This window comes from Octopus sinensis, linkage group LG19, assembly GCF_006345805.1.
Source record: "Octopus sinensis linkage group LG19, ASM634580v1, whole genome shotgun sequence".
Classification (NCBI taxonomy): domain Eukaryota; kingdom Metazoa; phylum Mollusca; class Cephalopoda; order Octopoda; family Octopodidae; genus Octopus; species Octopus sinensis.
In genome coordinates, this window is record NC_043015.1 from 12,235,366 (window position 1) to 12,307,454 (window position 72,089).

The following is a 72,089-nucleotide window of genomic DNA, read 5'->3' on the forward strand; positions in this document are numbered from 1 at the left end:
TGGTGGTCTTGTTATCTCTATTCTAGCATTTGGTGAAGTAGAAGAGGTTAGAAAGGGTCAAGTGGTGAAGATGTAAAATGTAAAACTGCTGTCAGAGAAAAACTATTGTTTAACCGTGGGAAAAGTTCTGTTGCAGTGTTAATTTAAATTTGGCTATGATGCATCGAATCCACTTCATGCATGCAAGATCCACTACAGGTCTATTGATAAGTTGAGGAGAATTGAACGACCTAAAAAAAATTAATGCTGCTTTCGTCTGAGCCATTTCTGGTTCTCTGTTGAAAGTGGCATTAACTTTTTTAGGTTGTAAGAGCTGTTGAGACATGCTTCCGGTTACTTAACAACGGTGATCCTCTTTGCAAGCTTTTCTGTCAATCTAACCTCAGAGCCAAGACAAAACTATGTACTGCATTGATCGGGTAGCTTCAGTCACAGATTGACCGCCTCTTTCAGGCTTGCAAAGATTTCGGGTTGACTATAAGTCTGAAGAAAACGAGCATTCTTGACACTCCGTCGGTTACGACGATGACGTAGGTTCCAGTTGATTCAATCGACGGAACAGCCTGCTCGTAAAATTAACATGCAAGTGATTGAGTACTCCACAGATATGCCTACCTTTAACTTAGTTCTCAGGGATATTCAGCGTGACACAGAATATGACAAGGCTGACCCTTTGAATTATATATATCACTAACTTTTGCCAGTAGAGTAGATTGGAGCAACATGAAATAAAACGTCCTGCTCAAGGAGACAACATGTCGCCGGCAATCGAACTCATGACCTTACGATCGAGAGCCAAATACTGTAACCGCTAAGCCACGCGCCTTTATGTGCCTTGGGTAGAGATATAGAAACACTATCGGTCATAGTAATTCGTCACTATTATCACTGAAAACCTTGGTGAGTGACAAGAGGATAGAGATGGCCGCTTGTCTTCTATGGTGAGTGTGACCAAATCCCAAGCTAACTCTTAAAGCAAAGATGGCAATCAACAATGCGTGTGTCATAGGCACACTACTTTACAGCAGTAGGGTATAGACTACATATGCCAGACAGGAGAGAAAACTGAACACCTTCCACTTAAGCAATATACACTGCATATTAAAGAGTGTCCTGTCCCGTGCTAGACTTCCCAGTATCTACACTCAGCTCGGGAACGAAGACTGCATTGGCAGGGCTACGTCCACTACAAGAAGGATAGTTACATTCTAAAGGATAAATCCACAATGGAGAAATAGCATCTGGGAACAGACTTATTAAACGTACTTGGCAGCACTACATGAACGTGTGCATGAAGGACAAGTAAGCGCTCGATATGAGTACGGAATCCTAGGAGAGCCTTGCAAATAACCGAGCGAGGCGGACGAGTAAACTGAACTCATCCAGCTTGTCACTGTGTCATGCAGATTTTACTTAAGAATTAAGTTAATAGTCAGGAATTAATGGCAATTAATCAGCGATTTCACAGCTACATCACTTAATATGTCAGAAAGAAAGCTTTGAAGATACGAGGGACGTTCAATAAGTAATGCCCCTGACCCACTTACAGTTGTTTGATCTAGTTGAAATTTTGCATGTGCAATTATTTATATCTCTATAGATTAAGTGGCAAATTACAGCTCTGAACTAATTGTGGTTTCTAATTTACAGGTGTTTGAACTGAGTCAAGTGTGAAATGGAGCCTGTTGAGTGTTGAGCAGTGATCCGGTTTTTGTATTTTAAAGGACGCACACCACGGGAGACTTTCGATGAAATGAAAGTAACTTATGGTGATGATGCCCCATTATATGACCTTGTAAAACGCTGGCATCATGAATTCAAACATGGTCGGAACTCTGTGGAAACAGCTCCCAGATCTGGTCGCCCCCTTCTGTCATTGATGAGGCATCTGTCCGTCAAGTTGAGGCTGCTATTTTGGAAGATCGACGCATAGCTATTCGCCAAATAGCCCATGAGGTCAAGATTAGTACCGGGTTTGTAGAAACTATCATTCATGACCATTCGCATATGCAAAACGTGTCTGCCAGATGGATTCCCAGGTTGCTCACGCCTTTCCAGAAGCAAGAACGCGTCGAGTGCTCGAGGATGAATTTGGAGATGTGCCAAGAAGATGAGTCAAAATTTTTCAAAAGACTGATTACACAGGGTAAAACCTGGGTCCATCACTACGATCCAGAGACCAAAGCCCAGTCAATGCAGTGGAAGCACCGTGACTCACCTCCTCCAAAGAAGGCAAGGGTGCAGCCCTCCGCTGGCAAGGTCATGCTCACAGTCTTCTGGGACCAGGACGGAGTAGTGATGACAGATTTCCTGGCAAAGGGTACTACAATTACAGGAGCCTATTATGCTTCCCTTTTGAGTAAATTAAGAGAAGCTATCAAAATCAAGAGGCGGGTCAAGATCAGCAAAGGCATCCTCCTCCTGCAGGACAACGCTCCTGTCCACAACTCGCTTGTCACCAGATCAGAAGCACAGCCGTGCGGCTATGAACTCCTACCCCATTTCGCCTACTCTCCTGACCTTGCACCCTCTGATTTTCACCTCTTCCCAGCCATGAAGTTGTTTTTGAAAGGAAAGCGTTTCCCAGATGATGCAGCCTTGATTTCTGAAGTCACGTCATAGTTGGAGGAACAAGCTGGGGTCTTCTACAAAAACGGTCTCCAGAGCTGCATCAAACGATGGGAGAAATGCGTAACTCTGGGTGGTTCCTATGTAGAAAAAGACTAATAACTGTGCCAAGTTTCGTTGCTCTACTGCTATGGAAAGTGGGTCAGAGGCATTACTTATTGAACGACCCTCGTATTTGTTCCGGCTGTCTACAAACTAACTTCAGATCTCGAAAAGTCAACTTTACATTTCATCGTTTTGGGGTTGTTAAATAAATTAGGAACAAGGGTTGGCAGACTAGCAGAATTTTGAAGCGTCCTTATTGTATCTGTTCTGGCTCTTTTCCTTCTGAAGGTAACGCCTTCAGCGATACTTATATCAAATTGTACCCACCCTTACTTTTCTCTTACTTTGGTTGTTGGTTGTGTAGACGTACATGCATTGTCTATCGCTGGCCTTTCATACAAAAAAAAAAAATAGAGATATATATTTGTATATATCGTGAAGTATATTTGCCACCTAATTATGGCTGACCCATATGGGACGATACTACTGTAGTTTATAGCCCCAGGAAGACATCTCCTCCAGCTGGCTAATGACACTCTGTCTGTGCCCTATCAGTATTTGCAATGGGAAATCATCGTTCCCATCCCTAGCCTGACATGATACTCACGGACTCGGGTTTCCGAATAGTAACCCGTCATCAGCGCGTGACAATCATCGGCCAGGGATGAGAAGTGATATCTCCAATGCAAATATATATACTTTTTCCACACACACACACACGCATATATATATTTATATACACACACAAATATATACTATATATACTACTACTACTATCATTGATACAACAACCACCACTATCACTGCTTCACTGTTGCTACTACTTTCACGTCTGCCGCGGTTTTCTGTTGGACAGCTTCACTTCGTAGGGGGCATTTATCATTTAATTAAGAGTATAGAGTAAGAAGGAAGATAAGTGAAATACAAACACCACATTAACTGACCTATATAGGAAAATAAACAATTTATAACCAGAGAACCTATTTATATACCATTCGACATCCTCGTCACGAACCAAACAAAATGAAACCGGCGTCAGTGATCAGATGGCAGTTGGTGTGAGAAAACTATTGTCACCAAATAATGAACCTGAAACCATGTGGTTGGGAAGCAAACTTCTCACCACACATTCACGCCTATGCATACATGTGTGTGTGTGTGTGTGTGAGAGAGAGAGAGAGAGAGAGAGAGAATAGTTAAATATTTAAGTGGTCAACAGTCAATATGTGCTTTTAAGTGAATTGTGGCTGTGTGGTAAGTAGCTTGCTAACCAACCACATGGTTCTGGGTTCAGTCCCACTGCGTGGCATCTTGGGCAAGTGTCTTCTGCTATAGCCCCGGGCCGACCAATGCCTTGTGAGTGGATTTGGTAGACGGAAACTGAAAGAAGCCTGTCGTATATATGTATATATATATGTGTGTGTTTGTGTATCTGTGTTTGTCCCCCTAGCATTGCTTGACGACCGATGCTGGTGTGTTTACGTCCCCGTCACTTAGCGGTTCGGCAAAAGAGACCGATAGAATAAGTACTGGGCTTACAAAGAATAAGTCGATTTGCTCGACTAAAGGCGGTGCTCCAGCATGGCCGCAGTCAAATGACTGAAACAAATAAAAGAAAAAGAAAAAAAAATATATATATATATCCTTTTTTCTCTCCTTTTTTTTCTCTCCTCTTTTTTCTCTCCTTATTTCTCTCCTTGTTTTTTCTGTGTCCCTTTCTGTAGAAGAGCGTAGGCTCGAAACGTAAAAGACTTTTTCTATTCCTGAGCGTTATACTAATACATCTGTTTGTTTTGTACACCACCTGTCTTCGTCTTTTGTTTTTTTTTTCGTAAACTCTCCCTATATATATATATATATATATATATATATATATATATATATATATATATATATACCAGATCTTTTCTGGGTACTTTTGGTAATCTCACCTCCATTAAAAAAATGCCATTAAAAATTGGGTTACCTCCCCACTAAAAAAATCGAGTTAACGTGGCGAAAAGAGATTGGATTAAAAGAGTTCAGTCCTTTTGATTCAATACTTCAACACATTGTTGACGCTTGGCCTCTTCAATAGGCATGGTATGATTTGTTAGAAAAATATTATCATAGGCGCAAGAGTGGCTGTGTGGTAAGTAGCTTGCTTACCAACCACATGATTCCAGGTTCGGGCCAACCAAAGCCTTGTGAGTGGATTTGGTAGACGGAAACTGAAAGAAGCCCGTCGTATATATATATATATATATGTGTGTGTGTGTGTGTGTGTGTGTGTGTGTGTGTGTGTTTGTCCCCACCCCCACCAGCATCGCTTGACATCGCTTAGTGGCTCGGCAAAAGAGCACCGACAAAATAAGTACTAGGCTTACAAAGAATAGGTCCTGGGGTCGATTTGCTCGACTACAGGTGGTGCTCCAGCATGGCCAGTCAAATGACTAAAACAAGTAAAAGAGAGTAAAGAGATTCAAGACGATGTTTTATCTCTTCACTTTTTATGTTTATTAATTTTTCCTTTCTTTTTTTTTTTTTTGCTTTATTGAGGGTTAAACAACTTTTTTTTAGTTGAAGGAGACAACCAAAAGTACCGACATTGCTCGCTAAACGGGGTGAGATAGCCCAATTTTTTTATAGGGGTGAGATAAGCAAAATGTATCCTTTTCTGTTTGACTGCCAGTTTTCAAGATTCAACTTGGAAAACTACATTAATCCACCAAATTCTAAAATGTTCAATAAACTTTGAAATTTCCACAACCGCAGCCAAACAGAGAAAACCCTATGTATCTATTTCTTTACTACCCACAAGGGGCTAAACACAGAGAGGACAAACAAGGACAGACAAACGGATTAAGTCGATTATATCGACCTCAGAGCGTAACTGGTACTTATTTAATCGACCCCGAAAGGATGAAAGGCAAAGTCGACCTCGGCGGAATTTGAACTCGGAACGTAACGCATTTCGCCCGGCGTGCTAACGTTTCTGCCAGTTTGCCGCCTATGTATCTTTTATCTGTTTCAGTCATTCTACTACGGCCATGCAGGTACACCAACTCGCACTACTTTTAGTCGAAAGCCTGGTAAATATTCTATCGGTCTCGTTTTGCCGAACCGCTAATTTACGGGGACGTAAACAAACCAACAAACCAACATGGTCTGGTTTTCACGTTTTTTATTATCGTATTTTTTTTTAAATTTACAATGTTGAAGTGTGTTAAACATTTAAAAAATATTTTGTAATGCTCATAAAGTTCAATTAGCGATTACGTTTAACACACTTCAACATTATAAAAGAAATTTTTTAATACAATAATGAAAAATGTGAAAACCAGGCCACGTTTTAACTTTATTCAATTGATATATTATTCTATGCACATTTACACAAATTCGCTCCAATTCACATCAACTATCTCTAACACCTCAGGTAAACTTCATTGACATCTCTCTTACCATTAACCACCCCTCCCATTCTGTCACCACATCCGCCTTCTTCAAACCCACAAATTCCCACCTCAACCTCAACTTCTCCTCCTCCTATCCCTTCCACACTAAAAGAGCCATCTCCTACTCCCAGTTCCTCCGCCTCCGACGCTTGTGCAGCCGGGACCAGGATTTTGAGACCGAGTCCCAGTACCTTGCCCGCCTGTTCAGGCATTGAGGATACCCCTCAGCACTTGTCCAAACTGCCCTTGCCCGCGCTCGTCGAATCGACCGCACCACCGCCCTTTCTCCTTCTCAACACTAACTCCCTAACCGCACCCCTTTCCTCTCCTTTTCCATCCCTCCACCCTACACCATCGTCAGAGGATCCTATGGGCCTTCCGTCGTCTCCAGCTCGATCTCACCACCCGCCCCATTTTCCCCAACCCACCCTTGTCCTTTAAACGCGCCCGGAACCTACGCAATCTTCTGGTCCATAGCACCTTCTCTTCCCCCAGCCCCAGCCGGATCCTCCCTGTGCTCCAGATCCCGCTGCCACACCTGCCCCTTCATCACCAACACTACTTCTCTCACTGGTTCCAATCAGCACACTCTTCGCATAACAAATTCCTTCTCTTGCACCTCTTCTAGCCTCATATACTGTATTAGATGCAACCTCTGTGGTAAACTATAAGTAGCTGGCCGATCGGTTCACCGAAAATCTAAGGGATTTTTGGCTACGTTCGAACACCCCCGTCGCCCGTCACTTCCACTTGGCCAACTACACCCCCTCTAACATCTCTGTCTTTGGCTTCGCTTTACACCACGGATACACACACACTCGCAACTCCTCCTGGAACAGCGTTATATTTTTAATCTACGAACAACTATCCCCCTCGGACTAAACACAACCCCCTCCTCCTATTGACTGCCTCTACACCTCCTGCAACAAAGCAACCTTATTTCATTTTTCATTTTTTATTTTTAATTGCACCATTTTATATTGCATTAATTTCTTCTTTATCCCCTTTCAACCTTATTTTTTATAATTTATTATAATTTTTATTTCTATATACACGCACACATACGTACATATCCACACACACGAAAAAACACACGCACCCGTGCACACATGAACGCGCATATACCTCCCACACACACCATACACATACAACAGACATATATGCACATATATACACACACACATACATACACACACACAACCCCACGCACACAGACACACATACCTATACATACACACACACACACACACACATACCTATACATACACACACACAAACGTACACACGACCACATATACATACTCAAGCACACGCGCATACACGCAGCAAAACGCACGCATAACTCGACAGACATCTCCACGTTCACACACATATACACACGCACGCACATACACACATGCACATACCTACATACAGACACACGCACACACACATATATACACACACGCTCATAAAGGTCAATCTGTCTCAGGCGAGCTGCTAGATAAGAGAGTGAGTAAGAGAAAGTAGAAGTTCGCCATTACCTTCTGTCGGAGACGCGTAGAGCTTAGATGATTCGCTCATAAACACACACATTCGAACCCGTGATACCTGACCGCGAGTCCGCTTCTCTAACCACTAGGCTATGTGCCTCCACTAAAAACAGCCAATTAGACTGGATTAAATATATATTTCTTTATTGCCCACAAGGAGCTAAACACAGAGGGGACAAACAAGGACAGATAAAGGGGTTAAGCGATTACATCGACCCCAGTGCGTAACAGGTACTTTATTTATCGACCCCGAAAGGATGAAAGGCAAAGTCGACCTCGCGGAATTTGAACTCAGAACGTAGCAGCAGACGAAATACCTATTTCTTTATTACCCACAAGGGGCTAAACACAGAGGGGACAAACAAGGACAGACATAGGTATTAAGTCGATTATATCGACCCCAGTGCGTAACTGGTACTTAATTTATCGACCCCGAAAGGATGAAAGGCAAAGTCGACCTCGCGGAATTTGAACTCAGAACGTAGCGGCAGACGACGTACCTATTTCTTTACTACCCACAAGGGGCTAAACACAGAGTGGACAAACAAGGACAGACATAGGTATTAAGTTGATTACATCGACCCCAGTGCGTAACTGGTACTTAATTTATCGACCCCGAAAGGATGAAAGGCAAAGTCGACCTCGGCGGAATTTGAACTCAGAACGTAGCGGCAGACGAAATACCGCTAAGCATTTCACCCGGCGTGCTAACGTTTCTGCCAGCTGGCCGATTAAATATAGCGAATTTACCTGACCCATATTAAGATAAATACAGTTGCCTCCCTTGCATCCAGTATCTAGATTGGCTCAAAAGCTTTTAAAAATCCAATAGGACACTAGATACCAGCTCAATAAGCACGAAAGGCGAATGGCAAAATCATTAGAGTAATAAACAGAAAGGCACTGTAGTGTCTGGTTATAACTTCTGACGTACACCTGACGTTCAAATGCACCCAAGTTCAATTTTAGCTGTTTGTGTGTCTGTGTTTGTCCCCCTCACCCAACATTGTTTGACAACCGATGCTGGTGTGTTTACGTCCCCGTCAGCTAGTGGTTTGGCAAAAGAAATCGATGGAATAAGTGCTAGGCTTACAAAGAATAAGCCCTGGGGTCGATTTGTTCGACTAAAGGTGGTGCTCCAGCAAGGCCACAGTCAAATGACTGAAAACAAATAAAAGAAAAAAAATCACTCACTCCCATCTTAAATAAGGGTTTATTCTCTGATATACCGTTAATGTATGTGTATATGTGTGTATGTGTGTGTGTATGCGTGTGTGTGTATGTGTGTGTGTGTATGTGTGTGTGCGTGCGTGCTAGCATGTGTGTGAGTTTTTACCGTATCCATGAGCATAGCAAACAAATACCAGTATGTTAATACCTTGTGGAGGTGCATGGCTTAATGGTTAGGATGTTAGATTCATAATCGTAAGATTGTGGTTCCGATCCCTGGACCAAGAGATGAGTAGTGTTATTTAGCGAAACACTACATTTCACATTGCTCCAGTCCACTCAGCTAGCAAAATGAGTATTCCTGGGACGGACAGCGGGAAATATATACACCACAGAAACCAGGAAACTAGCTGTATGAGTCTAAATGATCAGGAAGGTTTATCCTTAAATACCTTGTAACACAAATTCTTGATTTATTTGAATTATTTCTACCTCTAGCGGGTGTATCATTAATTACCAAATGGCAATTATGACCAGCTCCACTTAAGAAGGGGAAATAGATTCAAGAATTTGTAGTGGGACCAATTTTTATTATGGCATAGTGAAAACATTTGATTTATATAGGCTTTTAGCAGTTGGTTAGCATGTTCTGGCCCTGGTATACTCTTTACTCTCTCTTTTACTCTTTTACTTGTTTCAGTCATTTGACTGCGGCCATGCTGGAGCACCACCTTTAATCGAGCAACTCGACCCTTTTGTAAGCCCAGTACTTATTCTATCGGTCTCTTTTGCCGAACCGCTAAGTAACGGGGACATAAACACACCAGCATCGGTTATCAAGCAATGCTAGGGGGACAAACACAAACACACAAACACACACACGCATATATATATACATATATACGACGGGCTTCTTTCAGTTTCCGTCTACCAAATGCACTCACAAGGCTTTGGTCGGCCCGAGGCTATAGTAGAAGACACTTGCCCAAGGTGCCACGCAGTGGGACTGAACCCGGAAACAAGCTACTTACCACACAGCCACTCCTGCGCCTATCATCATCATCATCATCATTTAGCGTCCGCTTTCCATGCTAGCATGGATTGGACGGTTCAACTGGGGTCTGTGAAGCCAGAAGGCTGCACCAGGCCCAGTCTGATCTGGCAATGTTTCTACGGCTGGATGCCCTTCCTAACACCAACCACTCCGTGAGTGTAGTGGGTGCTTTTTATGTGCCAGATGGGGCTGGCAAATGGCCATGGTTGGATGGTGCTTTTTATGTGCCACCGGCACTGGGGCCAGGCGAGGCTGGCAACGGCCATGATCGGTTGGTGCTTTTTACGTGCCACCGGCACAGAGGCCTGTCGGGGGGGCGCTGGCAACGGCCACATTAGGATAGTTCGCTTAGGTGCCATCGGCACTGGTATCACAGCTACAATTTCCATTGATGTTGATCGATTTCGATTTTGATTCTGATTCTCACTTGCCTCAACAGGTCTTCACAAGTAGAGTTTTGTGTCCCAAGAAGGAAAGGTATGCATAAGTGGACAGGCTACATCCCAGGGTTCCAATGAGTCATGAAGAAACAGTGGAAAGAAATACAAGAAAACAAGTTGCAATTAACTATTATGTTTTATTCAACCACTAAAGGAATTGGTACAGGAACTGTGGGTACATTGTGAATGATACTAGTTGAAGAAAATATATATATTTGTTTCTCAATCAGTTGGAACTTGTCTATGTGTGTTGGACAGACAGGAACAGAAGTACGCGACATCCTTTCTTGCTAGACTCTCATATCCCCTTTGCTTATAGGTGCATGATAAAACAGGAACACACATAACTCGTCAAGGCTAGCTGCAAATATCTCCCCTCTCTCTGCAAAGATTCCCACCTCACTGGTGAAAATAGGTAAGATCCTTCTACTTAAAGATGATTAAGGGCTCCAGCAAACAAACATATTTTGCTGCTTGACAAGATCACTCAACCAGCTAAAATCTCCTTCAAATCATGCCCTACATTAAAAAAAAAGATAGCCAGGCCAGTCAACCAAAACAACCTTTATGCAGTCAATTGACCTGTTTGTTTTAATCACAAAATCTTCAAATCGTATCCTATTACCCTAAAGACTAGAATTCATTAAACAAGACATGGCTGTGTATCAAGAAACTTGCTTTGCAACCATGTGGTATTAAATTCAGTCCTACAGCATGACACTTTAGGCAAATGTCTTCAAATTTAGCCCAGGGCTTACAAATGCCAGCAAAAGAGACTGATATAATTGGTCTCAAGCTTAAAATTAAATACTGGGGTTGAATTGTTTGACTCCAGCATGGCTGCAGTCAAATGACTGAAATAAGTAAAAAATATACATACAGGCATGACCATGTCATAAGAAGCTTGCTTCGCAACCACATGGTTTCAGGTTCAGCCCCACTGCATGGCACCTTCAGCAAGTGTCTTCTATAGCCTCAGGCCAACCAAAGCCTTATGAGTATATTTGATAGTTGGAAACTGAAATAAGCCTGTCGTATATATATATATATATATATATATATATATATATATATTTATGTATATGTGTTTGCCACCTGCCATCACTTAACAACTAATGCTGGTGTGTTTATGTCTCCGTATTAGGCTTACAAAGAATAAGTCCTGGGATCGATTTCTTTGACTAAAACCATTTAAGGTGGTGCTCCAACAACATGGCCACAGTCAAATGACTGAAACAAGTATATATATATATAAATCTGTGGATGGTGCAAAGTCCCCTCTTAACCCAAAGTAATGTCGTGGTGGAACAATGTAGTTGACAGGGTCATTAGGGAAAAGAAACAGGCATGGAGGTACTGGAAGAATGGCGGTAGCAGGGAATTGTATCAGACTGCCACAAGGGAAGCTAGGAGACAGGTTTATTTAGCCAGAGGAGAAGCATATAAGAAAAAATTTGCCAATGTCCTGCATTGTGAGGACCGAAAACTTGAGGTGTTTCGTGTTGCAAGACAGTGCATGAGAGAGAATTGTGATGACATAGGAGAGAAATGTGTCTGCATGTATGACAGTTCACTTGTATTTAATGAGGCTGCAAGGAGTGAGACTTGGAGACGTCCATATGAAAGGTTTCTAAATGAAGAGAATGAATGGGAGAAAGAGAGTTTGCCAAATGTTGAACCAACAGAGGGACCAGCTATCTGAATTGAGAGTACCTTGGTAGATAAAGCAATTAAGGGTATGAAGACAGGGAAAGCCTCTGGCCCATCAGCAATCACCACAGAGATACTTAAGATATCTGACAGTGTCGGCTATAGTCTAGTCACCCATATAGTCAACTAGGTGATACATGGAATCATACCCAATGACCAGTGTAGACACCTGCTACAAAGGTAAAAGTGACACATTAGATACAAATAATTACAGAGGTATCAAGTTGTTGGATCAAGTAATGAAAGTCATAGCCCAACTAATTAGAGAGAGAGTTAGTTTAGATGAGATGCAGTTTGGGTTTGTGCCAGGGAAAACACCACTGATGCTATATTTCTGGTAAGACAGCTGCAGGAGAAATACCTAGCCAAAGATAAACCTCCGTACATGGCTTTCATTGGCATGGAGAAAGCCTTTGACAGGGTTCTCTGATCACTTATCTGGTGGTCAATGAGGAAACTAGGGATAGATGAATGGTTAGTGAGGGCTGTACAAGCCATGTACAGGGATGCTGTCAGTAAGGTGATGGTTGGCAACGAGTACAGTGACAAATACCAGGTAGGGGTAGAGGTCCACCAAGGATCAGTCCTCAGCCCATCTTATTCATCATAGTCCTCCAGGCAATAACAGAGGAATTCAAGACAAGGGTGCCCCTGGGAGTTTCTCTATTATAATGACCTTGCTCTAATTGCTGAGTCCCTATCAGAACTAGAGGAGAAGTTTCAGGTGTGGAAGCAAGGATTAGAATCGAAGGGCCTTAGAGTCAACCTAGCAAAAACCAAAGTCTTAATAAGTAGGAAGGCAGACAAACCACAAATCCCTTCAGGTAGATGGCCCTGCTCAATCTGTAGCAAAGGCATAGGTAGAAACTCCATAAGATGTACCCAATGTAAGCTATGGACACATACAAGGTGCAGCAATATCAAAGGAAGGCTAACTGGGAAGATAGTTTTTGTGTGTGGCAAATGCTCAGGAGCAACAAACACTGAAAATGTGCAGAGAAAAGCTTCCATCACATTCCAGGGGGAAAAACAAGTAGTTGATAGCTTCTGTTACCTAGGTGACCAAGTCAGTAGCGGGGGTGGATGCTCTAAAAGTGTAGCTGCTAGAGTAAGGATAGCCTGGGCAAAGTTCAGAGAGCTCCTACCTTTGCTGACAAAGGGCTTCTCAATCAGAGTAAAAGATAGATTGTATGACGCATGTGTGTGAACAGCCACGCTACATGGCAGTGAAACATGGGCCATGACTGCTGAGGACATGCGTAAACTTGCAAGGAATGAAGCCAGTATGCTCCACTGGATGTGTAATGTCAGTGTGCATACACGACAGTGTAACTGCCCTGAGAGAAAAGTTGGACTTAAGAAGCATCAGATGTGGTGTGCAAGAGAGATGACTGCGATGGTATGGTCATATGTTGTAAATGGATGAGGACAGCTGTGTGAAAAAGTGTCACACCTTAGCAGTTGAGGGAACCTGTGGAAGAGGTGGTGAAGCACTATCTTCGAACATTGGGCCTCACAAAGGCAATGGCAAGTGATAGAGAGCTTTGGAGATATGCTGTGCTTGAGAAAACCCAGCAAACCAAGTGAGATCATAACCATGGTCTATGCCAGTGCTGTATAACCAGCCCATCTAAAAGTACCCTTCAATCATTGGGCAATAAACTATACTTGCGAAAACCTGTTGAGGCAAGTGAAATCATTGTCATGGCAGATGACAGTACCGCCTGATTGGCACCCATGCCAGTGGAACATTTAAAGCACCATTTGAGCATGATCGTTGCCAGGGCCGCTGACTGGCTCCCGTGCCAGTGGCACATAAAAAAGCACCATTCAAGCATGGTCGTTGCCAGTGCCAACAGACTGGCTCCTGTGCAGGTGGCACATAAAAAGCATCATTTGAGTGTGGCCAATGCCAGGACCACCTGACTGGCCCTCATGCTGGTGGCACGTAAAAGCACCCACTACACTCTCGGAGTGGTTGGCCTTAGGAAGGGGATCCAGGTGTAGAAACTTTGCCAGATCAGATAAGAAACTGGTGCAGCCTTCTGGTTCGCCAGCCCTCAGTCAAACCGTCCAACCCATGCCAGCATGGAAAACAGAAGTTAAACGATGATGATGATGATGATGATATATAGGTGCAGGCGTAGCTGTGTGGTAAGAAGTTTGCTTCCAGCCACACAGTCCTAGATTTATCCTAGTGTGGTACCTTGGTCAAGTGTCTTCTGTTATAGCTCTGGATCAACCAAAGCTTTACGAGTGGGCCGGAGAGGTGGAAACTGAAGAAGCCCATCATATATGTATATATATATATGTCTTTGTGTTTGTCCCTACCACTCCTTGATAACTGGTGTTAGTTGGTTTACATCCCAGCAAAAGATACCAACAGAACAAGCACCAGGCTTAAAAAAAGAAAATGCTAGGGTTGTTCTGTTCAACAAAAACCTTTCATGAAGGGGCCTTGACATGTCTGCTGTCAAATAACAGAAACAAGATAAAAAGATACACACATACAGATGCAGATATATTAAATATTATACAACATACATTCTTGCTTTATTAAAACTCTCTGCCTCTAGAGAATGTGTTTTAATGACCAAATAATTTCAAGGATCAAGAATTCTCCATAGTTGACATACTATTAAGGGAAGGGACAAATTCAGTGTCTGAGATAACCTATGTGATCTGCTCTTTTCATTTATGTCAATGTCCCTTAGCTGCCAAGACAATCTAGGACAATTGTTGCCTGATGATGCTTACTATGACAGAAACTCAAGTCCACAACTGTCCTCTCGCCCCCAGACAGTAAATTAGTCGTTTGTTTTAATAGCCGGTCAACTTTTGGGAATTCTTGTTTCTTGAGATTACCTCCCTTCCTTAAATGGATCTAGTCTGAACTGCTCTTTGGTTATTGAGTTACATCCTCTAGAGGCAGAGAGTTTTAATAAGTGAAGCATGTACACCACCTTTCAAGGGTTTCGTCAACGATATCAGCTCTAGTACTTTGGTACTTATTTTATAATTCCTGTAAGATATGAAACATTGTGATTAGCCCGAAGGGAGACAATTCTGTCAGACTTCAGATTTAAATACTAATAAACACAGATGCATTCCATACATTCGCTTTATAATTTATTTTCATTCATTTTATTATTGTACTTCTGTTGTATTGAGTTTCACTTTATTCAGTCCCACAAAATAAAGCTCAAAGGCAGTTTGGAAAATTTGTTCAGTCTAAGAATTTCTTTGGTAATGAATAAACAAGTACCATCCATTGATCTATATTTCTTTTTAGGCAAGTTTACAATGTATAAAGTATGTATCTAATAATCTAGGTTATCTTTTATTTCTGACTCAAAATTTTAGCACCCCCACCAAAAAAAAAAAAAAAAAAAAGAAAAAAGAGAAAGAAGGCTAACTCACAAGATAGCTAATTTATTCATTTTACTTGATTATATCCAACCTACATTTACTTTTAGGTAACACAGTTGTATTTCACTGCTTCAGGAAAAAATAGGGGACAAGAACACTGAACCCAAGCAGGATAGATGGTTCGTTGAAAATCACACAAGCTAGTAACAGTGACTGCACCTCAAATCAGAGGGTCTCTTGTCATTTAACTAAAACCAAGGATGACAGCATATGAATTCAAATGACCCAGTTTGCTGAAGGTTATTGGAGTAGAATGTGGTAAGTCATGGAGTGCCCTGATCCTAACTCTGTGGTAACTTCTTTGCTCTTTATTTTGAGAACTAAACTTTCAGCTTATTTCAATACCTTGTATATTTTATATAGTTTCTCATCCTAACTCCCTTGTTTAATATACAAGAGGAAGTCAAATATTATCTGCACTTTTAAAACGATAAACGTCACCCTTTTCAAGCCTAGCCAGGCTCATGGGCCCGGTTTCTGTGGTGTATGTGTTCTCCCCCAGCTGGACGGGACACCAGTCCATCACAGCATTACTTGAGAAACAGGAAGAGAGAATAAGAAAAAGTTGTGGCAAAAGATTACAACAGGGGTCACCACCACCCCCTGCCAGAGCCTCATGGAGCTTCTAAGTGTTTTCACTCAACAAACACAAACAACGCCCAGTCTGGGAATCAAAACCGCGATCCTCCAACCAGAAGTCCACTGCCCTAACCACTGGGCCATTGTGCCTCTATCTGCACTTTTGCCATATCTTTATTATTGTCACACTGCCTTCTGTACATGAGTGCTTATAGTCGGTACTATTGTGGTCACATGAACGGCATTTGAACCTGATTGCACCATTTTTCTTTCTGGCTTTGCAGTGTAACCATGGCCACTCCACTAGCAATGTGCACCAAAGAAGAACAAAGAGCAGTGATCCGAGATGGTAATGGTGAACTGGTTCACCATTACCATCTCTCGAGCTTGCTGAATCTTCTCATCAGTGGTAGGGGTTGACGGGCGTCCTGCTCTCTCTTTGTGCATCATGCTTGTCCAGTCGCTTTTAAACTTCTAGATCCACTCATACACACTTCTACACAGTAGTGCACTGTCCCTATATTGTACTAAAAGCCTCCAATGAATTTCAGCACCTGATATCTTTCGACCAGAGAAATTGCATCACTGCTCTTTTTACTTCTTTGGTGTACATTGCTAGTGGGGCAGCCATGCTTACACTGTAAAACCAGAAAGAAAAATGGCGTGATCAGGCTCACTTCAATCACATGACCACAATAGTACCAACTATAAGCACGCATGTACAAAAAGAAAAGTTTCCAGAGAGCAGATTAGCAAACTTCTTAAGCAGCAGTTAACAGGGCAATTGTCAACAACATGTTGCATTCCACTCTGAAAAGAGCCATTAGAGAACTGATAGGATATAGCAAACCCTTAGCAATAAAAAAAAATATACTTGTGCAGGGAGCTTGTTAGTAGATTATAAGAGACAATTAGACAATTATATAGAGACTGGATTGCTTCAATGTACAGCAGCATATATTTGGTGGCCTGATTAAATGTCCACCTATTGAAACAGTTCTGAATTGCACATCCAACATGTCAAATATGTCCTCTCTCATTGGTTCTGTATCTTTTGAGCTATTGCTGCTAAAGCTAAGAGTTGATGGATGTTTCACTAACACTGGAATACTGTAAAGCCATGGCAGCAATACAAGTGTAAACATTAACCTGGATAAGTCAATAGACTTACAGCAGTCTAACACTCAGAGAAGCAAGTGCAAGCAGGCTAGCACTGTAGCTTATAGGACTGAGGGTTCTGAAAAAATTGTTAAGATGCTTGAGGTCAAGTTCAGGCTAGACTGCCAGGTGAATAGGTACTGACCACTTGCTGAAATTAACTCCCCACCCCAGAAAATTTCTGGCCTCATGTCTACATCGAAAACGATTGGCCTCCGTGCCGGTGGCACGTAAAAAGCACCATCTGATCATGGCCGTTTGCCAGCCTCGTCTGGCACCTGTGCCGGTGGCATGTAAAAAGCACCCACTACACTCACAGTGGTTGGCAATAGGAAGGGTATCCAGCCGTAGAAACATTGTCAGATCAGACTGGGTCTGGTGCAGCTTTCTGGCTTCCCAGACCCCAGTTACACCGTTCAACCCATGCCAGCATGGAAAGCGGACGTTAAACGATGATGATGATGATAAGGAGCTAAGCAGACAGAATCATTAGCACACCAAGCAAAATGCACAGCAGCATTTCATTCATCTTCACGTTCTGAATTCAAATTCCGGCGAGGTTGACTTCGTCTTTCATCCTTTCAGGATTGATAAAATAAGTACCAGTTGAACACTGGAGTTGATGTAATCAACGTAGTCCCTTCCCCGAAATTACTGGCCTTGTACCTAACTTTGAAACCCATATTATTATTATTATTATTATATTATTATTATTGATTATGACGTGACCATTTAAAAAACAAAACAACCAAAACAGAAAAAGGGAAACAAAACCTCAACACTTCCATTTCTTACATTTATTATTAATAATAATCTTTGTTATTATTGTTCTTGTTGATGTCATTTAAGAATTTGATGAACATTTCCAGAAGATAGATTTTTTTTTTATATATGTTAATTTTTTTCAATTACATTTTTTTTTTACAGAGATTAATTTTTTATTAATTTATTATGTGTGAATATATATATATATATACACACATGTGGATGAAAGTATGTGTGCACACATTATATATATAACGTATGTATATATGTGTGTGGGTTCATGTAAGTAAATATAAATATTTATAAACATGTATGTAATTATATATCTGTATGACATATTTATACACACCTTCATACATATATGCATTTATATATATATACACACACGCACACACATACACTATATATATATATATATATATATATATATATATATATATATATATAGTGTATGTTGCAGTTTCATTTTTTTTTTCTTTTTATCTTCATTATTTATTGATCATGTAGAAATAGTTGTCTGTGTGAAATCCAATACATCAGCAGGTGATTCTTGCATGCAGAAGTGTCCAAGGACATCCAGCCAGAGTCTCCAGCATATGACTGGTTTATACCCTGGCCTTCATTGACTCAGCATACAAAAAGCAAGTGTCAAGGCGCCAAGATGACACACGGTTTTATAAATATATATATATAATATATAGGCAGCTGGAATAAAAAAAAGAAAAGAAATATATTGATTTTGTTAAATAAACAAATGATCGACATGGCAGTTTCAACGTGAATTCAAAATGTGTGGACATGATGCAAGATATTAAACTCCAGGTCACCCCCTGATAAATGAGCAACCTTTTCTTCAAAGGAATTCATGCCATAAGCACTGCATCTATTTCTTTAAAAAATTTTTTTTTTTTTTGCAGACAGGTGTAGGCATGGCTGTGTGCTAAAAAGCTTGCTTCCCAAGCATATGGTTCTGGGTTCAGTCCCACTGCATGGCACCTTCAGCAAGTGTCTTCTACTATAGCCTCAGGCCGACCAAAGCCTTATGAGCGGATTTGATAGTCAAAAAAATGAAAGCCAGTTGTGTGTGTGTGTGTGTTTGTCCTCCACTACCACTTGACAACTGGTGTTGGTGTGTTCCCATAACTTAGCACTTTGGTAAAATAGAATAAGTATTAGGCTTAAAATATAAATTTCTGAGGTCGATTTGTTCAACTAAAACTTCTTCAAGTGAGTGTTCATATGTGGAAGATGCACAGGATCCATAAGAACTATAGAGACCCAGGAAATTGAGTTTCTCAATTGCCCTGGTGGTTCATTAGAGGTAGCAGATAATTTCTGCTGCCAGAAGAGACCAAAGTAGTAATGGAGAAGGATGCATGGAGAGTGTGACAGCCATAATAAGAAAAGAATGGAGGAAATTCAGAGAGCTGTTACCTCTGTTGGCTACAAAAGGTTTCTCTCTCCAAGTGAAAGGAAGACTGTCTGATGCAAGTATACAGACAGCAATTCTAGATGGTAGTGACACATGGGCTCTGAACAAAGAGGAAATGTGAAGGTTAGAAAGGAATGGGGCTAGTAAGCTCTGCTGAATGCATAATGAAAGTGTACATGTTCGACAGCGTGTTAGTGTATTGAGAGAGAAGTTGGGAATAAGAGGAATTAGTTGCTGTGTGCAAGGGAGAAGACTGCGCTGGTTTGGTCATGTCATGCAGATGGATGCTGACAGCTCAATAAAGTGCTGATCTCTCAAAGCAGATGGAACATGTAGAAGTGGGAGACCCAGGAAGACATGGGACGAAGTACTGGAAGAACGACTTCAGTACACTGAACCTTTCAGATGAGATGAAAAAGGACCAAGATGCCTGGTGCTTTGCTGCATTCAAGAAGACCTGTACTCTGCGGCAGAAGTGTTAAGACCGGTCCCACTGGTGGTAAGAATTGACCTGCAAGAGTCCTGTGCCAATGCCATGTAAAAGCACCCGTGCAGTACCACGTAAAAGCACCTGTGGAGTGTTGTGTAAAAGCACCCATGCAACACCGCATAAAAGCAAGCACTCAGTACACTCTGTAAAGTGGTTGGCGTTAGTAAGGGCATCCAGCTGTAGAAGCCAAACTGTGTCAAATCAGACTGAAGTCTGGTGCAGCTCCCCAGACCTGGTCAAACCATCCAACCCATGCCAGATGGACAATAGACATTAAATGATTATATCTATATATATAAAAGTGATGATGTGTGGTGTCTGTCTCCTACGATTTAGATTCCTAACTACTCCCACATTTTGCAGTGCAGTTTAACCAAAAGCGGGTATCTTATAGTCGTGATTCATATCGAGCCCTTCTGGGTATTAGCGCGTGTCTACGATGAGTCTACGATTTAAAAAAAAATTTACCATAACTTTTCCGCATTTTTAATGCATTTTCGCTCGGTTTATATAAGGGAAGTAACTCTCTAAAAATGTATTATTAAATCTCAGAACATAAAAAGCTACAGTAACACCCCCTTTGTGGTTAGCCATATTGAGATGGCTATTATACATTACATCTCTAAAAATGCTTATATAGTTATTTCCCTTATAAACCTGAGCAACGCCGGGCGATAATGCTAGTATATGTATGTATATATATATATATATATATATATATATATATATATATATATATATATATATATATGAAAATCCAAGCTGGAGAAGCACATCCACCTGTAACAGCGCAGAATTCACCTCTGCAAGCTAATGTAGCAAGCTTACAGTGCTACCACTATTTACCGTCTGTAGATATGTTGTTTCTACCTTGCAGTGCCTGTAAACCTTTGTATGGACTGGATCAGTTTGATTATAAACGCAACAGAATTTTGTTTTGAGATGACACAAACCAACTTTTAGCTTGATTGTCTGCTAATTAATGAATATGACAATCTGTCCACATGTGCAAAAACACTCACTGGACATTTTCTCTCAAAGCATTGGACTTAATGACTAGCAGCATATATTGTTCCCATACACAACTTGATGTTCTGATTTTTGTCCATACTCTCCAATAGTCACAAGTGTGCTTGTGTAGTTAAGTTTGCTTCCCAAACAAACGGTTATGAGTTCAGTCCCACTGAGTGGCACCTTGGGCAAATGTCCTACTTTAGCTCCAGGCCAACCAAAGTCTTACAAGTGAATTTGCTAGAAGGAAACTGAAAAAAGCCTGTTATAAATATAAATATGTAAGTCTCCTCGTCTCAACATTGAGATCCCATGATAGTTGTGTCACTGTTATAAAAGCAGCATCACTCATTTCTAATGTTCTGCAAAACATCTGGCCATAGGGAAATATTACCTCACTTGGAAACAAGTAAGGGTCAGCACAGAAAGAGCATCTGGCCATAGAAAAATCTAAGTCCATTTAACCATACATGCACGCATGCAAAAGTGGATGTTAAAATGATGAAAGTGAACTTGGCTCAACCTAAGCCTTGTGTGTAAACATGGATAGATAGAAACTGTGTAGAAGCCTGCTAGTATAGACTGTATTCATAATTCAAAGGTGTAGCCTTGTTACACATTATGCCTTGCTGAATCTACCTTTATACACATATATTCTTTTATTCTTTTGTTTGTCATTTGATTGCAGCCATGCTGGAGCACCACCTTTAGTCAAACAAACTGAACCCAGAACTTATTCTTTGTAAGCCTAGTACTTATTTTATAGGTCTCTTTTGCCAAACCGCTAAGTTACGGTGATGTAAACACACCAACATCGGTTGTCAAGTGATGGTGGTGGGGAGGAACAAAAAACACACACACACACACACACACACACATATAACAGGCTTCTTTCAGTTTCCGTCTACCAAATCCACTCACAAGGCTTTGGTTGGCCCGAAGCTATTGTAAAAGACACTTAACCAAGATGCCATGTGGTAGACTAAACCCAGAACCATGTGGTTGAGAAGCAAGCTTCTTACCACATATATCAAAAGGGTACATATATCTATGGAATACTCACTAACTCAATAAGCAGGTAATCAAGTTAATCAAACAACCGAAGACTTACCTAATCAGAAAGTCTAACCAAGATTCATACATGAATTACCTAAACATCAATACTGCAACAATTGCTGAATAAATACTACACTATATTTGCTTACATGAAATAACAACATCCATTTATAGAGAATCATTAGAGCTCGTTGAAGATTTCAATTTTATTTCATGTTTTTTTTTTTTCGTTTTCAATTTTCCCTCTAATGATGAAATTTGAATTCATCATCATCATCCTTTAACGTCCATTGTCCATGCTGGCATGGGTCAGACAGTTTGATTGGGCAGACATGCTGGAAGGCTGCGCCAGAATCCAGTCTGATTTGGCATGGTTTTCTATGGCTGGATGCACTTCCTAATGCCAACCACTCCGGGAGTGTAATGAGTGCTTTTACATGCCAGCAGTACAGGTGCCATTTGCGTGACACTGGTATCTGTCACAACTGCAATTTTGCTCAGCTTGATGGGTCTTCTTCTCAAGCACAACATAATGCCAAAGGTCTTGTCATTGCCTCCATAAGGTCCAACACTTGAAAGGAGCTCAGCCACTTTGCCTCCATGAGGCCCAATGTTCAAAAGGAACTCCAACCACTTCACTACCGTGAGCCCAACACGTAAAAGAAACTCAGCCACTCTACCTCCATGAGGCTCAACACTCGAAAGGTACTCAGCCACTTTGCCTTCGTCAGGTCCAATGCTCGAAAGCCACTCGGCCGCTTTGCCTCAATGAGGCCCAACATTCAGAAGTTGATTTCTTTTACGTACCACCAATATAGGTGCACTTGGCTTGACAAGTCCTCCTAAGGAAAGCACATCGCCAAAGGTCTTGGTTACTAGTCATTGCTGCTGTGAGGTTCAAAGTTCATGCTTCACCACCTCATCCCATGTCTTCCTGGGTCTGCCTGCCTCTACCACAGGTTCCCTCCATAGTTAGAGATCAGCACTTCTTTACACAACTGTCCTCGTCCATTTGCATCACATGACCATACCAGTGCAGTCGTCTCTCTCTTACACACAACATCTGATTCCTCTTACGCCTAAACTTTCTCTCAAGATGCTTACACTCAGTCGAACAAGCACACTGACACTGCACATCCAAAGAATGAATTCAGAGCTCCTAACAAAGGACAGATTAATATAATTAAGAGATTGACATAAGTCTAGAGAGTCGTTTCTTACCTTGAGATAGAAATTAGGCCAGATCATCTTTATGAAGTCTCATATGATTATCTATAATCTGGAACATTTCGCTTGGAGATGGAATACGTCCATTTTCAAGTTTGGACCAAACTGGAACATCTAGAAAGATAAATAAAAAGAAAATTAAATGTGGTGTTTTAATAAAAATACCTTATGGCTGACATCACTTACTTTCAATGTCTGGATAAAAGAATATAAATACAAAATAAAGACCAGAAAACAATAACCTAGAAAGTAAACCTGTTTTGTAAGTCTTATTCTACAAACTTTAAATAGCAGTTCAAAAACAGCTTCAAGAAGATATCAACAGTTTATATACTAGGTATATAGCAAACTACCATATTTTATGGCCTATAAGATGCATGAGGCTATACTTTTGCAAAATAAATTACCACTAAAATAATGTTTTAATTCCTCTACTGTATAATTTTGTTATTACCGGTCATTATAAGCAATTTATTGCATCCACATTCAATATAAACATACTGTAGGTGATTCTTCACCAAAAGGTGGCAGCACACGTTTTGTAAACATACATATCGTAGGTAAACCCTCCCTTTCTCCCTCTGATGTTACCATGTTGTTCTTTCTAGCAAAATATAGTATTAGAAATGCTGTTTTTTTTTTCCTTAATCATTATGTAAATTATTTAGTGTTAGTTACAAACACTTTTATTAATGTCAATAATAATAAAAGATACCATAGTTTATGGTATATTCCAAAAAAAAATACGGTAAACACTAGTTGTTGTCTTGTAAATTAACAAATCCAATAGTTATACCATAGGACAATTTGTTTTAAAATATATATTATAATATATATCATATAGGAAAAATTTTAATGTTCCATAAAAACTTATCTCCAAATTAGGGAAAAAATGATAAAAAAAAAAAACAAGCTATGATTAGTAATGTAAGGTGTGTATGAACAACAATTGGGGGAAAAACTAGAACACAAGCCTATGAAATATGTATAAATAGCAAGTCATTATTATACCATAACTGAACAGAAAACAATAGAAAAAAAAAAGAAAGAAAGAAAACTAGGTCATCAAAATTTTATTCATCTTCATCATCATCATCGTTTAACGTCCGTTCTCCATGCTAGCATGGGTTGGACGGTTCGACCGGGGATCTGGGAAGCCAGAAGGCTGCACCAGGCTCCGGTCTTATCTGGCAAAGTTTCTACAGCTGGATGCCCTTCCTAATGCCAACCACTCCATAAAAGCCAGAAAATTCATCCTTTTCAAATAATGTGTCGTCTTCCGTTCCACCAAGTGCATTGCTTAATGCTGCACTTTTTAAAAGATTTCACAACAATTTCTGGTCTGATGTCATCCCAAGCTTGTTTCACCCATTCACAGACTTGTGCAATGCTGGGTCTTTTCATCCTTCCTGTGGGTGTGAGGTTGTGGTCTGGCATTGTCATCCATGTATTCCATTGCTCCTTCATGTTCTGCTTAAATGGCCTATTCAAAAGACATCTAGAGGTTGCAACTGACTTGTCAGCCCACATAAAACTATTTCATTGAACCCCCCCCCCCCCCAAAAAAAAACAGTGAATTGATGACACTAAACTTGTAGAACATGGTGACTTTTCAGCTACTGAGAGAATCATGTTGTGATACCAGAAATGATTATAAATACCAGCAAATCCCACCCAAGTGTCTTGAAAATGGAAAGTTATACCAAAAAACATATTCACAGGCACAGGCATGGCAGTGTTGCAAAGTTTGCTTTGCAGATACATGGTTTACAGCAGAGTACCTCAAGTAAATGTCTTCTATTATAGTCCCAGGTCAACTAATACCAAGCGCATGAATTTGATAGACAGAAACTACACAGTAACCTGTCGTGCATGTGTGTGTCCACAACAGTATGACATGGCGTTGGTTTGTTTACATTCCTCATAACAGAGTAGATCAGCAAGAGACTGATAAGAGTAAGTAGCAAACCTAAAAATAAATATTGGGGTCAATTTGCTTAATGTGAAGCCCCAGTATGGCCACAATCCCGCGACTGAAACAAAAACGTATAGATACACTCTGCTTGATAAGAAAAGGAAATAGCAATTGTACGAGCTAAAGAGGAAGCCTCTATGCAGTGACTCAACGTGTTAGAAATAGTTGTCAAATTTCCTTTCAATTGTATCCTATCTTTAAAAAGACAGAGGGAAATGTATTCTGAGATAAGAAATGCTTTATATAAAAGCAAGTCACAGCTGGAATGCATGCCTTAGATTTTAGATCTGATGAATCATGCTGGCCCGGCGATAACAAGTAACTCTAAAGTAAGAGTAGAATATTTTCTTGTCCAGACAAGCAAATTATAACAGAGTTATCTACCCTTACATCGATAAATATTGTGAGAATCAAAATTGTTAATCAGAAAAATTGCTTTTCAATATTTTTTCCAGTTCTCTACGTTCTAAGTTCAACTACCATCGATGTCAACTTTGCCTTCCATGTGTTTGGAGTCGATAAAATAAGCATCAATCAAGTACTGGTATGGATGCTATCGACTAATTCTTTCCCCTCAAAGCTACTGACTGTGTCTCAATACAAAACCATTAATTTTTTTTATGCCTTAATCCTTTTAGCATTCAGATTACCCTGTCAAATGTAATGTTTATTTATTCACATTGGAATTTATCATGCATTATCTTGTAGCTACGTGATTTTAATATCATCATCATAATTTAACGTCTATGTTACATATTGGTATGAGTGCAACTGTTTATTTTCAGAATTATATTGTAGGATAGGTGTGAGAGACTGAATTTGGCCAGTTTGAACATAAAACAAGAGGAATGTTTGGGCTGGATAAAGCTGGTTTAAATGCTAAAGGGTTAAGTTAAAATAGAAGGCAGGCTCATTACCTTTTTCTTTTTTTCGGCCCCAGAGACTGGTGGGAGAAAAGATTTTGATAGCTAAAGACTGAAGACTTGGTCTGAATGCTTTTAACAGGGGTGAATCTATTAAAGGCAGCCAAGAGCCAACCAACGGTGGTGTTAAACTGATACATTAAGTCTATCACACTGGAACAAGTAGAGTTCATCTGAAGATTTCTACACAATTTCTGGCAAATTAATTTCACTCACCAGACTTGTGTTAACATGAGGTTGGGTGAGTAATCTAATAAAAAGTCAACTGACATAAATATGGTTTTCATCATCATTTTAACGTCCACTTTTCCATGCTCATATGGGTTAGACAGAATTTGTGTAGGAAATTTTTCTAAGGCTAGATGCACTTCCTATCACCAATCCTCACTCGTTTCCAAGCAAGTTTCCCTCATTGCTGGACATGCTTTTACAGAAGACTGGGAAACAATGGACATCACTTGTATATTGGTGATACTCATTTACAACTATCACATGATGTCATGATAAGGAGACACTAACATGCTTGCACACACCATCATTATCATTATTTAGTGTCTATTTTCTATGCTGGCATTGACTAGATGGTTTGACAGGAACTTGTAAGCCAGAGAGTTGTACTAGGCTCTGGTCTGGTTTGGTTTCTATGGCTGGATGCCCTTCATAATTTCGTGCTTTTTACGTATCACCAGCACTGGCCACAACTAGGATTTCATTTTGCTTCACATGTCTCCTCAAGCACAGCAAATCATCAAAAGTCACTTGTCACTGCCTCCATGTGACTCAACATCCAAAGATCAAATTTCACCACCTCACCTCATGTCTTCCTGGGTCTACCACTTCCACAGGTTTCTTCCGTAGTAAGAGATCGGCACTTCTTTGGCATGCTTTTTTCAGTTTCCTTCTACCAGGTCCACTCACAAGATTTTTGTCAAGTTCGGGGTTATAGTAGAAGACACTTGTCCAAAGTACCACACAGTGGGACTGAATATAAAATCACATAGTCAGAAAGCAAACACTTTAAATCACACAGGCACACTTGCACAATAACAAATATAAAGTACACAAGTTCAATTTCACCTGAGAGAGAGAGAGAAACATGCAGAGGCTTACCATTGAATGTTACTTCAAAAGCTCCGGTAGAAATCATATGACCTTCAAGAGCATTACTTAGAAAGAAGACCATCATACAAGAATAAATCTGGAATTGATAAAAACACAAATCACAATGAATTGAACCATCACCAATAACAAAATACTTCAACAAAAAAATTTTGAAGATTTTCACCCATTGATAATCTTTATTTAACGCAGAAGAAGAGAGGGTGAGGGAGAGTTAACCCTTTTGTTACCATATTTCTATTAAAATACACTGTCTTTATTTCAATTAATTTGGAAACTAATTTAGAATTTAGTAAAATAATTTTGTGATTATTTAGCTGGTATTTGGAAGATAAATTAATATGAAATTTTGATAGGCTTAAATTCAGACCATTTTAAAACGAAGCTAATATCATAGGACCAAAATTGGTCTCAGGTACATGACCAGCCACCTCTAATGAGAGAGATGATTAAAGGAACAGAATAAGACAGTACACCTGGGGGCCAGAGGCCAGAACATGGCGCTTTTGTCAGTGATTTTCTGTTTGTTCACACCTGGGACTAGATACCATAACCAACACAATGGGATAAGCAGCTTCTATATGGTTGCTAAATATACTAGAAATAGGAGTCAAATCTTCAATTCATGCTATTGTCTTCAAAAAGGAGCAATGAGTGACAGTCCTGGATTTCTTGTATAGCAACTGCTGGAATGGCTTTAGTTCTAGATCCATTTGATCAGTGCTGGCCTGGGGGTTAAATACCAACACCACCACCATAGAGAATATAACCAAAGAGGGAATGTCTACGCGATAGCTTGACTTGCAAGAAATAACAACCAAATTTCCTTTGAATCAGAACATATGATCTTAAACACAGAAGTGCACAAGGAATTTTTAGTATTCCTTACATTGCTTGAAAATTCGTTGGAATGGTCATGCCTGGAATACTGATTACAGATCTATTTGTTCAGAACTAATCCAGAGCAAAACAAAACAGAGAAGGGCACAAGGAATTTTTAGTATTCCTTACACTGCTTGAAAATTCGTTGGAATGGTCATGCCTGGAACACTGATTACAGATCTATTTGTTCAGAACTAATCCAGAGCTAAACAAAACACTACACTACTAGAACATCACCATCACCACCAGCAAGAAAAAAAATTACTTACCTTATTTGAAGTGGCCCAAGTGAACATACTAGGAGTTTGCATATTGAGATAATGGAAAGGGTTAAACTCTGATAAAATGATACCTATTAAGGACAACTTGAATATACTGAGAAACTGTGCTATAACTGCCTTGATAGTTGGAGGTGGAAAGTTCTCGCCTTCAACTTGGAGATTAGGAAATCTTTGATGAATTGCTTGTGCATATTGCTCAAACACTTTTCGGTAGCCTCAGGAATAACTGAAAGAAAGAAGAGAAATAGGGATTTATAAAATGTTAACCACATAGAATTTCATATCGCATAATAACTAAATACAAGGTTATTACCACAGTCTGAGTATGTGGCACTGCAAGCTGAGTTTGGTGTATTTACACCATTTGTCTACACAAAGAAATTTTCTCCATGACAAAACACAGTGAATGGCTTTCTTACTGGTTTGAATATCCCCCAAGCATATTTAAACAGATAATAACTTTGTATTTATATACATCACTACTTAGTACTATCACTTCACATAATGACTGCTCTATAACAATATAAGTACAAAATCCAGACAGCAAATGTAAACATACATAGAAAAACAGAGAGAGAGAGAGAGAGAGAGAGAGAGAGAGAGAGAGAGAGAGAGAAAGAGTGAGAGTGTGTGTGTGTGTGTGTGTGTGTGTGTGTGTGTGCGCACACACACACACACATACATATTAAAGCTCTCGACACTTAGTCTAAAGTGATCACTATCATATATTCCCAACTCAGGCAAGGGAGTATTTCGGTCTTGTGACTTGCAAGGCAATAACAATAATGCTGGCACCATGAGAAAAAAGCACTCAGTACAGTCTTAAAGTGGTTGAAGTTAGGAAGAACATTGAGCTGCAGAATCTATATCGAAAGTAAAACACTGGAGCAAGACATAGTCCTCTAAACCCATTGGAGCCTATCTAACCATCCAACCCATGCCAGCACAGAAAGCAGACATAAAAAAATGTTGCTGATAAATATGTTTCTTGCATGCAGTGCACAAATGAATAAATAAATATATATCTACATATATTTATAGGAGCAGGAATGGCTGGGTGCTAAGAAGCTTGCTTCCTAATCACATGGTTCAAGGTTCAATCTCAGGGCATGGCACCTCGAACTACTGTCTTCTACTGTAGCCTTGGGTTGACCAAAGCATTGTGAGTGGATTTGGTAGATGGAAACCAAAAGATGATCATTGCGTATGTGCGTCCCCCCCCCGTCCCCACGACCACTTGACAACCAGTATTGGTGTAACTATGTTGTCCCCATAACTTAACAGTTTGGCTAAAGAGACCAACAGAATAAGTATCAGGCTTAATAATAAAAAAAAAAGTACTGGGATCAATTCATTCTCCTAAAAATTCTTCAAAGCAATACCCTAGCATGGCCACAGTCTAATGACTTAAACAAGTAAAAGATAAAATGTGTATGTGTGTATATACACACACACACACACACACACACACACACACACACACACACATATATATATATATATATATATATATATATATATATATATATATATATATATATATATATATATAATATATTAGGGAATAAATCCAAATTTACAGGGAAAAAATCAGATTTAGGATTAAATCCAATTTTATAGTAAAATATTATATAATATTAATTAGAGACAAAACCACTATTTTGCAAAACAAACAAGGAAAGACTTAATCAATACATAAAATTTTAATAAAATTTTATTAAAATTTTATGTATTGATTAAGTCTTTCCTTGTTTGTTTTGCAAAATAGTGATTTTGTCTCTAATTAATATTATATATATATATATATATATATATATATATATATATACTTTGAGGTAGATTTTCTAGTTGGATGCCCTTCGTCATGCTAGCAAGTTTAGAATTCTCCATGGCCAGACAAGTTCTTGCAGAATATTGGAAATGAATGACATTGCTTATACGTGTGATAATCATTTACAACCTTCACGTAATGTCAAGACAAGGCATCACACACACACACAGAATGGGCTTCTTTCAATTTGTCTACTAAATCAGCTAACAAAGCTTTGTTCAGCTCAGGGCTATAACAGATGACATTAGCCCAAGGTACTATGCTCTGAACATGATTAGGAAGCCAAAAGTTTCTTTTAAAAATTTTTTGATTAATCTAAATGAAATTAAATAGAGATTCTATTAATTTTGTTATGAAGAATAAAACTTGGCTCTATATGAGTTTTATTGTTCATAACATAATATTAATAAAATTTCAATTATTTAATTTCTTGTAACTTGATCTAAAAATTAAATTTATGTTTTTTTTTTTTTTATGTATTTATTTGATAAATAGTAAGTATGCAACAAAGAAAGAGTGATATAGTATAATTAATACCAATTTATTCACTGCTGAATGCACAGTAACCAATTTTGGATAGAAAGAAAACATTTTAACCCAGTATTTCTCAATCATTTTTTACTCTTTGAACCCCTTTGATACCTATTTTATTTGGGTGAACCCCAATAGCCAATCAATGTTTTAAAAAATCCTCTGTACTTTCATAATTAGATATTATTAGGAATTGTATAAAAAAAGAATTGTTAAAATATTTTGTGTATTGTAAGAGTAAAACCAATTTATTGCTAACAGATAATAACAAAATCTTATGTAGACCCCCAAAGATCATAGTTTGAACCCTTTCAATACCACATATCCATTGAAATACACATTTCAATTACTTTTGAAAATAAGGAAGAATTTAGTAAAATAATTTTGTCATTAAGCAGGTGTCTGGAATATAATAAATTAGCATAAATTTTGATGGAAGGTTTTAACTAAGATCATTTTAAAATGGGAAGTTTGTATCATAGAACCAGGGGTGATTTCAGACAGTTTGGTATCGAAAGAGTTAAAAGAAAAATAAACGCAATTTCACAATGCTATAACCTACAAATCTAAATACGCCTTTTTTCTTTACTATGCATCCTAGGTGTGCTAAGTAAAAGGGTTGGCATCAGGAAGGGCAACTGGCCATAAAATAATTCTTCAAAATGTTTTGTGCAGCTTATGGCAGGTATGGAAATGTAGACAATGATGTAAAGAAATATGTAACAATTATTTTTAAGTCAAACGAATATATTCAACTGAACAAAAAAAAAATAATTTTTACATTGATACAAATTCAAAAAGTTAATGTAGATTCAATTTCTTAAATGGATTTTAAAATTTCCTAATTTTACAGTTTTTTAGCATTTATCTTTTGTTTCATTCAGTGAACTGCAGCTATGCTGGGCCCAGCCTTGAAGGATTTAGTCAAGCAAATCAACCCCCAGGACTTATTTTTTAAAGCCTAGTACTTATTCCATCTGTCCTGGAACCACTCAGTTATGGGGTCATAAATCAACACCATTGTCAAATGAGGGACAAACACAGAGATATATCTATACAAACACCTACACACATACAGGCTTCTTTCAGTTTCCATTTACCAAATCCACACACAAGGCTTTGGTTGGCCTGGAGCTATAGTAGAAGATACTTGCCCAAGGTATCACACAGTGGGACTGAACCCAAAACCGTGTGGTTGGGAAACAAACTTCTTACCACACAGCAACACTTGTGCCTATGTGGACTTTTGTTTTGGAGCAACCACTGTATTTTAAACATATGCTAGCATAATTTGTTGCATAGAGAAACATAGATTCTGTTCAGAGTAAGTAAGAAACATCCATACATGATGGAGCTTTAGACCAAAATACCTTTACAATTGCTTTTTTTTCTATCATTATCAACAGAACAAATTGTGGATTCTTGATCTTCCTCATTAACAACACTTGATGGTAAACTGATTTGAAACATTTTGGGTAAATTCAAAATCTTTGTCACAATCTGATCATCAATGTTTTTATGCTTGGGACAATGTAATGGATTTTTAATAGATATTTTTCTGGTGCTCAAAAAGAAGTCAGCATTTTCATCTCACTCTCAAAAGAGGGTCAGGTTTAACCCTTTAGCATTTAAACCGGCCATATCCGGCCAAAAGTATTCTGCCTGTTTTATGTTCAAACTGGCCAGATCTGGTCTCTCACACCAGCCCTACAATATCGTCTTAAAAATTAACAGCTACCTCATCAAAATCTCATAGCTACAAGATAATGCATGATTAGTTCAAAACAATGTGAATGAAAAAGGATTAATTTAGGCAGAATAATGCGAACACTAAAGGGTTAAAAGCTTATGCGGTAGCAGATGCAGCAAGTACACCATAAATTACAAACTGGCACCAAAAGTCAGAGATATGATGATGGTTTCAAATATTTATTTCTATTGTGACATCCGAAATTTTGGTTTATTAGTTGTATGGGAGATACACTGTTGGATGATAGAAGGTACAAAAATATTTCTACATTTTAAAACTAACTTAGATCCATGGGGACAGGCTCTAAAGTTATCAAAGGTTTTTAATTTTTTTTATGTCAAACTGCAAATCCAATTTATCAAGTAAACCAATTTTAAAAAAGTTCCTTATCCAAACACACATTCTTTTGGGCTTAGTAAGAGATCAGTAAATGCATTATTCATTTCAAGGCTGTATGACAATGGAACTTAATCACTGCATGTTTTATCTTGTGTTGGGCAGATGCATTTGACAAGAACTGTCAGCCATTTATTTTGCTTGAATCCTCTGGCAGCTGCTTCAATACAAACTGCCAATGTTTTCACTACTAAACATTTTTTAGTAAAGGCCAATTTCACTGGCATTGTATATTCAATCAGCTCTAAGATTATGTTCCTAAACAAGTTAATCAGATATTGGACTGAATGCTTTTAGTCACTTGTAAATCAGTTGTTTTCACCAGTAATGTTCAGTTTCCACAGTTTGGTTAATGTAAACTATTCCTATCAGCTATTTTATAATTAGGCCAGAACATATAAAACCTAAAAAGCTTTAGCTTTTTGATAATGTTCTTAATTTTGTTTAAAGTTGTCATCACCGTTTAACATTCTCCTTTCATGCTGGCATGGGTTGGATGGTTTGGAAGGAGCTGGAAAGTCACAAGACTGTGTCAAGCTCTACTGTCTGCTTGGCATGGTTTCTACAACTGGATGCCCTTCATAATGCCAACCACTTTACAGAGTGTACTTGGGGCTTTTTTTCATTGCATCAACAGCAGCAGTAAGACACCAAGTAGCTTGCAAGATAAGACCCCTCAACTAGGGGAGGAAGAATATTGAGGGAGGTGGGTTTTTGCTAGATGAATATTGCGTTTGCAATAAGAGGAGATACCTGGCTATCTCAGTTGAGGAGAGAGATGGTGAAGATGTGATGGAGAGTATACTCAAGTTACAGGGAAGTGTATATGAGTGAGTTGGAAGCAAGGATTGGATAGGTTGAGCGAGTGGGTAAGTTTGTGAGATTGTGAAAGGAGGAGAGGGGGAATGTAATAAGTGGAGACAGGTAGAGAGAGGAGGCATTGGAAGGTATGTTGTGGAGGAAGAGATACGACAATGATTCAAAATCATATCATATATCATTAACTCTTTCACATTTAAACTGGCCATATCTGGCCCAAATATTCTACCTGTTTTATGTTTAAAACTGGCCAGATCCAACTTCTCACACTTCCCCTACAAAGACTTTCTAAAAGTATATTATCACACTATTGAAATCTCAAGGCTACAAGACAATGCATGATTAACCCAAAGCAATGTAAATAAATAAGTATTGCTTTTAACTGAACAATCTGAATGCTAAAGCATTAACAAACTTACACATATGCCTCATAACCATTTTTCTTAATGTCTACTGTTGTAGTATAAAATTTCTGTCTCTTTTGTTGTTTCTTCTTCAGTAACTTTAAACATCATGATGGAATATGTGACAAAGAATAAAATGTTTAAAATACAGCACCAGGCATTTCACGTTATATGCTTGGCATTCAGTTTACAACTGGTAGTTGCAGACATAAACAAGCTGGCACGATGATGGCAATATTCCTGACAATGATTTTCAAAAGTACCATTAGCTTTGATTATCTGTTATTCTCTTTTACTCGTTTCAGTCATTTGACTGCGGTCATGCTGGAGCACTGCCTTTAGTGGAGCAAATCGACCCCAGGACTTATTCTTTGTAAGCCCAGTACTTATTCCATCGGTCTCTTTTGTTGAACCGCTAAGTTACAGGGGACGTAAACACACCAGCATCGGTTGTCAAGCGATGTTGGGAGGACAAACACAGACACACAAACATATACACACACACAGTATATATATATATATATATACATGACGGGCTTCTTTCAGTTTCCGTCTACCAAATCTACTCAAAAGGCTTTGCTCGGCCCGAATCTATAGTAGAAGACATTTGCCCGAGGTGCCATGCAGCAGGACTGAACCCGGAGCTATGTTGTTGGTAAGCAAGCTACTTACAACACAGCCACCCTGTGCCTATAATTCTAGATAATATTATTTCATAAGTTTAGTGATGGCATGTAACTTAATGGTTAGGATATTTGGCTTACACTCATAGGATCAGACATTCAATTCCCAGCAGCATGATACTTTATTTCACAAAGCTCCAGTCCACTCAACTGGCACAATTGAATAGCACCCATATTTCAAAGGGCCAGCCATGCCACATTCTGTGTCATGCTGAATCTCCCCGAGAACTAAATTATGGTCACGCGTGTCTGTGGAGTCCTTAGCCACTTGCAAGTTACTTTTGCCAGCAAGCAGTTCTATTGAGCAGATCAACTGGATCACTCATCACCATAACCAGTGGAGTGCCAGTCAGATTTCATAAGTTTATTGTAGTAATAATATATACCATTTCCCTTCAAATCCAACCAACAAAGTTATCTATCTTCCTCCTTTATCCATGTTGTCTGTCTGTCTGTCTCACTCCTTCCAGGACTGACATCCTTCTGCTCCAGAACATCAACTCCCAAGAATTCCGTCCTCATCTATGTTTTTCTTACAAATTTCAATTTGCTGCTTTTCAATTGCATGAGCTCAAAATCCAGAAAGAATCTGTTCAGATCATGAACTTTGTCCCTCCTTCCTAAAACCATCTTGACGCCTCTGTCAGTCAGCACTGACCATGGACCTGCACCAGGAATATTTTTCACTCAAGTGTATACCTTGGTAAAGTTTCTTCATAGAAGACCAGCAGTTGATGCTACAGGTCTCTCTTCTCAATGCAACTTATGTCCAAGAGAAAAGCAAGGCCCAATTCAACTTGGCACCATTATCATCATAAGGGAAGTCAGAACACAAAGTGACAGAACAAATACTTCCAAACTCTAACAATTCCTCCAAACCATCGCAACAGACTGGTAGTTTATTACATTGAGTTCAGAATGATAAAAAGGATATGGTCAACCTCAGCAAGAGTTTAACTCCCAAGGTTAAAAGCTCAAACAAATAAATATAGGGATTTTTGCCCCATGCCCTAATAACCCTGCACAAGCTATCGCCTAGCTAAAACTCTTAAAAACAATTATCATGCCTACAAGTATATGCTGATATTTGAAATGTCTACAGAAATGTGAAATTTTCCACTAAAAAAAAGAATAAAAACGTTCTGTAAAATAGAATCACTCTTCGAACCATGGAAGAAATTGGTAATATAACAAAAACAATCAGACAACCTGGAAGTCATGGAATTTCCCAGAATGTCGTTCAGATGTTATTTTCGGAATACTTTGGGATCTTTTCCTTTTGAACGGCACTTTTCAACACAATTTCTAGTTAACTAAACACTTTTAAACTTCGAATACTGGTAGAATGTGTCAAAATAAAACATTTTTCTCTCCTGGCTTTCTTGAGAAAATTGTAATTTGTAAGTTTAACGTAGTTTAATTTTTCGAATTTTAACCAATCAATGGCTTCTATTGAGCTAAAATCATTTGCTGCGTCTAAAACTGAGACAAAAATTAAACTACGTTAAACTTACAAATTACAATTTTCTCAAGAAAGCCAAGAGAAAACAATGTTTTATTTTGACACATTCTACTAGTATACGAAGTTTAAAAGTGTTTAGTCAACTAGGAATTGTGTTGAAAACTGCCGTTCAAAAGGAAAAGATCCATACTTCGTCCAGTTCGCTCAGCTCTCGGTTGTCACTATGATCGTTTCTCTGGACGCTACGTTTGGCACCTCTTTAACTTGTTTGGCAAATTCCTCCTGAACACACTCATATAAAACCCACAATATTACAACCCTTTAATACTACCCAGTCGCTTTCTCACACGAGAGAACGAAGAGAGAACGTGTGAATGAAAGGCTGAGAGTGTACAGCCCAGCGTTTCCATTACACAAGTTCAACAAAACATGACATACTTTAAACCTGTTGTCTAAGACATCCGTCTCCGTCACCACCACCAGGATAACTAACTGCACAACTTGCAGAAGAAGAGAGAGAAGGAAAGAAACATTTGCAGAGGTGGTGGTCTGAAAATGTTACAGCGTTAATGTAGTAATTAGTTTTCGAGTACGTCAGAGCATTCACATACAAAAGACGACACAGGGAGCGGAAGTTGTTGGACAGGATGATGTTCGTTTAGTTTCCCCCAATTACTGTAGTTTCCCGTCCTCCTCCAGACACCAATGAACTCTCTCACACACACACAAAACACCCATTCTCCAAACCTCACCAACCAACTGTCAGACACTGTCAGACTCGGCCCTTCCACAGACTGACATTGTCAAATCCTCAACAATAAGTAGCGAATACACCTAACATACACATAAAATAAAATGCTTTTACAGAGAGATAGCCAGATGTGTAACGCGTGCACACAATAAGGTCGTTAGCTGTTTAGTTACATACACACACCGGGAAAGCAAGCAATATGACATACATACGGAAAAAGACGTAGCCAAGTGGCTAACAACAACGCATACAATTTGTGTATTTGTTTATATATCGAGCCGTTTGCCCTCATGAGAACCCAATTTCTGTTTGGGCTTGACTCCTTTCTATATATTGTTAAAGGGGAAGAAGAGGGGTCAATTATACACATTTGATTACTTCCGTAAGATAAACAGACAGGGTACAGCCTCGGGTATATCAAGTCGGAAGAGATAAAGAATACGCACACCACCCGTTTCCGGCGTAACCCTGATCCTAAACACCGGGTGTGCGTATTCTTTACCTTCGCCATCAAGTCTTACTAAATCAGTGATCGCTATTCTTCCCGAACAGTACTGGCTGCGTTGATAAAAGCCCATAATTAAAATAAGTTAACAAAACTACCATACAGAGGGTCGATTAAGTACCAGTAATATGCTGAAACCATCTCAATCTACTATTTCCTAGTTCCATAAATCGGTGGGCCTAAATACCTCTATCAAATATGTATCAGTTGTAACTAGAAAGTTTCAGCGTAATCAATAGGGATGCTAAAAATAGCTGCCAAATATACCCCAAATCACGTCTTTACAATCTCAGAAAAGAGGCCACAATAAATAAAGTGGTCCTGGGTTCTCTTGCACGACGGCATGATTCTGGTTAGAATGTCTTTGATCGTAGATATGTTCAATCAAGACTGAGCCGAGGTTAAACAACAATACCACTAACGTACTAGACTAGACTCAATTTAATCTTAAACTGTTTACCAAACTTCAATAGGTTATAATACAGTTCTATATTTAAGAGATGAGGGATTATTTACATTATTTACATTTGACGGGTATTTGTCCTCATCTTGTTTATTGTTAACACAACGTTTCGGCCGACGTTAGACTTCAATGGAGACATATTGAGAAACTCCATCAAAAACTAGCTCGTCTTTCGACTCAGGTTCAAAATTTCCCCAAGACACCTGATGAAAGCTGAAGGGTATATCAGCCGAAACGTTGTGTTAACAACAAACAAGATGAGGACAAATATCCGCCAAATGTAAATAATGTACTCAATAGGTTATGTTAGAAAACGCAGTCAACTTTGCTTTGTTTAGTCTTCCGAAGTTGATGAAATAAAGTACGAGCCAAGTGTTGAGGTTGATATCATTAACTGCTCCCTTTCTCAAAATCTGGTCGATGTACCCAAATAAGACAATATTTTAACATTTGAGGGTGGTGGAACGGCAGAACTGGTGCAGCATGAGGCAAAATCACGAGCCTTTTATGTTTTAAGTCCAAATTCCACTGAAGTCAGTAAAAGTACTAACTTTTTCACCTTGTGGTTATGCAAGATGGAAATCTAGAATTCACTTCTGACTTTAATCAACCCTAATGAAGCAGATCTATAATCAATAAGTGTTGTTGGAGATTTGGTTGCTATTTCTAACAGGTCGGCGAGCACGTAGACTCACCCGTTGACTTTGCGAACAAAGTCAACAGGAAAGCTGTGACACAGCATGTAAATATGTCAATTAACAACAGTATGATTAACCTTAGTGTTTTTTGTGATAATGTATTAAAATAAGGTTTTTTAAAAAAAGTAGCTCGAAATCAATTATCCATATCATCAAAAACCCCACGAACTAGGAACAAATTATCATTGAAGCCGTTTTTAAACGGTGTGTGGAGAGGCTACACCAATCCTTATACATTAAAACGCGTGTTAATGTGACGAGAGGTGGAGTGAGTGTTTGTGCTATATATATAGAATACTAGCAGTATCGCCCGGCGTTGCTCGGGTTTGTAAGGGGAAATAACTATATAAGCATTTTTAGAGAGTTATAGCCAAAAAATAGCAAAAAATGCATTAAATATGGGAAAAAAATAATGGTAATTTTTTTTTTTATCGTTTATCTTACTCATCGTAGACAATTTTAGAGAGTTACTTCCCTTATATAATAGCGAAAAATGCATTAAAATGGGAAAAAATGATGGTAAATTTTTTTTTAAATCGTAGACTCATCGTAGACGCGCGCTAATACCCAGAAGGGCTCGATATGAATCACGACTATAAGATACCCGCTTTGGTTTAAACTGCACCGCAAAATGTGGGAGTAAGGAATCTAAATCGTAGGAGACAGACATACAACCTCTCTTTTATATATAAAGATATCACATACATACAAGCGTATCTACAAATATATGGTGTGGATGAGTTTAGGTAGGTAGATAGATAATAAATTAAGTGACAATTTTCAAATTCAGTATATTGTTGTGTACTTTTCAAATGCATTAAATATGGGAAAAAAATAATGGTAATTTTTTTTTAAATCGTTTACTCATCGTAGACATTTTTAGAGAGTTACTTCCTTATATAATAGCGAAAAAATGCATGTTTAAAATGGAAAAAATGATGGTAAATTTTTTTTTAAATCGTAGACTTCATCGTAGACGCGCGCTAATACCCAGAAGGGCTCGATATGAATCACGACTATAAGATACCCGCTTTTGGTTAAACTGCACCGCAAAATGTGGGAGTAAGGAATCTAAATCGTAGGAGACAGACATACAACCTCTCTTTTATATATAAAGATATCACATACATACAAGCGTATCTACAAATATATGGGTGGATGAGTTTAGGTAGGTAGGTAGGTAGGTAGGTAGATAGATATAAATTAAGTGACAATTTTCAAATTCAGTATATTGTTGTACTTTTTCATGCGGAATCAGAGTTTGTAATTCAGTTATCGCAGAAAAAAAAAGAAAAAATTTCAGGAAAATGTAACAAAGGTTTAGAATTTCCTCATTTTTACCCAATCAGAGAAAAGGGTTTGTGCGTAACAGCCGTGATAAAATGAAACTAAACAAGTTTTAAAACAAACTGAAAGCAATGCATGAGAAATAATATAGTAACTAATAGAGAGAGAGAGAGACCGATGGTGATAGTGGGAGAGTTGTCGATCTGAAAGTTTGAGTTATTTCCAGGGCTGGACGCGAAATTTTTTTCCCACGAGAGCTCCGGACCCCAGTTATGAACTCATTTGCATACAGCCAATCAGAGCTCAAACTAATTTATGAGCACATAAGTGATGGGCGATAAGGTCACTTGAGTAAGGAGTGACCATGCTTCTTTTCACTTTTAATAACGCTTGTTCTTGTTCCAACCATGGCTGCCTCTGCGTAGTTATTTGTGTTGTTGTTTACTTTGTAAAACAGTAAGGGGAAAGGGTTGCTAGTACATCACCCTCTACCCACATTTTTCCCATCCACATCTTTACCATATGGGGCCCTAACAAAATTCGATAATAGCTATAGATGCAAATCTAATTATCTTCTAAAATCAAGCATTGCTTACAACACCGTTCTTCGTCTTGAGCTTACTTGGTAGAGTGTGTTTGTTAACTTGACAACAAAATCAAAGTGAGCTCTGATTGGCTGTATGCAAGCGCAAATTTTTTTTCCACGAGAGTTCCGGACCCCAGTAATGAACTCATTTGCATACAAGCCAATCAGAGCAGAGCAGAGCCATCTTTATACTTTCTTGTCAGCACCTTGCATTCCTTACTCTTTCCCTTTCTACTGGCAGACGACAACCTTTTTGTCAATATCGAAATTTTTTTTCGCTAACCCCATGAGTACTACTGTCTCTCTAACTACCTGTCGGGCAAAAAATAAATATATGTAAATAATATTTCTTCCTTTTTGGTATTGATCCTTCGATGTTCACTAGTTACTCCGACGTTGCCACAATAATACACTTGCCCAAACTGAATTGTTGGAGTAATTTCATTTTTTCTAGAAAATGTTTTTAAAAAGTTATAAAAGTTTAAAGTTTGATCATTTCCACCCAGACAAGAAACAGGATTTGGAAGCCGTCATTTTGTGCGTGAGCATTTTTCAATCAAGCTCCTTAAGGTCATCAAATTAATTTACATTTTTATATTTTCCGTGAATTTTTCACGGGTCCAGCTAGTTATATAAATAGATCTATAATTTACTATTAATAATATAATAGTACTCAGCAAATTTTTTTAGTACACACACATTTTCGTTTTTTTTTTGTTGATCTTTTTGTTTGGTTACCAGCGTCAATTTTCTGTTCGAATTGATTTCATATTCCGTGTAATGATACACTTTTATAGGCCAATTAATAAAGTGAAAGTAGTTTTGGCTATAAATCAATAAATAGTTATTAGTAATTAAAGTTTGAAAATTTTGGAAATTTTACTCAATCGTAAGCCACAGACACATCATGCTTTTCTATTTTAAATTAACAAACATTTCACGTCTTGTTTACAAATATTGACAACATGTGCTATTTTGTCACACACAAAATGACAGCTTCCAAATCCTGCTTCTTGACTGAGTGAAAATGATCAAACTTTAACCTCTATAACTTTTTAAAAACATTTTTCTGGAAAAAATTAAATAACTCCAGCAATTCAGTTTGGGCAAGTGTATTAATGTGCCAATGTCGGAATAAGCAGTGAACATAGAAGGATCAACACCAAGAAGGAAGAAATATTTACATATATTTATTCGTTACAGTAGTACTTATAGAGATAGCGAAAAAAATTTTCGATAGTGACTAAAAGGTTGCTGTCTGCAAGTGGAGAGGGAAAGAGTAAGGGATGCACGGTGCTGACTAGAAAGGATAAAGGTGGCTCTGTTCTGATTGGTTGTATGTAAATGAGTTCATTACTGGGGTCCGGAACTCTCGTGGAAAAACATTTTGCGCCTCGGGCAAGCTGAACTTCGGCGTGTACAAGCTGACGGTCGTGGAAGTTTCCTTGTCTTTGTCACGCCCTCCTTGTGCCCATATCACCTTGATGGCCTTGGCCTCGGGGACTACCCGAGGGGCCGGTACCTGAAGCTGGCCTGGTTATTCTTAAAAAGCACAAGTATATATATTTTATCTTACAATTTATGGAGCCAGCTTCTCTTGTGAGCTCGAACCGGGGGGCATGTTCTCGAAAATCAAATTCGTTTTTCTCGAGACCGCACTGTCTCAGAGCTTTTCAGGGCTAATCTCATACACTCGCATTTATATAATAGATATATTCAAATATATATGTATGTATACACACAAATAAACTGAGACCCCCACACCATTACATATTCACACACACACAAAGGAAAATATTCTCTATAAATGCAATATCAAAACACAACTCAGCCAACAGAGTGTACATCAGAATCACCATCAAGAAATTTAAGACCACATTTAACTAGCACCATATATATTCTGGAATCCTAACGAGAGAAATGTCACATTGTCCTTACACATTTGGCATCAAGTGATAACCACACACTACACGAGCTTCAGTGAATAATGTTACCAAAACCACTATAAGACCACAGTCGCTGCCAGTCCTGTAATTTATGTACAAATGAATGTTTTCACATCCTATTAGCCCTCAAACAACAAAAAACAAAAACTCATAATTACCTACAGACTTTCAAAATCTATTTCAACTACTAATGTGTGCACCACCCAGAGAGTAAGATGCGTTTATCTCATGTACATATTTGTACAAACAACTTACCATGACACCACCCAAGACACCTATTATCCTTTACCTGTTTCAGTCATTAGGCTGCGGTCACGCTGGGGTATCACTTTGGAGGCTTTTTTCTTTCAATCGAACGAATCGACCCTAGTACATATATTTTTAAGCCTGAAAAATATGTTTTTCTATCAATTTCCTTCGCCAAACCGCTACATTACGGGGGCGTAAACAGACCAACATCGGTTGTCAAGCGATGGGAGGATGACAAATACAAACACACGCAACGCGCTTGTTTCAGTTTCCATCTACCGAATCAACTCACAAGGCTTTGGTCGACCCGGGAGACACTCAAGATGCCACGCTGTGGAATAGAACCCGGAACAACGCGGGGTAGTAAAGAAACATCTTGCGATACAGAAAAAAGATCACAGCTCTTGCTACATGCACATATACAAAACCAAACACAAATCCAATCGCCCATACAATCAATCACTGCGATCATACCGAAAAAGCCCACACAAACAGTCAACAACAACACACCAGTACACAGGTACTAACATGAACATACGAGTGTTGTATATGCGTGTGTCTGTATACTGCATGTTTATCATAATCGAAGACTATATCACACTTATGAGTGAACACACACACACTATAAACAGGTTTATAATCAAAAGCGAAATAATATAAGACGTTAGTAGTAGAGCCGTAATTCTGGAGTCGAAAACGAGTAACGTATTTGGCGTTGACTGTAAGACTTAATATATCGTTTATTTCATTCAATCACTTTCATCAATTCTTGTTGGTAGTAGTAGTAGGAGAAAGATCGATTAAAATAACTACCAGAAATAAACGATATCTTAACATCAAATATATTTCTTGAGGTTTAATGTTCTACGTATCTGTTGTGCTGAATCTATAAAATTAGCACCACATGCCGTAAATGGAAAAGAGTCTTGAACGTCGTAATTATTTCTGGTGTCTGTTTAATAGGTAGGATCTCCACTCGTGCCAACCTCCTGTCAATAACGTTAATAGCTCGAACTAATGAAAGAATCGTCTCTCCATGGTTGCCCGTTCATGCTATGAAAAATTGCAATCGAATCTCCTCTGAATCACACACTACCGTTTAAAAAAAATATATGACCATTTCACTTTGGTAATTTTAATGATCTCCTCCAACAAGGCACGAACGCCACATAATATAATTTCTCCTCTCCTATTAACACAAAGGCTTGGCTATAAAGGAAACAATCAATTATGTAATGAGGGTAGTCAAGAGGTGAAGGTTCGATTTTCAAATACAAGAGCTACACATCAACATCCAACAAAGCTGATGCACGCTAACAGTCCAAGTGAGCGGCTCCATTCAGTTTCACATTTATTTGAATGCGGGTGGGGAAACACTTTCGCTGACGAAGTTGACTCTAAATCCATATGAATAAATAAATGAATAAACCTCGAAACCGGAGGACTGACGTTGTAATGCAAACATATGAATTTGTAAACTTAAAGATTCGTTATCTTTCTTAGCAGGATGCACCTTCTGCGGGTTCTTCTGCACTTGCGGTCTGTCTCCGGTATTAAAAATCCTGTCAAAGCAACCATCCAAAGCTGCTAGCAACAGCAGTCAAAATTTCTCTCCTACAGTCTTAAAAGAGAAAGTGTACATTTGATGTGACCCTGAATGCACACTGTTTGGGTGGATGGGGGTGGATGCGAAACAAGAAAATGAAATAAAAGCCTTATATTTACTTCTTCGCAGCTGAACGATAATACCTGTTGATAAGGCATACATAAAGGCCACGAAGATTTGAGTTCGAATCTCTGGTTGTACCTATTTTACTGTTCTTAACGTTTCCAAATGCTCCGGAGACATAGCCGAACGTCACATTAGCCCTCCTCAGAGAAGTTGATAAACTGTGATAATGTTAGAAACATATTATTCAGTAGATTAATAGATTGAGGTATATCACATTTTATGTTCAGAGTTCAAATTCCACCGATGTTGATAAAATATACTTCTAGCCAAGTACTTGCAAGAACTCTAGGACTTGAAGAGTTGAGTCCACAATACTTTCCTTCAAAATCCATGGCCATGGACCACAGTTAAGGATAAAATACAATGCGGTACTACAATCGCCTCTTTACATTCTGCGCTCGAATCCCACCGAAGTCAACTTTTCCCTTCCTCCTCCGAAAATGACAAAACAGAATATCAATCACGTACTAAGTCGATTTAACTGGCCAATACAAAAAATTATTTTTGTGAATTGGCAATATCATTGGAGCGTCGGACAAAATGGCTTCTAATATTTGCTCCGACTCTACGTTTTGAGTTCAAATCTTCCTACGTTAACTTCAACTTTCATCCTTCTGCGATTGATAAAATAAAGTACCAGCCAAACAATTAAGGTTGATGTGATTAATTAAGCACTCCCACCCAGCACCCAAATATGTGACTTTGTGTCCATGTTGAAATGATATAGATATTGTTATTTATAACGATAGTAGGTTACAAAAAGAAAAATAAATGTGTGTATATATATATACATACACACACACACACACAAACAATAGGAGTGAAGCATGACTGAGCAAAAAATATTGAGGCACAATCTAGTCACGAGTTAAGGCAAAGAGAAAGAATAAGCATTATGTAAATGGTCGTAAATCCACGGCCATACAAATGCGCTAACACTTTAAATAAACCCTATGGTCTCGGTAATTATATATATGTACATACATGCACCCCGCGCACATACATAGAGAGAGGGGGAATACAGGCATTTAAATGAAAGGTCTAAGTAGTTATGTGTAGAGAGAGTGAGAGAGAAAATGTGAGAAATATTGGATAAAAAAAAGAATACATCTGAAGACTGACTGACTCTGTTTCTCTCTCACACACATACAATTCCAGTTCGCTTGTGATTGAATTAATGAAAGAGATTGACTATTATTTCTAGCAGGTGGTGACGGTGCAAAAGTGAGGTAGAGGAAGAAAGAACAACTATAACGACAGTAGTAAACAGGTGGTAGTCGGATTAACGATTTTAAATTACATAGGCACGAGTGGAGCTAAGATTTACAATGGAGTGAATGGATGAAAGAAAAATGAGATTATATGTGATGTCCAGGTCTTTCTTTTTTTTTTTTAAATGAAATTTAATATTAACGTAAATGAAATCAAATAGTAATTAGCTGGAAAACGAAACGAATAAAACAGTAATATATTATTTTATTAGTTTTGGATAATTTTAAAAATTTCAATTTGGAGAACCATCTAAATTTTATTTTAAGAGAGTGAGGGGATGATTAAGTATTTGTAACATTCATAGAGCCCCTCTCTAACCCTAACCCTTCCCTCCACTTAAATGAGGTGTTGAAGTTCTGAGTGGAGTAATGCGGTTCTGACTGGAAATCGAAAGCAGGTCACACAAAGACAGATAGATAGATAGACACACACGGATGTACAAACACAAATACGCTATATACTCTATTAGGCAATATAATGGGTATATATGGTTACGGTTTTCTTCACACAATATATAAAATATTTTACTAATACACAATATATAGAACGGGACCTATTTTATTTACAGTAATTCAAAATTATACAAGCCCAGTGTGTATGGGTGGGTAGATAGATAGATAGATAGATAGATCGGTCGAATAGTGTATTCTTGGATATAAAGAATAACTAGGGATATAATACTCCTCTACTATATAAAAGTATAACCGCTCAAAATTTTTTTTAGATTGTGCTTTTTTTCTGACTTATGGAAAACTGCCCGATGTATATATATATATATATATATATATAGAGATATGTATATATACACACATCCAAAACGGAACAATCAAACAGTAGTCTTCATATTACCCATGACATTTAAAAATTACACACTGCTTTAGTTAATGAGAGCAGTTACATAGGATCTAAATTTTTGTTCTTGGTTAAATGTCCCATAGTTAATCGACGACAGAGATTCAATATCTACAGTTAAGGCATATATTTAGGGCAGATTTTATGTAACTTCGTAGTTTGAACAAGGAAATTAGCATTTTTTTAAAAGCTAGTCTCTTCAGCAAATTACTTACCAAAACATAAACTTGAGGGTGGGACCAGCGAATTTACTCAGTTTCAATGACTTGATATCTTTCTGTGAAGTTGGTTCCGACTGAGTGGATGTTAAATCTCTCCATGTGAGTACACAAAGCCCTATGAACAGAACCGCTAAAGACATTCGGCCGAAAGAAGCCATTGCTTTTAGCTAAATAGCATCTGAATCAAAGGGGAAATAATTCTCGTTTACAAAAACACAAAAGAGTTACACTTGTTCCTCCTGCTTACGTGTTATTGTTTATTTATTTATTTATTTATGCAAAGTTTATTCATAAAACGAAAGCTTGGAGCGAGAATCGAGCTCGTTAGTTTCATCGTTGCCCTCACAACTCATCGGGTTTGAGCTGGCAAGATCGTTAGCACGCCGGGCGAAATGTTTAGCGGTATTTGGTCTGCCGCTACGTTCTGGGTTCAAATTCTGCCGAGGTCGACTTTGCCTTTCATCCTTTCGGGGTCGATAAATTAAGTACCAGTTACGTATTGAGGTCGATGTAATCGACTTAATACCTATGTCTGTCCTTGTTTGTCCCCTCTACGTTTAGCCCCTTGTGGGTAATAAAGAAATAGGTATTTCGTCTGCCGTTACGTTCTGAGTTCGAATACCGCCGAGGTCGACTTTGCCTTTCATCCTTTCGGGGTCGATTAAATGAGTACCAGTTACACACTGGGGTCGATGTAATCGACTTAATCTGTTTGTCCCCTCTGTGTTTAGCCCCTTGTGGGTAGTAAAGAAATAGATTACTTCTTTTTTTTCTTAACCACCGAGTGTCATTAGCGGACAGCTAGTTATTAAAATGTAAAAAAGATTGAGTAGACCTTATGGCCGAAGGCATTCCACCCGTGACTCTCCTTCTCGTATTTTGTCAATTTCATTTTTTATTTATTCAGCAATAGAGGACTCATGCCTGCTTTATCTGTGTCCTTCGTCTAAAAAACGTACCGTTGTTTGAGGAAAGTTTAGCTGCTATTTCCTGCAGGTCGAGGGACTACAAATGCAACAAGAGCATCGAGACTCATAAGTGGATCACTGATGACCTACGGGTGGAATTCTGGTTTAAGCACCTCATAACATATTTTCTTTTTCGGAATTTTCAGAATTTTTTTTGCGAATTCATACGATTAAAAAAAAAAAAAGAAAATGATTATTTTTGTGTGTATGATTTAAGGGCGATATAGCTGTTATTTATAGCACAACTCACGACCACCTGGTACCTTCTTCGTTTCATTGTCACTCTGACATGTATTGATGTTTTTTTTTTCCAATATTTTTCTCCCCATAAACACATTTAATAGAATGATGATGCACCCATGGGTGGTCGATTGCTGGGATTTAATCTAAAAATTTGCAATGTCTGTATTTTAAACTCTGATTTGGAAAAAACAAATCGAAAAAGAGTTGAACTTATAGGATTTATGAAAGGATGGAGTTTACATTTCAGAAAATTTTTGCGAATTTTCTGAAAATTTTTTTTTAAATAATTAAGTTATGAAGGGTTGTATGAGGTGCTTAAACTAGAATTCCCTTGTACTAAGACCTTTTATAAAAGTTTTTTCAGATTTAATATATCTGTGGCTTATAGACGGCCTTTTGTGTCACGTTTTGTTTCGTTTTTACTAATCTTCAGTGATAGAAAGGGTGCATATTTTTGTATGTAAGTTGTGATATGATATGATGTATACATATGACATGGGTAAATATCAAAACAATCAAAATGTGAATCAATAGAGAAGGAAGTTGCTGATCTCTGACGTACAGGCTCCAACTGTCATTTCAATCAAGTACTGACTGCTTTTGATCTTCTGTGAGCAAGAAAGGCACAAATTTTGCTGCAACTCTTTTCATGTGCAACTCCTCATTCAAAATTCGTTGGCAGGAGCTCCAGGACATACCAGTCATATCAACAAGTTCATCAATTGTTTGGCAACAGTCCTCCAAGATCAAGTCATGAATTTTCATGATGTTTTCATTTGTTTGGGAGGTTGACAGCCGCCCTGAACAAGGTTGGTCTTCAAGCGACAAGTGACCATTCCTAAAGTGTGAATAATTCATGCACACACACACATATGTATGAATAATATATTCAGTAGAACCTCAGTTTTTTAACAACTCTGATCATGAATAAATCGTGCTTTATCTCCTGTCTTTCTCATATTCATTTAATACAGTAGTACCTCGGTTTACGAACACTTCGGATTGCGAATAAATTACGCTTTGTATATATCATCATCATCATCATCGTTTAACGTCTGCTTTCCCTGCTAGCATGGGTTGGACAATTTGACTGAGGGCTGGTGAACCAAATGGCTGCACCAGGCTTCAATCTTGATCTGGCAAAGTTTCTACAGCTGGATGCCCTTCCTGGCAATGACCTCGCTCGAATCTTTTTACATATGCCACCAGCACAGGTGCCAGTAAGGCGATGCTGTTAACGATCACGCTCAAATGGTGCCCTTTACATGCCACCGGCACGGAAGCCAGTTAGCCAAAGCACAATTTATATATGATCAGAGGCATTTGTAAACCGAGGTACCACTGTACATAATATATATATATATATATATATAAGCTGGACCTAAGAAGCATCAGTTGTGGTGTGCAAGAGAGACGTTTGCGCTGGTATGGTCATGTGGCGAGAATGGATGAAGATAGTTGAGTGAAAAAGTGCCACACCCTAGCGGTTGAGGGAACCTGTGGAAGAGGCAGACCCAGGAAAACCTGGGACGAGGTGGTGAAGCACGACCTTCGAACTTTAGGTCTCACTGAGGAAATGACTAGAGACCGAGACCTCTGGAAGTGTGCTGTGCGCGAGAAGACCCGGCAGGACAAGTGAGTCCACAACCCGTGGCCTTCTACATGGGATGGAGCCAGCCTACGTATGCATACCTTCCCTTCTTGGGACACAAAACTCTACTTGTGAAGATGTGTTGAGGCAAGTGAGGATCAGAATCGAAATCGATCAATGGAAATTGCGGATGTGCTACCAGTGCCGGTGGCATGTCGAAACTCTGCTTGTGAAGACCCATTGAGGCAAGTGAGGATCAGAATCGAAATCGATCAATGGAAATCGATCAATGGAAATTGCAGATGTGTTACCAGTGCCGGTGGCATGTAAGAGAACTTTCCGTTTCGCGACCGTTGCCAGCACCGCCCCGTTTCGTGTCCGTTGCCAGCCTCGCCTGGCCCTCGTGCCGGTGGCACATAAAAAGCACCATCCGTTCGTGGCCGTTTGCCAGCTCTGTCTGGCACCAGTGCGGGTGGCACATAAAAAGCACCCACTACACTCACGGAGTGGTTGGCGTTAGGAAGGGCATCCAGCCGTAGAAACACTGCCAGATTTGACTGGGCCTGATGAAGCCTTCTGGCTTCACAGACCCCAGTAGAACCGTCCAACCCATGCTAGCATGGAAAACGGACGCTAAATGATGATGATGATGATGATATGACTGATATATACATATATATATATTTATATATATATTATATATATTATATATATATATATATATGATATATATACATATTTATATATATATATATATATATATATATATATATATATATCTTTTATCTCTTACTTGTTTCAATCATTTGACCATGGCCATGCTGGAGCACTACCTTGAAGGGTTTTAGTGAAACAAATCAACCCTAGTACTTATATTTTTGAAGCCTAGTACTTATTTAATCAGTCTCTTTTGCTGAATTGCTAAGTTACAGGGACATAAACACACCAACACCAGTCATCAAGTGGTTATGGAGGTGGGGACAAACATAGACACAAAGGCACACATAAATACACACACACACATACATCACATATATATACTACAGGCTTCTTTCAGTTTCCTTGTACCAAATCCACTTACAAGGCTTTGGTTGGCCCGAGGCTATAGTAGAAGACACTTGCCCAAGGTGCCAGCAAGTGGGACTGAACCCAGAACCATGTCGTTGGGAAGCAAGCCACTTGCCACACACATACGTGTATGTGTGTATATATCAATTCATATATATATATCATGTGTGTACAGATAGATGTATGATTATTACTGTATAAATTATAGCTTCAGGTAGATTATCATTATCCAGGCAGCTTCCAGTATAGTGGTTAATTGACCACTGTACTCAAATTACATAAAGGCTTTAGTGTTTATCCAAAAATTCATTACAAGAATCAAAGGTTCATCACAGGAGTTTTCACCGAACCAATTTCACTTATCTTGAGATGCTTTTATCTACAACCAACTGGCATTTGATTAGGTTTTGTTAATAATCAACACTTGTGGCTAGTAACAAGCCATGATTCATGGTATCCTTTTCTCTACTAGTAGCCTTGCGGGTTCTACAAACAGTTATAGGTGCTCCTATTTTCATTTAAACTAAACCAGTGTTTTCCAAATCAAAATCAAGCTGTTTATTGCAATTGTCAAATCAGTGCTTATTATATGGAAGTGAAACATGGACATTGACGAAGAAATTATCAAACGGGCAAGATGACTGCTCTGCAAGGATGCTATGAATGGCCCCTAAATGTGAAATGGTGGCAACATATGACAAACGAATGCCTTTATGGGAACCTGCCGAAAGTTTACGAGAAGATCAGGCAAAGATGGTTGCGATTATCTGATCACTGCGTGCGCCACTCTGTTCTAGAAGCATCCAGATTGGTCTTGTGGAACCCACTTCATCATGATGTGATAAAAAAATGAAAACATCATCACACTTATATCAACAACTTGATTGCAGACAGGGCCTCAAGGCAGTGAAGTTGGACCAAGAAGTGTGGCGGGTGGACTTTGTTGCTGTGGCCGGGGTTGGAAAACTTGGCCATAAGAAGAAGCGGTTTCCAACATTTCTTTGACCTCAACACTCTATATCTCTATCCTTAAGGTATGCAACAGCTTTACTCTTTCACTTGTTTCAGTCATTTGACTGCGACCATGCTGGAGCACCGCCTTTAATCGAGCAACTCGACCCCGGGACTTATTCTTTGTAAGCCCAGTACTTATTCTATCGGTCTCTTTTGCCGAACCGCTAAGTGACAGGGACATAAACACACCAGCATCAGTTGTCAAGCAATGCTAGGGGGACAAACACAGACACACAAACATACACACGCATATATATATATATATATATATATATATATATATATATATACGACGGGCTTCTTTCAGTTTCCGTCTACCTACCAAAGTCACACTTGCCCGCAGTAGGACTGAACCCGGAACCATGTGGTTGGTAAGCAAGCTACTTACCACACAGCCACTCCTGCGCCTATCGAAATTTTTTTATCGATTGTTTTTGTTTAAATGTAAAATATCACAGCACCCCTAACTACTGTTAATTATACCCTAGGCAGTAGTTCTCAAACTTATTCTGGTGTGGAACCATTATGCAATTTTCCAAAAATGTCAGAACCCATTCCTATATTTTACAGACAAACCTTTACCACTCTAAGAGACCTATAGAATCAGTATAAGGCTTTAAAAATAATAAGTACCGAGGTCGATACATTCGACTAAAAATTCTTCAAGGTGGTGTCCCAGCATGACCGCAGTCTAATGACTGAAACAAGTAAAAATAAATAAATAAAACACACACATACACGCATGCATGCATCCATGCATACATACATACATACATACATACATACTGATCCGTTGTCTATAGGTTAGATAAAAACACTCTATTTTGAGCAGTTATATTTTATGTAGTCAGGTAATATATCCTTGCTTATGGCATATTACCGGTCACAACGTTACCATTGGTTTCACGTCTACTATTGCACTTAGCAGTGTAGTCGAGTCGTTGGACCAGCTGGCCGAAAGCACATAGCCTCTTTATCAAAGGAGTCTTGGCCAGTTTAATAGTGAGGAAAAAAAAAGGGTAAGATAAAAAAATTTCAGTAAGGGAAAAGAAAGGGTACTTTCCCTGGAACGATTCATGCGGTGTCAGAAATGGATTCAACTGTGTACCTTTTCTTTTCCCCGTTCTCTGGTCCGCAAATGAGTAAGACCACGTTTCTAAAACAAAATTCCTCTTGTGAGGGCAAAATGCTTCGCAGCATTTCACCAACTAGTGTGAGACCACTCTTGGTTCTCTGATACAAAGTTCCTGTCTTAAATTAACATCTTATCAAAATTCCATGTTAATTAATGCCTTAGACACCAATTTAATAATTACAAAAGTATGATACTTAATTCTTCGTGAGCTTCCAAATTAATTGAAATAAAGGCAGTGTAATTCAACAAAATACGATCAGTTGTTCTGCTTGAATTACTTCCCCTATTCCTTTAGCTTGTTAGCTACATTAAAAGCATGGAAAACGATACTGTCTACAATTAACTTCGACAAATTACATAAAGGTTTTAGTGTTAATCCAAAAATTCATTACAAGAATCAAAGGATCTTTCATTTCCAATGGTAATAGAATCAAATGAAGCTTTGCAAAATAAAGAATTTTCAATGCGGACATTTTGCTTTTATTAATAATCTTATTCACCACCACCGCCAACTTTACTGAAAATGAAAAAAAAAGAGTCAAGATAAAAAAGGAAATATTGCAGCTCTTGCGACTTTTGATGGACTTTACATAATTTTGGGATCTTTTCGGTTTGAACGGCAGTTTTTTCTAGCGGTGTCATATGAAATTGTCACCCATAATTATGACCCTAGTATCGATCTATTGCATTTCGATCTATTTTAGGGTTAGGGGTGGGGGGAAGGGTATATTTTTTTCTTCACAAATGTAAATAAACCCAATCTGTTTCTTAAACGAGGGACATATTCATACGGCACAGAATGTTGCTTACCTCAATGGACGTCAGTGATTGGTTGAAATTGCAGAAATTGAAGAAAAAAGCAACAAATATCTTACAAACTATAGAATTTTCTCAATAAAACCAAGAGAAAAAGATGTTTTATAAACACATTCTACCAGTATACGAAGTTTAAAATTTTTTAGTTACCTAGAAATTATGTTAAAAACTGCCGTTCAAACTGAAAAGATCCTAATTTTGTGCCTGAAGAATGGAACCAGTTTAAAATCTGGGACTCTTGTTAAATACAAATTCTGATGCATATGGCAATAATAACATATTGCCCGTTTATAGATGCATAACCACACTTACTTATATGGGAAAAATAATCAAAATATGTGGATTTGGCTTCAGGCTGGGAATCAAACCATGATTAAAGACAAGTTTCTCATAGCTTTATAATTTTATTTTATTTTTCTGCAATGAATGGTCTTTGGTTACAGATGCAATTCAAATGATGTATGAGATATTTGATGTTTGTTATATATTCTGTGCAAATTTCACATATATACTAAATAATCTATGACATATCTGTATACATAGCTTTAACAAAAGAAGAGCTCTGTAGATCATTGTGACTAGTTCTCATAAACTGCAAAATAACCTATGAAAATATATGTTGGTGACAGAGGCAGTGTCAATACTAAGGGCTAATATTTATCCTCACTTAAACGTATATTTTCTGTTAGAACAAACTATACTGCAGTGAATGCCATGAGAGAAACTCTCACATTGGCTTTTGGTGCAAAATGCACCAAACTCTTGTTTATCTCCCCCACTAGTGATATAAACGAGATTGCATTTTGCACCAAAAGCCAATATGAGAGTTTCTCTCTTGGTGCCTACCACAGTATAGTTTAAGTGGGAATAATAATAATAATAACCATCATCATCTTCGTTTAACGTCTGTTTTCCATGCTGGCATGGGTCGAACGGTTTAACTGAGGACTAGCAAGCCAGGAGACTGCCCCATGCTCCAATCTGATTTGGCAAGGTTTCTACAGCTGGATGCCCTTCCTAACACCAACCACTCCAAGAATATAGTAGGTGCTTTTTACATACTGCCAGCACAGGCGCCAGTCGGGCAGTACTGGCATCAACCAGGCTTGTTTGGTGCTTTTTACATGCCACCGGCATGGGAGCCAGTCAGACAGCACTGGCAACGACCACACTCGAGTGGTGCTTTTTACATACCACCAGCATGGGAGCCAGTCAGGTAGTACTAGCATTGGCCATGACAATGATTTCACTTGACTCAAGCACAGTATATTGCCCAATGATCGAATGGTACTCTAAAATGGGCTGGCTATGCGACACTGGCATAGGCCACAGCTATGGTCTCATTTGGCTTGCTGGGTCTTCTCAAGCACAATATATCTCCAAAGGTCTTGGTCACATGTCATTGCCTCCGTGAGGGATAAATATAACCTTATGAAAAGGCAATGGATTTTTAACATGATAATGATGATGGTTATTATCACTGTCACCGTCATGTCATGCTTGTACTCTTTTTTCATGGTTTTTGCTTCATATACTTCCAGTTGCCTGAATATAAAACACAGACTTTGGACAACTCAAAATATAAGGCAATGGAATAAATAGCACCCAAATTAGATTGTTTTAATCTTCTTTAAAATTAACAAGACATAATTAATATGTTATTAAGTTAAATATTCAGTTAGATAAGAAAAAGGAACAATATACATAATAAAATGTTTCTTTCTACAATTTAGAGAATTCGAATTTCTTGAGTAGAATCAATTTTAAAACCAACTTGTCCACCACGAAAATAAAAACGTTTTGGCTCCAGGATACAAATATAGTTTCCTATTTTCAGTTGGCTCCAGGAAAAATATGGGAAAGGATCAGGTTCTTTGTGACAAAATATTAGGATCATCATGCAACCATCAGTGTCCTAAAATGAAGAAAATTTTATTGTTTTAATTTTAAAAAATGTGATTTAATACATTTATATAACAACTAGGTTCCAATAATAGCTGTATTGTATCCCCGCACCCATTCACCTCATCCAATTCAGTCAAACACAAAATACATACTGTTAAACAAATGGAAAAAATCTATTATAGTCTTTAGGAATAAAACTTCAATTTTTATGCCTTTACAATTTTGCTGTTGTATGGTTTCGATTTCACCTGTTGAGGCAAGTGAAATCGAAATCGAACCAAATTCAACAACTGGCACCCATGCCAACCTTCCTTCATTGGACACTAAACTCTGCTTGCAAAGACCTGTTGGGACAAGTGAAATCGGAATTGAACCAAATGCCAGTGGAGCGCTAACAGCTCCATCCGAGCGGGATCACTGCCAGAGCAGCTGTCTAGCTTCTGTGCCGGTGCCATGTAAAAAGCACCATTTGAGCGTGATTGTTACCAGCATCGCCTTACTGGCACTTGTGCTGGTACTTGCTCGTGAACAAAACATTCGAGTGAGGTCATTGCCAGTGCCGCTGGCCTGACTTCTGTGCAAGGTGGCATATAAAAAACACTATTTGAGCATGGCCGTTGCCAGTACCGCCAGACTAGCCCTCATGACGGTGGCACATAAAAGCACCCACTACACTCTCAGAGTGGTTGGCGTTAGGAAGGGCATCCAGCCGTAGAAATTCTGCCAGATCAGATTGGAGCCTGGTGCAGCCATCCGGTTCGCCAGTCCTCAGTCAAATCGTCCAACCCATGCTAGCATGGAAAGCAGACGTTAAATGATGATGATGACTACAAAATGCTTGATATCAATTACCTTCACTTAAGTTTTCGATTATATAGGGCTGCCATAGTGCTCTTAATAAACCTTAAAAATTCCTCTCAAAATCACTAAGTTTTAGTCTTGTACTCAACAACAAATTCAATATTACAGAATTTTCATAATAGCAAAGGTAAACAAATGTGTTGCTTGCTCTGTGGTATACGTCCCACAATAGCTTCAACAAATCAAAGGTAATGATTTGTCATCATTATTATCATCATCATCCTTTAATGTGTTTTCCATGCTAGTATGGTTGGATGGTTTGACCAGAGCTGGAGAGCTGCACCGGGTTCCAGTCTGATTTGGCTTGGTTTCTATGGCTGGATGCCCTCCCTAACACCAACCACTTTACAGTGTGTGCTGGGGGCTTTTAACATGTCACTGGCATGAGAGCTTGTATGTGGCCCAATCACAAGTGACTTTTACATGGCATTGGCACAATACTCTTGCAGGTCAATTCTCTTCTTCAGGGGACGTGGCCTTAACACTTCTGCTGAGGAGCACAGGTTTTCTTAAGTACTATCAGGAACCAAGTTTTTCAGTCTTTTGTCATCTCGTCTGAAAGGTTCAGCATAAATGTATGTGTGTGTGTGGGGGGGAATGGATGGATAGGTGGATGGATGGATGGGTGGATGGATGGATGGGTGGGTGGATGGATGGATGGATGGATGGATGGATGGATGAATGAATGAATGAATGAACGGACAGATTAACAGTAGCTCTAATAATATAAATATTATCGGACACACACACACAGTGTATGTCTTTTGTATATATGCCAGTTTGCTGTGGAATAGCATCCTGGAAAAACTCCCTACATCAAACCAAGTGTTAAAGAACACCGAATGTCTGACAGGTGGGGGCGACTCACCCAGAGTGAATGAGAATGGTAGATACCAGTATTTCACTATCATTACAGTTCTTCCCAAGATGCTATCCCACAGCAAATTGGTGTATAAACAAGACACATACATTGTCTATGTGTGACTGATAATGTTTACATTATTACAACTGCTTTTAATTTGAAACTTAATTTTGCTTCATATGTGCTAAGCCACAATGCAACAGCAAATAGTCTTCATACTATTTGCATATATACCCCAGACGGGTGTTTCGGTTTGTTTCGAGGTGAATCAAGTAAATGATACTAAAGGGCTATAACGGTAGCAAAATATTGATGTCTATTATTCTCGTTCGTGTTGAGCAAGTTGTCTTGCCAGTCTGGGACATTCAGTGTTCTTTAGCACATGGTGTCTTGTAGGGAGCTTTCCCTGGATCTCTGGATGCTATACCTCAGCAAATTGGCATATAAACAAAACATATTTGCTGTGTATGTGTGATTGATAATATATATATCATTGATTATATATATATATATATATATACATACATATGTGTGTATTTATATATATACATATATACATACATACTTACATACCTACACATATGCATGCACACATTAACATAATAAGTACAAGAGTTAAAATAAGCACCAAAGTTGATTTCTACAACTACAGCCTTCAAGGTGGTGCCCATTATGGCTACAGTGTAATGACTGAAAGAAAGAGAGGTCTAAAGACACACTTGTATAAGAGTCTCTTTATTTCATTTCCGAGTAACAATCATCTTTGGTTATTGTAGACAGATTTCACAGCTGCTCTAAGACAATTTAAAGATATCTAACCTACCAACTTCTCTATATCTCAGATGAGTACATCAAACGACTGTGTACCTCTTCACACCATATATCAATGCAAGGAACTACAGTATTCTCTTATCCTGGGCTGGCTGATGTTATTCAAAATACTCATCATTTAATGTATATTTTCAAGGGAGCACTACAACTCAACAAGTAAGATTTCAACAAGTGCCACAACTCAGAAAGCACTTGCTGATTTGAGACATTTGTTATATTTATGGGGCTTGCTGAGTTGGGCCCTTGCTGAAATTAAAAAACTTGCTTAAGTCAGACTTGCACTGTCAGTGTTTACTAAGTTGTGGCACTCACTGAAATGTTACTTGTTAATTTTTATTTGCTGTGTTTGGGTGTAATCTATTTTCAATATATAATTTTGCCACTTATAACTTGTCTTGTTAATTCTGGCTGTTAATTGTTCCAATTCTTAAACTGAAGCTGATTCTTCTGGTGCCTTACCAACAACACTTTTATCAACATAACAGGACTTTCCTTTCCTCCATTTCTCCCAATAAAGCAAGGAATCTTCCTCATTTTCTGCCTGCTTTACATCTAAATATATAATATTTGTACTAGGTAAATCTCCTCCCAAACTATTTCTATTCCCATCCATCCTCACCCCCTTGGCACATGTGTGAGACATGAAACAGAGAAAGAAAAAGAAAAGTAAACAAGAGCTCTCAGTGAGTGCAAACCTCCACCAAGGCAACACCAATGTCCTTTCAATGATTAGTTGGAGATGATTTTTAAAATGAGAATATCTGAAACAAACTCGATTGCTCTCACAAGTGAGAATACTAAAAATGAACCCAACCACTCTCAAAAATTAAGTAAAAAAACAGGAAAAATAATCTAGAATCCTTGTCCAGTACTAGATCGATCCCCAAATCTAATCAGTTTGTGCCAGTCATGAGGCCAAACATCCCAGAGAGTTTCATCCGAATCCATTCAGTGGTTCTTGAGATATCTTGTGCACAGACAAACAAACAAACACAGCTGAAAACAATACCTCCGCCTTCGCTAAAGCAGAGGTAATAAAGAGAAAAGAGACAGTTAAGATGTACAATAATATACTCACTTCAATGAAAATACTTGGCCTAACTTCATCATGTCCTGGTTTTGAAATGTAAGCAACAAGAAGTGTATTTTCTGTCCATCTATTCCAGTGAAATTTCACTTCAACCTCAATAAATCTAGTAATTATATGATGCCAAGGAAAAAGCCCTTTTGCTAAGAGTAAACTTTTGACGTAACGAACTGAAATAAAAGTTTAGTAATTGAGGTTATATGACAGAGAAAAATATTAATCATACAAGTAAAAATACCACCTGTTGAAATCAACATTTAAGAATAAAGATGGCAATGTCAGCAGAAGGTCAAAATAAATGTTTTGTTTTAATTTGTTAAGTATGTCCTGTTCTAAGTTGAAATACCACTGACATTGGCTCACATTTCATCTTTCTCTAAAAGGAATAAAATATAAATCAGTATGTTCTGAAATTTATTAAACTATACTTTATTTCGTTTGCTTTGTTAAAAGAAATCATTCATCAATTCACCGAGGTGTTGGGTGATGCCTGTGATAGCACTTGGCTTTTCCAATGCCTTAGCCTCGCCATCACCCAAGGTAATGCTGTGAGCATGCTAGCTTGCTTCAGTAGGTTCCATTGAACCTTGTGGTGTGTGACCAATTGAAGCACTTGGTGCTGCATTGATGATTCTTCTTTCTTTTTTTTTTTTGTCTTTCTTTTATAAAAACTATATTAGATAAAATAAAGGCAAAATAATTGTTGAAAAAATCATCAATTTCGCCTTTGTATTTAAAAAATAAATCTCTTGAATTCATTAAGATGAGTGCTGGAATAAGAAAAGATTTTTCTGTCATAATTCCATTCACATTCAGGATGTATTACAGGAATATAAACAGACACAAGTGCTTGGCTGTTACATTATTTTAATCAGCCTCAGAAGGGTGAAAGCAAAGTTGATCTTGGTAGGATTTAAATGCAAAGTATAGTGAAGAAGTTAAATGTTTTTTCTTTGCAATTTTGGCACAAGACCTACAATTTTCAGAGGAGGGGGTAAGTAGATTACATCAACCCTAATACTTGACTGGAGTTGATGTATTACTGGTACTTATCTGATTGACACTGAAAGGATGAAAGGCCAAGTTGACCACAACAGAATTTCGACTTGGGATATTGAATCAGAAGAAATACCACAAAGCAATTCTGGAACCTTCCTATCTTAGTAGTTAAATATTGCGAAGTATTTTGTTTGACCCTCATTCATTTCTTCCAATACACAGTCTCGGTCTTTTGCTTTTCCACAAATAAATAAATAAAATCCACTAAGTTTAAAAATCAAATATTAGTAATTATTTATGTATTTTTGTAGCTTACAAATATCACTGAATATAAAAAATATTCTTTTCTATTCTAAGCACAGGCCCGAAATTTTGGAGGGAGCCAGTTGATTAGATCGACCCCTGTATGCAACTAGTACTTAATTTATCGACCCCGAAAGGATGAAAGGCAAACTCGACCTCTGCGGTATTTGAACTCAGAATGTGAAGACAGACTAAGCATTTCGCCCACCATGCTAACTTTTCTGCCAGCTCACCACCTTGAATATAAAAAATATTGTCAGATATATGTTAGAGAGATCAATATGTCATTGTAGATATATATAACAACACTGAACACCTTTTTGATCTCCATGTGTCTAACACATGTGGACATGCCCACAAAGTCAGAAAACAACACAGCTCCCATGACTTTCGGAAACATTTCTTCACACTCAGAGTTGCTGAAGCATGGAATAAACTGCCTGCGTCAGTTGTTGACTGCCATGACACTGCATCCTTTAAGGCCCTCATGCTTTCCGAAATCCGTCGAAACTACACCTGATTATATATGCACTTTCGATGAGTTGTAGTGCACCTGAGCACTGTACACAATGTTTATTATTATTATTATTATTATAGTGGTTAATGAATGATGAAAGAATAATTGGGAATTAATTTGGCCTCAGAAGATCAAGACTCAGTTAACCTATGGGAACATATAAAAAATAATGTTAAGCTAAAGATTGGTGACCCTGTGGTAGTGATGCCAAGTAAAAAGCACTAGTGCTAGTGCAGCATAAAATGCACTCAGTGCACTTTGTAAAGTGGTTGGCATTAGGAAGGGCGTCCAGCCATAGAAACCATGCCGAAGCAGACAATGAAGTCTAGTATAGCTCCCAGCCTTGCCAGCTCCTGTCAAACCGTCCAACCCATGCCAGCACGAAAAATAGACGTTAGATGTTAAATGATGATGATGAATAATAATCTACTAGTATCTATTTAGTATTCAGTATGAAGGGTGAAGTGAGAGAATTAACAGAAAGTAAGAATAAATGCCCTTCTATATTTAGTTCCGTCCATGTGTTCTGAACTCAAATACAACTTGTGATAAACCTGCCTTTCATTCATCTTGGATCAATCAACTAAATACCAGTAATATACTGTGAGAGATTCAATTTATTATGACATTCCCTTACAAATTAGCGACTTTGAGCCTACATGATAAATTAATAAATTTAAGATATTCAGTTTTTAAAATATGTTGTTTATTCCAACAGTATTTTAACCCTTTTGTTACTAACCCGGCCAAAACTGGCTCTGGCTCTGTGGTAAAATATCTTGTTTTCATAAGTTTTGAATTAAAATCTTCCACCAAGTCCACAATTTATGTTCCTAACACTAGCTGAATGATACCTAAATTGTTTTACTAAATTCTTTCTTATATTTAAAATGGTTGAAAGAAACACAGAGCATCTCAAAATAAATACAGTAATGAAAGGGTTAAAGTATAGAACTTACCTTGACTTCTTGAAAGTGAGGTATTTAAACTGTTAGGAGATTTACAGAATTTTTTGTGAAGTTGCCTTGCAGATATTTGACAAGGTTTTGAGCAATATTTTGCAATTTTGCACTGGCTACATGTCATTAGATTTTCACTAAAACTTCCACAGTTTTCACATCTTACAGCTTCAAAAACCAAGGAGTCATACAGTATATGTAAATAAAAGATACATAAACATATATGTGTGTTTTTTAAAAAAAAGAGCTCATGAAAATAAGAAAACAAAATATTTATATAGAAAATCAGATGCAGTTACATAATTATCTTCATGCCTTCCTTACACGGAAAAAAAAACATGGATTAAATTCTTTAGTTTAATCAGGTGTTGGATATTAATTTTCTATTAGATTTCATTCCATATTTAGTTTCATCTCTAAATGTTCCTACCTTAAATGCAGTCAGGGCTAACTGACTTCCATCCTTCTGGGATTAATAACATAAGTATCAGTAATATAGTGCTGGTAATTCAAAAGACTATAATTTTCCCTCACAAAATACTGGCCTAGAGCTAATGGAATCAATGATTAAAAATAAACAATTAACTTTTTTCTCATAAAGACATGGCCATGTGGTAAGAGGTTTCCTTCTCAACCACACAGTTGTGGATCAGTTCCACTGCATGGCACCTGGGGCAAGTGAGTTCTCCTTTAGCTCCAGACCAACCAAAGCCTTGAGTGGATTATTTGGCAGGCAGAAAGTGAAAAAAGCTCATCACACACACACACACATACATACATACATACATAATATATATGTGGGTGTGTGTGTGTGTATAGAAAACAAAAAACAGAGATAGGTGAAGGAATAACAAACGAGTGCATTAGTTTGAGGTTTGGTAAAAATGGAAAAAGTCTTTGATGGTTCAAGCCTATACTCTTCAACAGAAAAGGATGAGAAAGGAAAAAATTGAGAAAGAGAAATATACACACATATATATATATACATGGTGCAGTGAATAAATTGTCGTCTAAATTACACAAAAATGAAAATACCACTGACATCTCATTTTAACAGATATATTTACCAAATTTACATAAAAATATCTTGAAATACTAAAGAGTAAATTTATTTAATAAAATCACAATTAGCTTCAACCACAGCCTCCAAACGATTTCAGAATCTTCTATAACTCTTCTGGATGGTCTCCTTGTTTAAGTTGGTGAATGCTGCCATAATCCTTGCCTTTAGTTCATCTTTGGTGTTACAAGGAGTTTTATTGGTATCTCACTCACCTGTGTCCCACACATAATAATCAAGAGGGTTGCAGTCTGGGGAGTTATGTGGCCAGATGTTAGGGATGATGTGGTCACAGAAATTGTCTGACAACCATGACTAGGTTCTCCTGCTTGTATGGCATGGTGCAGAATTCTGTTGCCAGTCATAGGATCTTCCAGCAACCACCCTCTTGACCTAGGGCAGCACTACCTCTTCCAGGCATTTGATGTAGGCCTCTGTGTTGAGTCTGAGGCCATGTGAGAAGATGAATGGAGGCATAACATTACCATCAGTGGTGGTCACTCCAAATACCATGATGTTGCCTGGATGTTTGATTTTTATCACTCTCGATACATGTTTTGGAGACACAGCAAGCCAAATATTGTTCTGTGTGTTCACCGTCTGATCCTGGCAGAAATTTTTTTCATCTGAGAAAAACCAAAGCATGTTCGGTTGGAGGAGATGCTTGAGTTTGTTCAAAAGCTTCATAGCACGGTCTTTCCTCTTATCCTTGGTAGCTTGGGAGAAAGATTGGCCCTTTCTCATCTTGTATGAGGAATACCAAATGTCTTCATACTCTACCTGCCTAGCAAGAAACTCAGGCACTCCCATATCCCTGTCAATGGACCTGATTGACTTGGAGGAATTATTGTCAATCATCGCCTGGATCTTACCAATAAATTCAGGAATTCTTTTCTTATGAGAATGATCAGAGTGAGTTTTCCAAGCTGCTATACCTTTGTAATCACTATTAGACTCGTCCAACTCTTTCTGAATCCTCTGCACTGTCCTCAGATCGGCACTCAAATACTCTGAAATGTTCGTATTGGAGCTTCCAGCAGGAATTCTAAGCAGTACATGTCGTTTCCAAATTTCTGGCAGAATGAATGCAAGGTGCTGTTTTTCTCACAGATGGTGCCCAACTGACCCTACTATACTGTATAGTCAACAATATATATATATATATATATATATATATATATATATATGTGTGTGTGTATATATATATATATATATAAGAGAGATGACAAAGGGAAAAATGATTATCGTATGAACTTCATTAGGTTACAGACATTTCTGCTATAAGATGCAGTGGACTCATAGTTGAGTGCTGAATAACATCCTATAGCTTCACCTGAAATATGAAGTACTATTTATTTGGGAAAGAATTACATTTGCACCTATATAGAGAATGCCATCAACAATGAGAAAAGTCAATACAGATGTATATAAGATATATATACCGGAGTAAACACATAAATGTGAAACAAGGTGGAAAAAGGAGTACTCAAATACCAGTGGTAGAGTAATATGCTTTATTTAAAGCAGCAGAAAATTCAACAAAACCTGTTACTCTGAGTTTCACGTTCCCGTTCGTCGGACAGTTTTTGAAATATCTGACTCTATGAAGTAAACAAGTGATTATCCAATCAATACTTGGAATTCAAAATAAAGTTTATGTTGGAATTAATGTTCAACGCCACTTCATTTAACACAATACTAAAATTAGCAAAAACTGTCCGACGAACGGGAACGTGAAACTCAGAGTAACAGGTTTTGTTGAATTTTCTGCTGCTTTAAATAAGATATATATATATATATATTTAAATAAAACAACCATAATATATTACATCAAACAAAATATTTTGAAATATCTGACTCTATGAAGTAAACAAGTGATTATCCAATCAATACTTGGAATTCAAAATAAAGTTTACGTCGGAATTAATGTTCAACGCCACTTCATTTAACACAATACTAAAATTAGCAAAAACTGTCCGACGAACGGGAACGTGAAACTCAGAGTAACAGGTTTTGTTGAATTTTCTGCTGCTTTAAATAAGATATATATATATATATTTAAATAAAATAACCATAATATATTACATCAAACAAAATATTTTGAAATATCTGACTCTATGAAGTAAACAAGTGATTATCCAATCAATACTTGGCATTCAAAATAAAGTTTACGTCGGAATTAATGTTCAACACTACTTCATTTAACACAATACTAAAATTAACATAAAACTCAAATCAGTTCAATCTAAAAGGATATTACAGTGAAGACCTTGATGAAACCATACCGGTATTATAGCAGAGTTGCAACTGCAACACTTACTAACTAATGTAGTGGAAACATATGTTGGTCGATATTTAAATCAAAATGTAAATTGAAATTTCTGAAATGCTATTTCATCTTACTCATTATTATTTATATAAAAAATGTGTGTGTGTGTGTGTATATAAACATATATGCATATATATATATATATATATATATATACATATATCTATGTTTGTCTATATCAGTGGTTTTCAACCAGGGTTCCGCGGAACCTTGGGGTTCCGCCAGTACAGTCCAGGGGTTCCGCAAGAAGTTACAAAACTGCTAAAATCGGCAGTAATTTTTAATTCTCCTGTGCAGATATGTGTGCATAAAACTATTAAATTATTGCACAGGGGTTCCTCGAGCCAGTGGAATGTTTCCTTGGGGTTCCGCTCCAGTAAAATGTTTGAAAAGTACTGGTCTATATATACATGAGCAATGTAGCTAGTACTAAAAATCTCTAAATGAGATATAAGTAGTACCAATAATAGACAGTAACGTTTTTTTTGCCACTATAACATGGCTGTTCTATAAAGAATTATGTTACTACATTTTAACCGCAGGAAAAACGTCTTTTCCAGCTGGTTAATGACACACAACCTGTGTCCACACACACATACATGTATATACATAACTATATATGTGTGTGTGTATATATATATATATATATATATATATTAATAGCTGGTGAAGGCCGGTTTATAGGGCTTCCCTGGGTTTCTCACCATAAAGAGTAATTTTATGGTGTATCTTCAGACACTAAGACCTGATGGCCTATGACCTTTTTAAAATATGGCGGGGGAAATGATACTGATATAAACAGTGGGACTTATCGCCTCCTGGAGCTAGTCATCAGTTTCCAGCTGTGTCGTCTTCCTTCAGTCACGCCACCTGTCAGCTATGAGGGTAAAAGGTAGGGGGTTATCCCCTACTCTCATCAGCAACCAATTTCCAGCTGTGGTGTAATTATCACTATTATGTGGTCCCCAAAACGCTAACAAGAAACAACATAATAGCGATAATAGCGCCTATTAGCGATAATTGCACCACAGCTGGAAGTTGATTGCTGATGAGAATAAGGGATAACCCCCTACCTTTTACCCTCATAGCCGACAGGTGGTGTGACTGAAGGAGGACAACACAGCCAAAAACTGATAACCAGTTCCAAGGGGACATAATTACCACTGTTTATATCTGTATCATTTCTCCCTCTATATTTCAAAGAGGTCATAAGCCATCAGGTCTTAGGGTCTGAAGGTACACCATAAAGGTACCCCTTATGGTGAGAAACCCAGGGTAACGCTACAAACCAGTCTTCACCAGTAATTAATATAGACTGCTTTTCTTTTTAGAGTGGGCTTCTATTCTGGATTTATGTTTTTCTAAAAAAAACGATTATATATATATATTTATTAGTGGGTGAACAATCCAACGCTTTGCGAATTCTGCTTCGCAATGATAGGAAGAGCCGACATCGAAGGATCAAAAAGCGACGTCGCTGCGAACATAAATCCAGAGAAGAAGCCCACTCTAAAAAGAAAAGCAGTCTATATTAATTACTGGTGAAGACTGGTTTGTAGCGTTACCCTGGGTTTCTCACCATAAGGGGTACCTTTATGGTGTACCTTCAGACCCTAAGACCTGATGGCTTATGACCTCTTTGAAATATAGAGGGAGAAATGATACAGATATAAACAGTGGTAATTATGTCCCCTTGGAACTGGTTATCAGTTTTTGGCTGTGTTGTCCTCCTTCAGTCACACCACCTGTCGGCTATGAGGGTAAAAGGTAGGGGGTTATCCCTTATTCTCATCAGCAATCAACTTCCAGCTGTGGTGCAATTATCGCTAATAGGCGCTATTATCGCTATTATGTTGTTATATATATATATATATATATATATATATATATATATATAATCATTATTATTATTATTATTATTGAGTGAGAGAGCAGTGCATGCTATCAAAGTGACACTGGGATAAAATATACAAACCCCAGTATACCCATCATGACTACACACACACACACACAGGGTGTTGAAGCTAATTTGACAATTTTTATGCCTCCTTTTTTTTAAGAAGAGCTTAAACTTGCTGTATTAGTGGACAATGTTGGAGAGATTCAACTGAACAAGATTCGAAAAAATAGATGCTTTGAAGTGTGCTCCTTATTGCTTTCTCAACTGGAAACAGACCATTTTTGCATCAAATCATTACTTGTGATGAGAAATGGCTTGCCGGGTCTTCTCAAGCACATCATATCTCCAAAGGTCTCAGTCACTTTTCATCACCTCAGTGAGGCTCAACATTCAAAGATCATGCTTCACCACCTCAACCCAGGTCACCCTGGGTCTACCTCTTTCACAGGTTCCCTCTAGTGCTAGGGTGGGACACTTTTTCACACAGTTGTCCTCATCCATTTACAACACATGATCATACCAGCGCAGTCATCTCTCTTGCACACCACAACTTATGCTTCTTATGTCCAACTTTTCTCTCAGAGCACTTACACTCTATATATGTGTAGGTGTATGAGAATGTATGAATGTTTAAACATGTACAGAAATAGATGATAGAGCATTGCCTGGTGACCAGCTTAAAAATGAAATAAAAAATTTGTTTGTTTACGAATCCTAATTCACATTCTCCTCTAACAAATAAGAAAAGAACGGCTTATGTATTATGATAACTGTTATTATAGAACTGACTTACTTATCTAGAGTCTTATCTAGAGTCTTATCATTTTTGTGTCTAGGGTGAGTGATTATGTCAATATTAATAACACACACACACACACTGGTTCATTTCCACTCCTTTATTATTAGTTAATGGGTTAAATATCCAACTAATTAATTTATTATTTTCCTTTTGTTTGTTTTTCTATCAAAGCTTTTTCATTGCTATTTGCATCCCTTTCAGTGACTTATCTCTTGGTCCTTTATGAAGACCAGGTTTGTCTGTCTGAAACCTTGTTATGTGAATGAGTATGTGTGTGCATGTGCTTGCATATGTATGTTGTATGTATGTATGTATGTATTTATGTATTTATGTATGTGTGTATGTATGTATGTATGTATGTATGTATGTATGTATGTATGTATGTATACATGTATGTGTGTGTGTATGTATGAATGCATGCATGCATGCATGCATGTATGTATGTGTGTATGTATGTATTCTTCTGCCTGTTTGTACACCTGTGTCTGTGTATTCATGCTTCCATGTGTTTGTGTATGTATGTGTGTGTGTGTGTGTACTTCTGCTTGTGTGTGTCTGTGCATGTGTAACGTATATGCATGTGTGTGCATGGTGTGTATATGTGTGTGTGTATGAACATGCTCCCAGTCTCCTTTTGTGTGTATGTGCATGTCTATCCATACTACCTACTTACCTACCTACCTACATATTTACTTGCCTATCTTCCCACCTGTCTACCTACCTACATAATTAACTAAGCAACTAACGATCTACAAAGCACACCTAACCAACCACCTAAAAACCTACTTACCTATCTCCCTACCAACCTATTTTCTTACTTGACAGCCTACTCATGAATGCATCTATGTATGCACACTGCATGGTTAGCATCTGTGGCACTGAGGCATCTCTACTTCCTACATCTATTTCCTATTTAGTATGGGTAATTTTTCATTTATGAGAATGTAGTCTTGTAATAAAGGAGTGGAATTGAACCAGTGCGTGTGTTAATATTGGCATAATGACCCTCCCTAGATACAACAAAATTCATTGCAACATACAAATTCACATAAAGAATCTTACAAACCAGATACAAAAGCTTTTATCTTCTTTCTCTTAATCATTTCAGACATTTGACTTGAAAGGGTTTAGTCGAACAAATCAACCAAAGTATTTAATTGTTTTTCGTTTAGAAGTTTGATACTTACTCTAACAGTTTCTTCTGCTGAATTGCCAAGTTATGGAAATATAAAAAAACCAACACTGGTTGCCAAACTGTGGTGCAGGATAAACACAAAGATGCACACACACACGCATATATATATATATGTATGTATATATATATATATATATACATATATATATATATATAATCAATAATAATAAAGGGTAAAATTAATTAATTAAGTAATAATTAATAAATTTTGCCAAGTAGTTCGGTATGTTAAAAGAACCAATATCGGTAAACTTAAACAAAAAAGTTTTATAATTACAAGTATAATTATAATTAGGGTTCAGAAAAAATTTGCTTCACCACATACCTAAATTTAGAAATAGCGGTTAAAACTAGCTATTTCTCTACCATAAGAAAATGTTCTCTGGGAGATTTCCTTATATGTATGTATTATATATATATATATATATATATATATATATAACAAAGTTGAGTTGTGGGGTATCGCCCGAGTGGAATTATATACGAAAGAAGGTTTGAAAATGCAATTTAAAAGATGTTTATTTACTTAACCGGTTTCACTCTTTGGAAAAAGATTGTCAAAAGTAACATATGGAAGTTTGGTTGTGTTAATTATTGGTTGTTGCAAATTGCCACATTACATGTATATATACAGTCTTTGGTAACAGGGACATGTTAAGGACATAAAAAAGTACAACAGTATGATGAGAATATTTGAAAAAATGGGCAGAAAAGATTAAAACAAATATATTATACATCTCAGGGTAATTTCCAGGAGGAATTATCAAAAAAAGTTCAGTACAGAATATTATGAATTCATTTTCCAAAGAGGAAAACCGGTTAAGTAAATAAACATCTTTTAAATTGCATTTTCAAACCTTCTTTCGTATATATATATATATATACTTTTTTTGATATTTCCTCCTAGAAATTACTCTGAGATGTATAATATATTTGGTTTAATCTTTTCTGCCCATTTTTTCAAATATTCTCATCATACTGTTGTACTTTTTTATGTCCTTAACATGTCCCTGTTACCAAAGACTGTATATATACATGTAATGTGGCAATTTGCAACAACCAATAATTAATGCAACCAAACTTCCATATGTTACTTTTGACAATCTTTTTCCAAAGAGTGAAACCGGTTAAGTAAATAAACATCTTTTAAATTGCATTTTCAAACCTTCTTTCGTATATAATTCCACTTGTGCGATACCCCACAACTCAACTTTGTTATATATATTTATATATATATATATATATATATATATATATATATATATATATATATATATATATATATCAATATATATATATATCAATATATATATATAGAAATAATTGAGATTCAGTTGAATTAGGTGCTTAAGTTGAACACCAAGTCCAGTTATTCCATAAGTAAATGCCCTGAGCAGTATTTATAGAAACTACCTAATAATTAATTAATTAAATATATGAATGAATATTAAGTTGATTCTATGTAATCTTTCCTTTTGAATGTTTATAACTGATATATACACACATTTTACCTATTTTGGTTATATTATATTTGAGAAAATCTTGGATTTTATTTTTATACAACTTAATAATATTGTTTATAAACAATCACCCATAGTGTCCCAAGATAAAATTTTCTCTGTATTAACATCCTAGGTTTCTTAGTGTATTGCCTCTTTAACTGGTAATTAACATCATGATTTAAAGTCTTCCCCTACCCAGCCTCTTTTTATAGACTATGATGTGAAGGAGGAAAAAGACGCAAGCAAAGAGAGAATTGTGGTCCAGAAAAGGGTGGCTCTCAACGTCTACATGCTCTTGATCTGCAAGATTCACTCAACGTCCATGCCTACTGTCCATCACTGTACCATCTAACACACCTACTCTCATGCGCTGTCCACCACCAACTGCTGCTTGCACCTAGCTGACTCCACATGCCCACCGTGGTCCTTCCAGTGAGGCCCAAAGGCCTCATTTAGTATTCTTGTGATTCCCTCCGCAGTCCTTGTCTTCATCTCTCTCCATATGGCCATCCGCTCTGGTCCACAGTCAACCATCGAGAGGTATGCCCCCTGCCAGTAGTGCATCATGTCCACTGCCTGTCATTTCCAGTTGTGTTCTACTGGAATGCTTCCTGCCTCATGCACACCCGGTCCAGGGTCAATGTCGCAGTTCCCAACTACACTTTGCACACTCTGCCTGGTTAAGTCAGAGTCAACTTTCCTGGCTAGGAACAGGGTCCTGTGCACCTCCATATGATACATGGTATGCAATCTTCTCATCTCCGAGTCACTCAGTCGACACACTGCAGCCACTCTTTGCTCCTGTCATCTACCTCCACTCTTTCAAGGTTTTGCTGCAAATGTCCATAGCTTCACCACCCGTATGGCACAATATGTGGTTGTTCAGCTCTCAGAAATCTAATACTGGCCTGACTTTATGCTTCGTCGGCTGCATCACTGCCATCAGTGGTAGCACTCCACTCTCCACATCCTCTTTCCAAGGGATCAGAATACCTTCCTTGATCCACCATTCCACCTCTCCCTTGAACTCACTTCTGGCATCCCCTTTCAGGGTATTCTGATAGCAGCCTATTGCGTTTTTCAACGTCGGAGGATCTTGCTTCCAGAGCCATTTCCTTGTCCACTGCCAGCCATCAAACACAGCCTGAAAATCTTTGTCTGTAATGGTGTGTGCAGCACATTTTTCTTCGCAGCTTTCACCACTCTCCTGTTGCACAGCGCATAGCACTCCCGCATCACCAAACACTACACCAGCTTCATCAACCGCGACACCTCCCAAACGGACAATGGCGTCCATCCCCATCACCACATCGACTCCACCCACCACATGGTCAGTCAGGATCACGTGCAAACTCAGTCTCGTTCCT

The 72,089-nt window shown here is 38.1% G+C and overlaps 2 protein-coding genes across 6 annotated transcripts in view; both read right to left on the reverse strand.

Annotated features, from left to right (window-relative positions):
* Positions 1–18,420: 18,420 nt before the first annotated feature.
* On the reverse strand, positions 18,421–46,973 carry LOC115222158 (thioredoxin reductase-like selenoprotein T). Its single transcript, XM_029792299.2, has 5 exons — positions 46,773–46,973; positions 28,329–28,566; positions 27,169–27,256; positions 23,155–23,274; positions 18,421–18,649 (listed from the first exon to the last, which is right to left on the reverse strand). The coding sequence occupies exons 1-4, from the start codon at positions 46,934–46,936 to the stop codon at positions 23,168–23,170; spliced, it is 597 nt and encodes a 198-aa protein (XP_029648159.2). The 5' UTR covers positions 46,937–46,973; the 3' UTR covers positions 18,421–18,649; positions 23,155–23,167.
* An 8,220-nt stretch (positions 46,974–55,193) lies between these two features.
* LOC115222266 (ubiquitin carboxyl-terminal hydrolase 15-like) overlaps positions 55,194–72,089 on the reverse strand; it is a 38,365-nt gene continuing 21,469 nt past the window's right edge. For 2 of the 5 annotated variants that reach the window (XM_036511169.1, XM_036511171.1), the window contains 3 exons: positions 61,938–62,114; positions 59,151–59,329; positions 55,194–55,528 (listed from right to left, as the gene is read on the reverse strand). In XM_036511169.1, coding sequence (XP_036367062.1) covers positions 55,343–55,528; positions 59,151–59,329; positions 61,938–62,114 — 542 coding nt within the window. In that variant the 3' untranslated portion in view covers positions 55,194–55,342. Of the gene's footprint in view, positions 55,529–57,082; positions 57,374–59,094; positions 59,330–61,059; positions 61,705–61,923; positions 62,115–72,089 lie in introns of those variants that run through there. The other 3 variants (XM_029792430.2, XM_036511170.1, XM_036511172.1) reach the window with 3 other exon arrangements.